Genomic DNA, 72,089 nt, shown 5'->3' with positions numbered 1-72,089 from the left:
CAATAGCACAAAATTTATTTATATTTCAGTAGAGCACATTGTGTGTCTGGTACCATTACACTGACAAATACTTGCGGGAAAAAGATTTGATCATGAAGTAAATTCTATACGGAAAAAAAGATTTTTTTTTTGTTTCAAAAAAGCAATAAATTTAGTTTGGGTTTTAAAAGCTATCTTGTTTTCTACTGGCTTGCTGCTTTTCAAAATACATTTTAATGAAAATATTTTTTAAAGCAGAGGAGACTTGAACTTTATTAATCAATTTGTACCCTGCCAGATACTACAGCAAGAAAACTTCAGCATATGTAAGTAATAATAAAGGTAACATCAGACGCCTCTCAACATTTATTATTTCTAGCTACCAAGGATATAAAATGAGAATGAACTTTGCAATGAGTTCTCACCTGTATTTTGTCACATTAATTTCTCATTTCCATTACCGATGTTGTCAATTTTCTTTCATATTGCATGTCCTTTTCAAAAATATGATTTGCTAGCTTCTCTATTTTAGTCTGGACATTTGTTTGTCATTTCTAAGACAGGAATGCAGGTGTGAAATTCTCTTTAACTATGAAATTATCAAAAATTTATTTAAAATAATGTTTTGTGTCCTGTAGATTAAGAAGCAAAGTGTAATGATTGCTTCTGTTTCCAAATTAAGAAAGTAAAGACTCTTGAAACATGATACTTCAAAAGGATCCTTTTATTAAGCAGAAGTGATAACAACCCAGTTAAAGCAAGATCTGAATACCCTTAGGCAAGACAAGTAGGATTAAAGCAGTAGAAACCCCTCCCTTTAAGTCAGAATGCAGATATTAGCCAATACACAAGTGTGAAGATGTTTTCTTTACTAGTTTCCCTGAGAACCTGAACAAACATGCATTCACATCATTATCCTTTAAAGTGAAACAACCCACATGGCTATCATAAACATTTCTCCATGTAAAGAGGATCTCAGGGCTCTTTGGCGCCAGGATATAGGTTGTAAAATATCTATTGACACAGGGAATGCTAGTAAATCGACTCCAAGTCTCCCCCTTCTCCCAATTGATTGGCAGTATCACTTTTAGGGATCTGACATGCTATCCTCCTTAGAAAATGAAAGGGTCCACCTGTAAAAAAAAAAAAAACAAATATAAACAAAATTTCATGATAGTATATTAACAAGGTTTGTTAGGGTATTGGGAGTGAAATTTTCTCAGTAAGGTTGGAGCCCTAACATGGTGTTTAGTGACCCATTCGTTCTGTGCTGATGGTAAATGTTTCCAAGTGACTAAGTATTGGATTTTCCCTCTGTGAATCCTAGAGTCAAGGATTTCCTTGATTTCAAAGTGTTGTTCATCTTCAATCATGATAGGAACGGGTGGTGTAGATGCAGGTGGTCTGAGGCATGAGATTCCTTCTCACTTGAGTAAACTAATATGGAATACTGGGTGGTCTTGCCTGAGTGCCTTTGGAAGGAGTAGTTCAACTGCTACTTGGATTGATGACTCTAGTGATGGGAAAGGGTCCAATGAACTTTGGCCCTAGTTTCTTTGATGGTTGTAATGATTTCAGGAATTTTGTAGATAAGTATACTCTGTCTCCAACATCAAAAGGTTTGGTTCCATTCTTTTCTTGTCAGTTTGAATTTTAAAAGCCTCTCTAGCTTCCTTTAAGGCTAATCTAACTACTGGCCATGTGTTTTGCAAATTATCCATTTCTCCTTAAGAGAGGGGATGATGGGTTCTTCTGTGGGTAGTTCAGGCATGGGACTAAAATCCTGGCCTGTCGCTACTCTAAAAGGGGTAAAACCAGTGCTTGAATGTACAGCATTATTAAACGCAGCTTCAGCAAAAGGCAAAAGTTCAGTCCAGTTATCCTTTTGAAAATTAGTAAAACATCTTAAATATTGTTCTAGCACTGAGTTCAAAATTTCAGAATTTCCATTAGTAGACGAGGGGTGAGAGGAGCTCAACCCCTGGCCAGTACCAAGTAAGTCCAAAAATGCCCTCCAAAATTTGGAGGTGAATTGAACCCCTCTGTCAGAGATGATCCTTTGTGGAGCTCCATGAAGTCAATAAATGTGTATTAGGAATAATTTGGCTAAACCTTTAGCAGCTGGGATCTTTTGGCAAGGTATAAAATGTGCCTGTTTTGAAAACAGGTCTGTCATGACACAAATAACAGTATTTCCCTCACTGTTTGGCAATTCTACAATGAAATCCATAGCAATCTCTCCCTATGGCGCTGAAGGCTCAGTTACTTTCTGCAATAGACCTAGGGTTTTCCCCTGACGTCTTTTTGCTGCTGCACAAATGGGGCAGCTAGCTACATAGCTTTCTATGTCCTTTTTTAGTGATGGCCAGCAAAATTGTCTTTTAATTGGGTGTAAAGTTTTCACAAACCCAAAATGTCCAGTTAATTTGAAGTCATGGCACCTTAATGGCTGGAACGTACAACTTCCCTCCTACCCAAGCCAAGTCTTCTTTCATCAGGCAGCTGGATTTATGGTTCAAAAACCATTCATCGGTGGCCAAAGCTTATTTAAAAGTTGGGGTGGTGTCATTGTCCGTCAATGTTTCTTGTTTTGCCTGGGATCTAGTGATTACTTTAGCGGCTAGTTGATTGTTTTGTACTATGGGTTTGATTACGTCTGACTTCACACTTTTGTATTGCGGTTTTCTGGATAGCGCATCCGCCAGAAAGTTTTTCCCCCCCCTCCCGGGAGGTATTTTAGAGTAAAATCAAAACATTTAAAGTACTGAGCCCATCGTACTTGTTTTGGGGAAAGTTTCCTTGGGGTCTTTAGGGCCACATCATGTTCGGGGAGTGCGCACTCTCTATCTCCAAGTGATAGCGTGCTCCGGCCCCCAAGGCTCCTCCTGTTCCCTGGGTAGTCCAGATCCTCAGGGCCTGGGTTTTCGGTTGATGTTGTGCAACGCCAGGTCCGTGGTAAATAAAGCCCCCCTCATTTGCAATCTCATATAGGAGGGGGGTGCGGACCTGGCGGATGTTACAGAGACCTGGTTGGGGCAGGAGGGAGGGTCCCCTTTTTGAACTGTGTCCACCAGGTTTCTGCGTGTTCCATTGGCTGAGGGCTCAGGGTAGGGGCGGTGGGGTGGCGATTATTATTAAAGAAGATCTGAGCCCAAGGGAGGCCACTGTTCCTCAGATAGCCGGATGTGAGTCCCTCCTTGTGAAGTGGGGTCGTGGGGTTCAGATGGGCCTGCTGACTGCGTACCTGGCTCCCTGCCACATAGCAGCAGCCCTGCCCGAGCTGCTCGATGTGATAGCCGGGGTGGTGGTGGATACCCTGAGACTTATGGTCATGGGGGATTTTAACCTGCCATCTGTTGGCGAGACGTCGGAAGCGGCTCGGGAGTTCATAGCTTCCATGATGGCTATAGACCTGACCCAGGTAGTTCATGGCCTGGCGCACACGGTGGGGACACACTCTGGACTTTATTTTTGTCTCAGGTCAGTGGCTGAATGATCTAGATATAGGGGATATAGTCATCGAATCCTTGTCATGGTCTGATCATTTGCTCCTCCAACTGGACTTCTGTACAGTTGCCCCCCCACCGCAGGGAGGCGGAACTGATTAGGTGGTTCCGCCCCAGGCGCCTGTTGGATCCTGATGGATTCCAGAGGGAGCTTGGGCCATTTCCTGAGGTTCTGGCTCACGATTCGACCGAGGACCTGGTAGCCCCCTGGGATAGGGCGGCCGCCGGAGCCTTGGATCGTGTCGTGCCTTTGCGGCCTCTGACCCGGTGCCGATCCCGTGTGGCTCCCTGGTTCTCTGAGGAGCTCAGGGAAATAAAGCACTGGAAAAAACACCTAGAGAGCGGTTGGAAGGCCAGCCGATCCGAATCCGACCGGACACTGGTGAGGTTTCATATTAAGACCTACCTAGTGGCAATAAAAGCGTCAAAATCTGAGTACTTTTCCTCTCTTATCGCGTCATCAGATAATCACCCAGCCACCCTGTTTAGGGTGACCCATTCCCTACTCCATCAGGGAGCGAGGGACGATCCCTTACAGGGGAGAGCTGAGGACTTTGTGCAATATTTGTATGACAAAATCGCTTAGATTTGGGAAGGATTGGACTCTGACTGGGTAGCTTCAGGCGGGGTGATGGAGGCAGGCCTTGAGAATGTCATTTGGGAGGAGTTTGACCATGTGGCTCCCGAGGACATGGACAGGATTCTGGGCAGGCTTAGCGCGGCCACATGTTTACTGGACCCGTGTCCGTCCTGGTTGGTGCTGGCCTCCCGGGAGGTTACACGAGGCTGGCTCCAGGGGATTATCAATGTTTCTTTGAGTGAGGGTAACTTCCCTGCCGCCTTGAAGGAGGTGGTGGTGAGGCCCCTCCTTAAGAAGCCTTTCCTGGACCTGGCTGTATTAGCAAATTATCATCCTGTCTCCAACCTTCGCTTTGTGGCGAAGGTTGTTGAGAGTGTGGTGGTGCAACAGTTTCCCCGGTACCTGGAGGAAATGGTTTATCTAGATCCATTCCAGTCGGGTTTCAGGCCTGGGCACAGCATGGAAATGGCATTGGTCGCTTTGGCGGATGATCTCTAGAGGGCTTGGGACAGGGGCTGTTCCTCTGTCCTGGTCCTATTAGATCTCTCGGCGGCTTTTGATACCATCGACCATGGTATGCTGCGCCGACTGGAGGGGTTGGGGATAGGGGGCACCGTGCTGTAGTGGTTCTCCTCCTTCCTCTCTGACTGGTCACAGTTCGTGTTGACAGGGGGACAGAGATCGAACTCGAGGTGCCTTGTGTGTGGGGTGCCGCAAGGGTCGGTTCTCTCCCTTTTGTTCAACATTTATGTGAAGCCACTGGGTGAGATCATCCATGGTTTCGGGGTGAAATGTCACCTGTACGCTGATGATACTCAGCTGTACATCTCCACCCCGGACCACCCCAACAATGCCCTTGATGTGATGTCCTGGTGCCTGGAGGCCATGCTGATCTGGATGGGGAGAAACAGGCTCAGGCTCAACCCGTCCAAGACCGAGTGGCTGTGGCTTCCGGCATCCCAATATAGTCAGTTGGTACCATCGCTGACTTTTGGGGGTGAGTCGTTGGCCCCCACAGAGAGGGCTCGCAACTTGGGTGTCCTCCTGGATACAAGGCTGTCTTTGGAAGAGCATATGACGGCTGTGGCCATGGGGGCTTTTTATCAGCTTCGCCTGATCCACCAGTTGTGTCCCTTTCTGGATTGGGATCCCTTACGCACAGTCACTCATGCCCTCGTCACGTCCCGCTTGGACTACTGTAATGCTCTCTACATGGGGCTCCCCTTGAGGAGCACCCAGAGGCTTCAACTGGTCCAGAATGCAACCGTGCGGGTGGTTATGGGGGCGACTCGGCGCTCCCATGTAACACCTCTCCTACGCGAGCTGCACTGGCTCCCAGTGGTCTTCCGGGTGCGCTTCAAGGTATTGGTTACCATCTTTAGAGCACTCCATGGCTCAGGACCTGGGTATTTACGAGACCACCTGCTGCAGCCGGTAGCCTCCCACCGACCAGTATGCTCCCACAGAGAGGGGCTCATCAGGGTGCCATCGGCCAAACAATGCCAGCTGGCAGCCCCCAGGGGGAGAACCTTCTCTGTGGGGGCACCTACCCTCTGGAATGAGCTGCCCCTGGAGATACGGTGGATCCCGGACCTGCGCACTTTCTGCCATGCCCTAAAGACGTTTCTGTTTCATCAAATTATTTTAATTTTAAATTGTTAAATTATGGGTTTTAATATAGGAGTATTTTAACTGTGGGGCAAATTAATTTAATTGGCTTTTTAATATTGTTTTAAATTTTGTATTTTTTGTATTTTATCTGCTGGCTGTTCACCGCCCCGAGTCCTTCGGGAGAAGGGCGGTATACAAATATAATAAACATAAACATAAACATTCTAGATTTTTATGATCAGTCCAGAATTCAAAAAGTGTCTTACTGCCTTCTATGAAGTGCCTCCAGGTTAACAGTGCCCAACGAACTGCATAAGCCTCTTTCTTCCAAATGGCCCACCTTTGCTCAGTCTCATTCAACTTTTTGGATGTGTAAGCACATGGTTGTAGTTGATCTTGCTCATTTTTCTGAAGCAGGAGTGCTCCTGTTGCCACATCACTGGCATCTGTTTGTATGACAAATGGTTTCTCCGTGTCCGGGTGTTTTAGAATTGGTTCTGCCGAGAACAGCCATTTAAGTTTTTCAAATGCCGCCTGGTATTCCGTAGTCCAGTTCAATGGTTGCTTTGGTTTAGGGTTGCCCTCCCCCTTCATTTTTAAGAGCTTGGTGATGGGGAGGGCAATCTGAGTGAAAGCAAGGATAAACTGGCGGTAAAAGTTGGCAAATCCCAGGAAGCTTTGTAACTGTTTACACATGTGTGGAGGGTCCCAATCAAGTACAGCCTGCTCTTTTTGAGGATCCACTTCTATGCCCTGGTGTGAAATGCGGTACCCCAAATAGTCAATCTTCTCTTGGTGGAATTCACATTTGGAAAGTTTAGCATAAAGTTTGGCAGCGTGGAGTTTGTTTAAAACTGCCCTGACTAGTTTTACATGTTCTGCTTTGGTCTCGGTATAGATTAAAATGTCGTCCAAATAGACCAGAACCCCCTTATACAAATGCTGATGTAGCACTTCATTTATTAACTGCATAAACATTGCAGGGGCTCCTTGTAACCCAAAGGGGAACACCTTGAATTGGTAGCACCCGAGGGGGGTGTTAAATGCCATTTTCCACTTGTCCCCCTCCTGAATTCTGACACGGTAGTAAGCCTCCCTTAAGTCCAGCTTTGAAAAAATTTTCCCTTTAGTGAGGTGTGCTAGCATATCTTTCATAAGGGGGAGGGGATATATGTTCTCCACACTGATCGTATTCAGATTTCGGAAATCGACACAGAGATGCTTTGAGCCATCTTTTTTTCCTCTAAACAACACTGGAGCTGCAATTTTTGGTCAGGCTGGCTCAATGAAACCCCTTGTTAGGTTTTTCTCAATAAATGTTCTCAGCTCTTCCAATTCCCTTGGTGACATGCTGTACATCTTGGGTTTAGGGAGTTTAGCGCCAGGTAAGATATCTATTGCACAGTCGGTGGCACGGTGGGGAGGAAGCTCGTCTGAATCTTTTTCACTAAAAACTTCAGCCTAGTCCTTGTACTCTACTCAGTTGGTATGGTGTGACCAGTCTGTTTCTCGGTTCTCTGCCCCCTCAGTTCCTTTATATGGATTCTCAGCAAAAGTCACATGCATCTGAAATTTATGATGCCTTGCTTCCAATTGATTTTGGGGTTCCCTTGTATCAGCCATTCAAGGCCCAAAACTAATGGCCATTCCATGCCAGGTGCCACTATAAATGTAAGCATTTCCTCGTGGCTTCCGATGCCTATATGTAGGGGCTCAGTGGCAAAAGAAACTGCTATTGACCCATCTAGTTGGCAGAAAGCAATGGGATTTTTCAGATTTCTTACATTAATCCCCAACTTCCCTACTAGGGTTGGGCTGATCAAACAACGGGTGCACCCTGAGTCCACTAGAGTGGAGATATTTATTTCCCTGTCCTGGTTTGGGATAAATAGTCTTAAGGGGATGGTAAGCGGTTTAATTGGTTTGCTTACCAGTGGTCCATCTTCTGGATCACTTCTGAATGAGTATGATTCCTCCTGCTGAAATGCCAGGGTTTTGTCCCCAAAGACGGGGGGAGAATGGAAATTCTACGGTCTCCCTGCTCCTCAGGGCAGTCTCCTTCCCATGCCGGCCAGGTTTTGCAGGATTCCCCCCTGGTGGGTGGTTTCAGGCAGCTGTTTGTGAACAACACTCTGCAGCTCGGTATCCCTATTTTCCACACTTGAAACAGGCTGAGGATCTCGGAGAGAATCTGGTTTGTGGTTTGAGGGGTTCTTGCTTCCATTGGGGTGGGGATTTCTTCCATGCTTGTCCCACTCGGTACTGGTTTCTGGCCATATTGATCTCAGCTTCTTTGGCGGTGATGTATCATTCATGTAGGTGATTTGGTGCACCTCGGGCCATGCAGGAATTGTATAGATCATCACTCAGCCCATCCTTGAAACAGCTCACCAAAATATCTTCCGGCTAGTTCACACGACATGCGAGGTCCCGGAATTCTTCAGTATACTCTGCTACTGGCCATTGCCCCTTCCTCACCACCTTAATGCGGCCGCGTGCTTTGCAGTCTGCTAGTGGGTCCTCAAACCGTCATCGCAGGGCCATCATGAAATGGTTGAAATTCCACAGTTCTGGTGTGTCGATGTTATGCAGGGTCACCATCCATCTGGCAGCAGCACCCTCTAGGGCTAGGGTCACAACTTGAACTCGGGATCCTTGGGTTTGGAAATCATGCCCATACTCTTGCATGTAGGTGACCACGTGTGCTACAAAGAATCCTAATTACTGCAAATTCCCATCAAACTTCACCCCAAGGGAGGGAGTTTCTCTTTTCAGATGCGGGACTTGAGGCTGGTTGGGAATGGGCGCTGGTGTTTATGCTGCCTGGGGGGGAAGGTTTGCTGGGTCTTCTCCCACTGCTGCTGCACCAGCTGCTCAATAGGCAGGCTCCAGAAGGGGGGTGCCTCCCGTGGCATCATCCGTAAGTTTCAGCACTCTTTGATTGTTGTCCTGGCTCCCCTTGGATGTTGAGATTTTCCAAAGTTTCCATCACCAATTGGGTTATATGCCTCTTCAGACAATCCTCCCTCAGTGGTGCTTTGGTTAGTCCCCCCTGGTCACAAGGGCTTCTAGTTCCAATTTCCACCCCGGTTTTCGGTTGCCATGGCTGAGGGTGACTCCTCTTGTTTTTTCATCCCAGCTATCATTCTTCCCGATGCCAATTGACCAGCGGGGCTTTTCAGGATTCTCCAGCATTACCTCATCCTCTCTGATGGGGTGTACGAAACAGGCATCTGACTGGGTGGCGGCTGATGTCTCCCCACAACAATCAGCTTCTCCCAGTTCTCTGCTTCGTTCAGACATGGTTTGCAAGGTCCCCTCAGTAGAGCGAAGATTGCTTCTCTGGGTTGACCATTTTGCAGATCTTGCTTTCTGTAATGATTGCCTCTCCTTCCAACTTAAGAAAGTAAAGACTCTTGAAACGTGATACTTCAAAAGGATCCTTTTACTAAGCAGAAATTATAGCAACCAAGTTAAAGCAAGATCTGAATACTCTTAGGCAAAACAAGTAGGATTAAAGCAGTAGAGACCTCTCCCTTTAAGCCAGAATGCAGATTTTACCCAATACACAAGTGTGAAGATGTTTTCTTTACTAGTTTTCCTGAGAACCCGAACAAACATGCATTCACACCATTATCCTTTAAAGTGAAACAACCCACATGGCTATCATAAACATTCCTCCATGTTAAGAGGATCTCAGGGCTCTTTTGCACCAGGATATAGGTTTTAAAATATCTGTTGACACAGGCAATACTAGTAAATTGAATCCAACTCTCCCCCTTCTCCCAATTGATAGGCAGTATCACTCCCAATTGATTGGCAGGATTTGACAGAAACATTTAATTCAGAACTTAAAAAAAAAAAATCCAAACCTCAACATGGCACAACCATGATCAGCTATAAAACATGTAATGCTTTGTCACTATAATTTATGACTGCTTGTATTTAGTAAAATTTGATGGTAGTTTCATTATTAAAATGTGGATTTATATAGTAATCTTCCACTGTAATTATCCGCAATTAATGACAGAATGTGTTCAGACAATATGGGAGTAAATGTTAAATATGAGAGAGAGAAAAAGATCACCAATAGCACTTCTAAGTACTTTAAAATGATTGCAATATTAACCAAATTATTTTATAGTCAATTCTATTTAACATTTTACTGAGTATAATCATATAGTATTTTCATATGTCTCAAACAACATCTGCCTAACAGCCACAAGACATCAACAACAAAGCAAAGGAAGCCTATTAGTAAACTTTGAAATATTCCATTCTTTACCTGCCTTGAAAAAATTTTTTACCTCCTCCCTTGAACTGGGGAGAACACTAGAAATTTGCTTGTCCTAGGAAGAAGGAACAAGTGCTTTCTGTACCCACAAAGCACTCAAAGCTCAGAATTGGGCAGGATAGAAGCAGTAAATCAACCATTGCCAAGTTTCTGCAGAAAGAAAGAACATAAATTCTGTATCTTGTTGTTGAAGGTAGGTATTTACTCTGTTGAGTAATTAAGGGCTAAAAGTACCCTTAGGAGCCAAACTCTCCAACCTCTGGACTTCCTGTGGAAAATATATTGAATATGCAAATGGCAAGGCCAAAGTGAGGAAAATATATGATGGCTTTAAAGGATATTGAATTTTAAGTGCTTTGCAAATCATAAAATGTTGTTGTAGCAATGCTTATTATGGTTATAAATGTAATATGAAGGATTGGCATTTGATACCATGCTGATATTATTTATGAATAAGTTAAAGGTTTGCACTTCTAAATTTTAAAAATGACAATTAAAATAAATAATAAATAAGCCTATCATATATGGAATTAAAGATTGGCTATATTTTACAATATCAATTTATTTATTTATCTTTGAGTATATTAATTGAAATTGGACAAAACAAAATATTTGACTTCTACTGGAACATATTGTAAATAACATTTATAATTAAAAACAAATGCTATCAATAAAAATCTGAACCTTCCCAAACCTGAGTTTCATAGAAGCATGAGAAAAAGAAGATTATACTGAGTTTAAATCTGTAATGTAGACTAGTGAAATAATAAAGTGCCAGAAAATGTAATCTTCCTTATAAGAAGTCTTAGTTCTAAGGCTCTTCATGTTTTCATTTGATTAAATGTGGCCTTGACATATTTGGCAGGGTGAAAAAATAATGGGACTGTTTTCTATGGTATCTAGGTGAACAAAGTCAGAGTTAAGACAGTTTCTAGTCTAGCAGACATATAAATGTTATGCTATGCAGGACTCTCAGAATTTGTTAGCAATTTATATTCAAATGTATAAAACAAGTTCAACCCAGATTGTTTGCATAATTTCTAACATATAAGTAGCAGAGATGTCTGTGGCTGCGAATTGAATATTGTACTGTGTTCAGAAGTAATTTGAAACATATTTTCTTAGAAGTCTCTCTGCTAGCCATAAATCAAACATAATTCAAGAAAAATATAATACATTCTATGCAGCAAGTATCTATATGTATGTATATATATGTGTATGTATGTATATATATCTATATATCTATATCTATGTATGTATGTATGTATGTATGTAAGTATGTATTATATATATGTGTGTGTGTGTGTGTGTGTATTATTAATATGCTATTAATAATTTAAGAATGGGTTTTCAGTATATAAAAAAAAGCATTGAATAATAGATGAGAGCTAACATATCCTACCAGAATTTTGCTTAACTCAGACATGTCAAACACAAGGCCCACGGACCAGATCGAACCTGCAATATGGTTAGATCTGGCCCTCAGGGCTGCCCTGGAAATGATGAGGGGCTGGATCCTGCCACCTCAGCCCCAGCCTGGTGCTCCCTCTGGCCAGGCGTAGTGGAGGAAGTGAGCGTGTGGTGGCTAGTAGTGCCCAGCAGCAGCTACAGCTTGTTGGCCCTTTAGCCACACATTGACTACCAGTGATGGCCAGGGGCATCCAATAACCCTGCCCCACCTGCAGCACACTCACGGAACTCAGGGTCCTGGAGCCAGGCTACCTCTGCCCCACAGCAGCAGCAGCCCCATCCTGCAGGAGCCCCGCCACCCCTCTGCTCTCCTCCAGCCTGGGAAGGCCATGAGCCCAGAGGTGAAGCTGCCATCATAGTCCACCGGATGTCCAGTTGCACTTGGCCCACCCCACCTGCAGCACACTCACGTACCTCAGGGCCCCACAGCCAGACCACCTCCACCCTGTCCTCCACCCTGCTCTGCCCTGCCCTGCCCTGCCTCGCCTCGCCTCGCCTCGCCTCGCCTCGCCCTGTGATGGCACCACCAGCAGCAGCAGCTCTGCCCAGCAGGAGCCCACTTCCCCTCCACTTTCCTCCAGCCTGGGAAGGTTGCAAGCTGCCATCTCAGCCCACTGTGTTGCAGTCCAGTAAGCCGTGCCTGGCCATGCCCCACATGTAGTGCTCTTTTGCACCTTGGTCACTGCAACCTGTGCACCACAAGCCAGCCTTTTAAGCAGCAGGCAGAGGCACAGGCACAGGGGGAAAGCACACGATCTGGCTCATTGGATGTTCTGGGCAGCCACCCATCTTGTTCTAGCCACAGCAGCCACAGGCAAGTAAAGACAGATAGTGGGACAGATAGTAGCAAGGCAGCCTAGCCGACTCTTGTCACTGCCATATAATGGCCCCTGCCCACTGGGCCTCCGCTGTCCAACCTTATCCTCCAATACTAACTGCATGCATGGGATGAGCCTCCTGCCTGCTGTTACACCTTCGACAGTCCTGACGAGCAGGAAGGGCAGGGAGTTCCCATCCCCAAGAGGCAGCCAGGACTCCTTTCCCTGCTCTGCTCTGCTCTGCTCTGCCCTGCCCTGCTCTGCTCTGCTCTGCTCTACTCTGCTCTGCTCTGCTCTGCCTTGCCCTGCCCGAACCCAGCCCTGGAGCTGCCCTCTGCCAGAGTTGGGATGCCATTTGAGGCTTGTTTCAGCATCTCCCGAATCCCATCAGCCGGTCCAAAGGAGCCGTTTAAGCAAGGGGGTTGTGAAGCAAGAGACCAAATCCACCCAGAAGGTTCTGGACTCTGAGCAGCGCTTAAGTGTCATCCTCCTTGGGTTGCTCAGACCAGAAAATCAACTTTGTCGGAGTTTGTTGCAGCACACACAATCAGACACAAGTAAATGAACTTCAGCAGGATTCAAATTACATATAAGAAACTTCTTTATATACAATACCATACAGCAGAATTCAGCATACAATATCAGGAACACAGAAGCAATATTCATAGAGGCAAGTCATTACAGAGTAGAGAGATACAGAGGCTAATATATTGTACAGAGGTATATTATACAGAGGCTCCATTACAGAGGCCAAACCAACTCTTATATTCAATTCAGCAAGTCTAAGCCACTCCCAGATTCCAAACTGTCTCGTTTGGCCCCATACAAACAAATATTATGTTTCAGTTTCCAAACAGTCCCCATTGACTGACCTCTTATCATGTCTATCCTAGTCTATGAACAAACTCTGACACTCCTCCCTTCATAACTGGAATAGAAATAAAATTGAATATCTTAATATTCTTCCCAGATCTGTATTTGAAGACGCAAATTCACAGTTCCCTTCAAATACCTAAAAATTCCTTTTTATGTCTATCCAATGCAATTGGGTTGGTGCAGCACTAAAGTGACTTAGAACATTTACTGCACAAGCTATGTCTGGTCTGGACCTCATTGTTGGGTAGTAGCTTTCTTTTGTACACCCATTTGTATCCTATGGCTTTGCAACCCTGTGGCAAAGTCATAGATGTGAACACTCTATGTTCACCCATGGATTTCTTTTCCTTGTCCATGGCTTCTTTCCACTTTACTTGTTCAATTTTAGGTAATGCCAATATTTCCTTATAGTTCCTTGGCTCATACCATACATTACATCCTTTTATTTTACTAGCAGAATACCTGTCAGGTGGAATCCCCTTGTTCCATCGCTCTGACCTGAATGACATTGACTGCTCTTCTCTGTTAACCCTCTCTTGCTTCATACCTGAGTCATCTTCTGACTCCTTTATTTATTTATATTTATTTTATTTATTTGATTTGTATACCGCCCTACTCCCGAAGGACTCAGGGCGGTGAACAGCCAACTATAAAATACATAAATACACAAAATTTAAAAACCCGATAAAATCAAATTAAACTTTTTGGCCCAGACAAATTAAAATACCCCAATAATTTAAAAACAGATTAAAATTTACATATTTAAAAAGGGAAGAGATCAGGCCAAGCCCGCTTGATGGAATAAAAAGGTCTTCACAGCACGGCGGAAGGAGCGCAGATCCGGGATCCTCCGTATCTCCGGGGGAGCTCATTCCAGATGGTAGGTGCCCCCACAGAGAAGGCTCTCCCCCTAGGGGCAGCCAGTCGACAATGTTTGGCTGACGGCACCCGGAGGAGTCCCTCTCTATGAGAGCGTACTGGCCGGTGGGAGGCTATTGGTGGTAGTAGGCGGTCCCGTAAATAACCAGGCCCTAAGCCATGGAGCGCTTTAAAGGTGGTAACCAAAACCTTGAAGCGCACCCGGAAGACCACCGGGAGCCAGTGCAGCTCGCGCAGGAGAGGTGTTACATGGGAGCACCATGTCGCTCCCATTACCACCTGCGCGGCCGCACTCTGCGCCAGTTGGAGCCTCCGGGTGCTCCTCAAGGGGAGCCCCATGTAGAGAGCATTACAATAGTCCAGGCGGGAGGTGACGAGGGCATGAGTGACCGTGCGTAACGAGTCCCGATCCAGAAAGGGACGCAACTGGCGAATCAGGCGGACCTGATAAAAAATCCTCCCGGTCACGGCCGTCAAGTGCTCTTCTAAAGACAGCCGTGAATCCAGGAGGACGCCCAAGTTGCGAGCCCTCTCCGTGGGGGCCAATGATTCGCCCACAATAGTCAGTGATGGCATCAACTGGCTATATTGGGACGTCGGAAACCACAGCCACTCGGTCTTGGATGGGTTGAGCCTGAGCCTGTTCCTCCCCATCCAGATCCGTACGGCCTCCAGGCACTGGGACATCACTTCAAGGGCATCGTTGGGGTGATCCGGGGTGGAGATGTATAGCTGGGTGTCATCAGCATACTGATGGTACTCCACCCCGAAACCACGGATGATCTCGCCCAGCGGCTTCACATAAATGTTGAACAGGAGAGGTGAGAGGACCGACCCTTGCGGCACTCCACATATGAGGGGCCTCGGGGTCGACCTCTGTCCCCCTGTCAACACAGACTGCGACCGGTCAGAGAGAAAGGAGGAGAACCACCGCAACACATTGCCTCCCACCCCTAACTCTTCCAACCGGTGCAGCATGATACCATGGTCGATGGTATCAAAAGCCGCTGAGAGATCTAACAGGACCAGGACAGAGGAGCACCCCCTGTCCCGAGCCCTCCAGAGATCATCAACCAACGCGACCAATGCCGTTTCCGTGCTGTACCCGGGCCTGAAGCCCGACTGGAACGGATCCAGATACGTTGTTTCATCCAGGTGCTGGGGAAGCTGTTGCGCAACCACACTCTCAACAACCTTCACCACAAAACGAAGGTTGGAGACCGGACGATAATTTACCAACATTGCCGGGTCCAGGGAAGGCTTCTTGAGGAGAGGCCTCACCACCGCCTCTTTCAAGGCAGCAGGAAAGACACCCTCACCCAGCGAAGCATTTATAATCCCCTGGAACCAACCTCGTGTCACCTCCCGAGAAGCCAGCACTAACCAGGAGGGACACGGGTCCAATAAACAAGTGGTCGCGTTCAGTCTACCCAGAATCCTGTCCACGTCCTCAGGGGTCACAGGATCAAACTCATCCCAGATAACATTCTCAAGACCTGCCCCAGTCCCTCCCCCTGAGACCATCCAGTCGGAGTCCAGATCTTCCCGAATCTGAGCGATTTTGTCATACAGATATTGGACAAAATCCTCGGCTCTACCCTCCAAGGGGTCCTCCCGCGCTTCCTGGTGGAGTAGGGAGCGGGTCACCCTAAACAGGGCGGCCGGGCGATTATCTGATGATGCAATAAGAGCAGCAAAATAGCTACATTTCGCTGCTTTTATCGCCACTAGGTAATTCCTAATATGAGCTCTTACCAGTGTCCGGTCAGATTCAGAAAGACTGGCCCTCCAACAACTTTATTTGTGCTTTTTCAGTTTCTCCTCCCTGAATGCTGAGACCATCACTAAGTAAGTTACTGTCACTAAGTGGATCACTGTCACTAAGTGGATCGTTCCAAAAATTTGCATCAATTCTGTTCCAATTTTTCTCTGCAAAGCTAGCAAACCTGGAAATCACTATTCCTTTCCTCCTATCGCTAAAGTGATAGCCCTTTGAGCCTGGCTCATAGCCTGTAAACCTGAGCTTTCTATCCTTTGGTTGTCCTTTTCTTCTAATTGCTTTTGGAATATGCACCCAAGCATTACTTCCAAAAACTCTTAAATGTGCCAGAGATAGTTTCCTCCCGTATAACATTGCATATGGAGTATCATTAATAGAGGAACTCCATAGCCTATTAATTCACCCCAATATGACCTGCTCAGATCAGAGTCCTCCAGCAGGGAGTCCTTCATCATTTGTAAAACACCATTCCGCCTCTCAACTACACCATTCTCAGCTGCTGTGTATGGATTTGTGCATCTGAGTTTTATTCCTAACTTCCCAACCACTATTGAAAACTTGCTGACATGAATTCTGAACCACTGTCAGTTTGAAGCTGACATAACTGTTGTTTATATCTTCTTTCTACAAAGCTTAACTATTGCTTAAATTTCTGTACCACCTCTATTTTACTCTTCAGTAAATAGCAGAACCCAAACCTGGTGTAGTCATCTATAATGACCAACACATACTTTGCTCCTCCCAAACTGGCTTGCATTGGCTCAACCAAATCTGCACGTACCAACTCTAGAGCTCTTGTTGTCTGCCTTGTGCTATTCTTGCTTACTGGGAATGCTTTGGACTTCGATGATTTGCATACTGCACAGTTCAAGTATGCCTTACACTCTTTTAAGCTTATACCTTGTCCAAACTGTTGCATCTTTTGCAAAACTCTGATGCTGGCATGGCCAAGCTTTCTATGCAAGAGATGAATGCATGAATCATGTTGTGCCACATTTCCAAATATTTCCAAATAGTCCCCATTGGCTGACCTTTTACCATGTCTATCCCAGTCTATAAACATACTCCAACAAACTTCCCAGAAGGCTAAAATATACTTTTATTCAGATTGGCTGAAATAATAATCCCCCCCACCAAATCTAATAGTGCTGAACCTCCTTCTTATCCTCCTGTGAATCAGGGAGGCAGCTGCCTGAGCCACTTCCAAATTTTATCATATAATTCTGGATTTGAAAGATCCTTCAGCCCCTTTTGCCTAAGAAGAGAATTCTTCACTGTCGGTCAAGCCGGCCATGCCCATCCAGCCATGCCCATCTGGCCCTTTGAGGGCAACCATAATGCTGATGCGGTTCTCAGTGAAATTGAGTTTGAGAGACCTGGAACTTGAATAATAATAATAATAATAATAATAATAATAATAATAATAATAATAATAATAATAATAATAATAATTATTATTATTATTATTATTATTATTTTATTTCTATACCGCCCTTCTCCCGAAGGACTCAGGGCAGTGTACAGCCTATTTAAAAACACAGACAAAACAATGATATAAAATTTAAAATAATTAAATAAATGGCTCAAATTTAAAACCCCAATAAATTTAAATGCCCCAATTTAAAACTATTGTATTGATAGTCCGGCCTGGCGGAACAACAGGGTCTTCAATGCGCAGCGAAACACCCGGAGGTCAGATATCTTACGAATTTCCGGGGGCAGTTCATTCCACAGGGCTGGGGCTCCCACAGAGAAGGCCCTCCCCCTGGGCGTCACCAGCCGACATAACTTGGCTGATGGCACCCTGAGGAGACCCTCTCTGTGGGAACGAACTGGTCGGTGGGAGGCTATTGGTGGCAGAAGACGGTCTCGGAGGTACCCGGGTCCTATGCCATGGAGCACTTTAAAGGTGGTAACCAACACCTTGAATCGCACCCGGAAGACCACCGGGAGCCAGTGCAGCTCACGCAGGAGGGGTGTCACATGGGCATAACGGGTTGCGCCCATAACCACCCGCGCGGCCGCATTCTGGACCAGTTGGAGCCTCCGAGTGCTCTTCAAGGGGAGCCCCATGTAGAGAGCATTACAATAGTCCAACCGGGAAGTAACAAGGGCATGAGTGACCGTGCGCAGGGCGTCCCGATCCAGAAAGGGCTGCAACTGGCGAATCAGGCGAACCTGATAAAAGGCCCCCCTGGCCACGGCCGTCATATGCTCTTCTAAAGACAGCCGCGCGTCCAGGAGGACACCCAGATTGCGAGCCCTCTCCGTGGGGGGCAAAGATTCACCCCCAATAGTCAGCGATGGCACCTGCTGACTATATCGGGGCGCCGGAAGCCACAGCCACTCGGTCTTGGAGGGGTTGAGTCTGAGCCTGTTCCTCCCCATCCAGGCCCGCACGGCCTCCAGGCAGCGGGACATCACATCAAGGGCATCGTTGGGGTGGTCTGGGGTGGAGATGTACAGCTGGGTATCGTCAGCATACAGATGACACTTCACCCCAAAACCACGGATGATCTCACCCAGCGGCTTCACATAAATGTTGAACAGGAGGGGCGAGAGGACTGACCCTTGCGGCACTCCCCATGCGAGACACCTCGAGGTCGACCTCTGCCCCCCTGCCAACACGAACTGCGAGCGGTCGGAGAGGAAGGAGGAGAACCACCGCAAAACGGTGCCCCCTATTCCTAACCCCCTCAACCGCTGCAGCATGATACCATGGTCGATGGTATCAAAAGCCGCTGAGAGATCTAATAGGACTAGGACAGAGGAACAACCCCTGTCCCAAGCCCTCCAGAGATCATCCACCAACACGACCAATGCCGTTTCTGTGCTGTACCCCTGCCTGAAGCCCGACTGGTACGGGTCTAGATAGATAGCTTCATCCAGGTGCCGGGGAGGTTGTCGTGCCACCACGCTCTCAACAACCTTCGCCACAAAACGAAGGTTGGAGACTGGACGATAGTTGGCTAATTCAGCCGGGTCCAGGGAAGGCTTCTTGAGGAGGGGCCTCACTACCGCCTCTTTCAAGGCAGCAGGAAAGGCACCCTCACCCAAAGAAGCACCTATAATCCCCTGGAGCCAGCCTCGTGTAACCTCCCGGGAGGCCAGTACCAACCAGGAGGGACACGGGTCCAATAAACACGTGGCGGCACTAATCTTACCCAGAACCCTGTCCACATCCTCGGGAGTCACAGGATCAAACTCCTCCCAGATAACATTCTCAAGACCTGCCCCGGTCTCCTCCCGTGGACTCATCCAATCAGAGTCCAAGCCATCCCGAATCCGAGCGACTTTATCGTGCAGGAATTGCACAAAATCCTCAGCACGACCCTGCAAGGGATCTTCCCGCACTCCCCCCCGAAGAAGGGAGTGGGTCACCCTAAACAGGGTGGCTGGGCGGTTCTCTGCAGATGCGATAAGAGCAGAAAAATGGTTAGATTTTGCCGCTTTTATCGCCACTAGGTAGGTCTTGATATAAGACCTCACCTGTGTCCGGTCGGAATCGGATTGACTAGTCCTCCAAATGCTCTCTAGGCGTCTTTTCTGATGCTTCATCTCTCTCAGCTCCTCAGAGAACCAAGGAGCTAATTGAGAATGTGCTTGAATGTGCTTCACTTCAGCTACAGTGAAAGGATGTGTATTGGGGGGGGCATGATGGCCCAGCAGAAGGTGAGCTTATCAGCTGGAAACTGATAGCTTGGGTTTGAGACCCAAGCACCATTCAACAGGGTGAGCTCCTACTCCTGCCCAAACCTAGCAGTTTGAAAGCATGCAAATTTATTTATTTATTTATTTATTTATTTATTTATTTATTTATTTATTTATTTATTTATTTATTTATTTATTTGTCATATTTCTATGCTGCCCACTCTCCGAGGACTCTGGGTGGCTTACACCAAAGACAGTATACTAAATAGCATATTGCCCCCAACAATCTGAGTCCTCATTTTACCCACCTCTGAAAGATGGAAGGCTGAGCCAATCTTAAACCAGTGCGATTTGATCCGCTAATCTGCTGAACTAGCAGTCAGCTGAAGTAGCTGCAGTACTGCACTCTAACCACTGCGCCACCTCGGCTCATGTGAATAGATTAATATGTACCACTTTGGTGGGAAGGTAACAGTGTTCTGTGCACCTTTGGTGTATAGCCATGCCCACAGAAAACATCTTCGGGCAACTCTGGCTTCCTTGGCCCAAAACAGGAATGAGCACCGCACCCTAGAGTCAGACATGACTCAACAGAAAAACCTTTATCTTTTGAAAGGAAGTGACCCTCATAGGGAACAGTTGTCCTTCCTGAGATTTTAACACAATTTTTTTCAAGCATTACTCAGATAAATACAGTTCTGTAGCCATATAATTTTCTAAGAGTAGCAGCTTTGCTAGTAATATGACAGGAAAAAAGATGTGTTCTTATCAGTGGTGGGATTCATTTTTTTTACTACTGGTTCTGTGGGCGTGGCTTGGTGGTCATGTGAGTGGGTGGTCATGTGAGTGGGTAGGCATGGATTGCTGGTCATGTGACTGGGTGGACATGGCTTGGTGGTCATGTGACTGGGTGGATGTGGCCAAGTAGACATCACCACTTTGCCATCATGAGCTACAAAAAAAAGATATACCAAAAAGGAGTTTATTATTTCATGCATTTAATACTTAAATAAGTACACAAAACAATAAAAGAGGTACACAAATACTACATAAGTACAATAAAAGTGTTATTCATCTTTAAGGTATTTCCAAATCATTTCATTGGCATGTTCCTCCTCACTTGCACTTTTCTTCACTTTTACTTGAGCATCAATGGTTGTGTGATGTGCTCTCAACCAATTTTTGACTGTAGGAATAGGGTCCCATTCTTTTAGAGGTAGGCCAATTATACTAATGGTCATTAGATTGGTTATGTTGGAAACAGGTGAGTTCTCTTCTCTAAACATATGATGTTCATTTTTGAAAAAAACCCTTTCCTTACTGAACTTGTTCTGCAATTGTTCTGACAATATCTTTAGCTTTTTTAATACTGTCAGGAATTGCATATTTCCAGGAATCTTTTAAAACATTTTCTACAAAATCTCTATAATCGTTGATATTAATTTCGTAATTAAAAATGTCATTAAATACAAGCAATTGTTCTTCATCTGCTGTCCATGGAACTACTACTTCTTCAATATTCCAGTAATCTGGCTCCAAATAATTGAGAAATTGTAATTTATTTGTGTCTTGCAATTGGCTACCTGTTTTTAAATGTTCACAATCCATTAGTCTTTTAGGAAATCGGGAAAGTTTGCATCAGTCTTCATGCAAAAAGAAACTATACTCCAACCTACCAGAAACATAACTGTAAAAAACAGACTGGAAATAAAAATTAAAATAAGCAAAAAAAAAAAAAAAATAGTAAGAGAACACCTGTCTGATCTTGATGAATACAAATCACCAGGACCTGATGGATTACATCCCAGAGTTCTAAAGGAGCTGGCAGATGTCATCTCAGAACCATTGCACCACATTTTTCAAAAATCCTGGAAAACCGGGGAACTACCAGATGACTGGAAAAGAGCTGATGTGGTTCCCATCTTCAAAAAAGGAAAAAAAAAAACAGACCCAGGAAACTACAGACCAATCAGCCTAACATCAATACCCGAGAAGATACTGGAAAAGATAATTAAAAAACAGATCTGCCAACACCTAGAAATGAGTAAAGTAACAACTAGCAGTCAGCACACGTTTGTTAAAAACAAATCATGCCAACATAGTGACTAAATTAGTAGACCAGCAAAATACTGTGGACATAATATACTTAGACTTCAGCAAGGCATTTGACAAAGGAGACCACAACCTACTTCTTCGTAAGCTAGAAAAAAGTGGGATAGATAGCTTCACCACCAGATGGATTGGCAACTGGCTGACAAACCATACTCAATGAGTAGTCCTTAATGGGTCCAAGACTACATGGAGAGAAGTAAGCAGTGGGGTGCCACAAGGTTCCATCTTAGGCCCAGTACTCTTCAATATCTTCATAAATGACTTAGATGAGGGAATAGAAGGGGAATTCACCAAATTTGCAGATGATACTAAGCTGGCAGGAATAGCTAACACCCTAGAAGATAGGGTCAAGATCCAGATGGATCTTGACAGACTTGAACACTGGGCCTTATCTAACAAAATGAAATTCAATGCAGAGAAAAGTAAAGTCTTCCACTTAGGTAAGAAAAACCAAAAGCACACATATAAACTGGGGGACACCAGGCTTAATAGCAGTGACTGTGAGAGGGATCTTGGAGACTTAGTGGACAATCAGCTAAATACCAGCCAGCAGTGTGCAGCAGCAGCTAAAAAAGCCAATGCAATCCTATGTTGCATTAACAGAGGGATACAATCAAGATCAAGTGAGGTACTAATACCACTCTATAAAGCCCTAGTAAGACCACACCTAGAGTACTGCATCCAGTTTTGGTCACCACACTATAAAAAAAGATATTGAGACTCTAGAAAAAGTGCAGAGAAGAGCAACCAAGATGATTAGGGGAATGGAGACTAAAACATATGAAGAATGGTTACATGAACTGGGCATGGTTAGTCTAGTGAAAAGAAGGACCAGAGAAGACATGATAGCAGTGTTCCAATATTTGAGGGGTGCAACAGAGAGGAGGGGATCAAGCTATTTTCCAAAGCACCTGAAGGCCAGACAAGGACTAATGGATGGAAACTGACCAAGGAGAGATTCAACCTAGAAATGAGGAGGAACTTTCTGACAGTGAGAACAATCAACCAATGGAACAGCTTGCCTTTGGAAGTTGTGGGAGCTTCATCACTTGAGACTTTCAAGAAAAGATTGGACTGCCATTTGTCATAAATGGTATAGGGGCTCCTGCATGAGTGGGGGGTTGGACTAGATGACCTATAAGGTCCCTTCCAACTCTGTTAATCTGTTAAAAAGTCCAACAAATGATTTTGTACAAATTTTATATTTTTGAAGGTTTCTGAAGTAATTAATCCATCAACTTTTTTTTGTATGGACCCTTTCCCTTTCTAATCATTTCAAATGCTTTAACTGATCTCATCACAAATTTTTCAGCCTTTATGATGTCTCTTGCCTGCAGTACATTTGAAAGAAGAGAAATTTCATTTAGAATATCGATCATCAATGCCAAATCAGTTATAATATATACAGGTGAAACTCGAAAAATTAGAATATCGTGCAAAAGTTCATTTATTTCAGTAATGCAACTTAAAAGGTGAAACTAATATATGAGATAGACTCATTACATGCAAAGCGAGATAGTTCAAGCCTTGATTTGTCATAATTTTGATGATTATGGTGTACAGCTCATGAAAACCCCAAATTCACAATCTCAGAAAATTAGAATATTACATGAAATCAATAAAACAAGGATTGTACATAGAACAATATCGGACTTCTGAAAAGTATAAGCATGCATATGTACTCAGTACTTGGTTTGGGCCCCTTTTGCATCAATTACTGCCTCAATGCAGCGTGGCATGGATGCTATCAGCCTGTGGCACTGCTGAGGTGTTATGGAAGACCAGGATGCTTCAACAGCGGCCTTCAGCTCTTCTGCATTGTTCGGTCTCATGTCTCTCATCTTTCTCTTGGCAATGCCCCATAGATTCTCTATGGGGTTCAGGTCAGGCGGGTTTGCTGGCCAATCAAGCACAGTAATCCCATGGTCATTGAACCAGGTTTTGGTACTTTTGGCAGTGTGGGCAGGTGCCAAGTCCTGCTGGAAAATGAAGTCAGCATCCCCATAAAGCTCGTCTGCGGAAGGAAGCATGAAGTGCTCCAAAATCTCCTGGTAGACGGCTGCGTTGACCCTGGACTTAATGAAGCACAGTGGACCAACACCAGCAGATGACATGGCTCCCCAAATCAACACAGACTGTGGAAACTTCACATTGGACTTCAAGCATCTTGCAGTGTGTGCCTCTCCATTCTTCCTCCAGACTCTGGGTCCTTGGTTTCCAAATGAGATGCAAAAGTTGCTCTCATCAGAAAAGAGGACTTTGGACCACTGAGCAACAGACCAGTTCTTTTTTTCTTTAGCCCAGGTAAGACGCTTCTGACGTTGTTTGTTGTTCAGGAGCGGCTTGACGAAGAATACGACATTTGAAGCCCATGTCCAGGATCCGTCTGTGTGTGGTGGCTCTTGATGCACTGACTCCAGCCTCAGTCCACTCCTTGTGACAGTCCCCAACACTTTTGAATGGCCTTTTCCTGACAATCCTCTCCAGGCTGCGGTCATCCCTGCTGCTTGTGCACCTTTTTCTTCCACACTTTTCCCTTCCACATAACTTTCTATTAATGTGCTTTGATACAGCACTTTGGGAACATCCAACTTCTTTTGCAATTACCTTTTGAGGTTTTCCCTCCTTATAGAGGGTGTCAATGATGGTTTTCTGCACAACTGTCAGGTCAGCAGTCTTTCCCATGATTGTGATTCCTACTGAACCAGACTGAGAGACCATTTAAAGGCTCAGGAACAATTTGCAGGTGTTATGGCTTAATTAGCTGATTAGAGTGGGACACTTTGAGCCTAGAATATGGAACCTTTTGACAATATTCTAATTTTCTGAGATTGTGAATTTGGGGTTTTCATGAGCTGTAAGCCATAATCATCAAAATTATGACAAATCAAGGCTTGAACTATCTCGCTTTGCATGTAATGAGTCTATCTCATATATTAGTTTCACCTTTTAAGTTGCATTACTGAAATAAATGAACTTTTGCACGATATTCTAATTTTTCGAGTTTCACCTGTATATTTTCAAGATGGGTACCATACCTGAATATTTTTCATTGGAATGAAAATACTGATGTAGCACTGGATAAGCATGCCACACAGCTAGGGTTGACCTTAAACTACAGGCAGCCCATCTTGGTCCCAAAACTCTATCAATCTTTATGATTTCAATTCCAAGTTGTTTGGATATTTTGGTAAGTTTCATTTGGCTCTTACTGGATTTATGAAAAATAGTATATATCTTGTCAATAAATATTTTTAAATGATTTAGTTGCTTAATTTTCTTTATGGAGTCATCTAAAACAAGTTGGAGGCAATGGTTTAAGCAGTGCCATATTATGCTGTTTGGAAACGCTTTTGCTATTCTAGTGCTCACTTCAGATTTTCTCCCAAGTATAATGCTGGTACCATCAGAGCAAAATGCTATTAAATTTTTTTCTAGGTAGTTCTTAGTAAATCCAGCATTATTCAAACTTTCCATAACTGAAGAACATATTGTCTCTGCATCTTGTTTTTCCAATTCAACAAGCTCAACAAAAATTGTTGGTGAGTTGACTGAATCCTCAACTTTTAAGAAAACTATCACAACTGGTTTCCATGGTAGCATTGAGGCTTTGTCAATAATCAAACATATTTTCAGATTATTTTCAATAATTTTAGTAAACAATTTGGTTTTAATTTCTTTTGCAATGAAATAAACTATTTTCACTGCAGTTGACCATGAATGCAATCCTATTCCCATATCTAGTCCATTTTTAATTTGCAATTCTATTGCATCTTCTTTGTCTGAAAATCAGGGATGGTATTCACTTATCTTCGCTACTAGTTCACAAATGTGAGTGTGCACATGTGCAGAGCATAAAAAATGGGACATGTTAACGTCTGGGCAGGTGGGAGGAGTCTCCTGCAGCCGCTGCTACCAGTTCGCCCGAACCAGATAGAATCAGCTGAATACCACCACTGCTGAAAATGGTTTACAACCTTTTGTCAGGCTGTAAACTGTATTGCATATTCTACAAGTGGTATCTAAATATTTTTCAGACATCTTTATCTATTCCTTTTGTTATAGCATCCTGCTCTCCTTGTTTTAAGTTCTCTCTGCAAATGGTATGAGCTGTTGATGAAAAATGTTCTTTCATTTTTTTTCTTAGAGACACTTGTTGTACTTCTTTATTTTTCCCTGCTGCCTCAATCTGGAAATGGTTCCATTCTTTGGACACATGAACACCTTTCTCTTTTGCGAAGTCATGTTTTGCACAGTACTTGCAACCTAACTTTTTGTTGGAAATTATCAGTCCCTTATATTTCTCTTTAAAGTTGTTATACTGTTGCAAAGTCCAGCAGTCAGAAAGATTACTTTCAATTTTTGAATCACCAATAATTGACTTGCTGCTTTCTCCAAGTTCAAGTGGTGGTGCTTGTTGTGGTGCTTGTGATGGTTTTTGAGCTTGGATGGCCAATTCTGTTGAATCTGGTTCCAATCTTGTTTTCTTGCTGAAAAAAGCGGTCAAACTCTGTTGCCTTTTCATCCTGTTAAAGGCTACTACTGCAAAAGAAATAAAACAATATTGTGCTTTGGACTCAATTGTGGTTGTAAGTTGAGGACTGCAGGTAACGGAAGGGATTTCTGTTTTCACCCAACAATCTACTGTCTTTTCATCCATTGCTGTGAACAATTTGTAATGTTCAAATACAAATTGTCTGAGCAGGAGGTTGAACTAAAACACCTCCACAGTCCCTTCCAACTCTAGTCTATTACTGGGCTCATTCCTCCCTTTCCTTATTTTACCAGATTAGCGGGTCTGTTTTGTGGATCATGTAGTCCAACTCCAACCCCACCTAAGCAGGAGACCCTATACCATTTCTGACAGAGGGCAGTCTAGTTTCTTCTTGAAAGCCTCTAGTGATGAAGCTCCTACAACTTCTGAAGGCAACTTCTGTCCCATTTGCTCTCACTATCAGAGCAGGGTGGGAGGAGGGGGGTTACACAGTCCCTGGCCAGAGCAACTTACCAAAAATTAAGTGAGCAGTGAAGGCTGGCAAATGAGGAAAGCTGGCAAGGAGCAGAGATCAGTAATATTTAATCACTCTTAGTGTCTGACACTATAGATAGTTAGTGTTTAAAATGTTATGGAAGGGGAACACGTTTCACCAGACAAGACTGAAACTGAGCTGAAAGTGGATTTAAGAATGACATGCAAAAGAAGATGTAAAGAATGGCTGATATTTTCATAAGTACAATTAATTAATAATTGAAAAATAAACACTTGAAATGGAACTACAATGTGGGTGTTTGTTTCTTTGTGCCAGTATTGCCACAAAAATCTTTCCTAGCTATCACTACCTTACATTAGCCCAGGTCTTACCTGGACCAACAGTCCCTAATGGAATGCCCTCTCTATAGCAGAGAGAGAGAGAGAAGCCAGAGGAAGCCATGTTTAGTCACCTAAGCTTTTTAGACTTTTCATCTTAAAAATGTACTGAAGCTTTTTTCAGCATTCCAGCCAGGTGGGATTTTATTTCAGCAGCTGCTTGTTTTTCTAGGATTCACATCATTTTATCTTTATGAATGCATGCTTTAGCATTTGCTTTGCAACTAGAACAACCTCACTAGTGTGGTAAATTTTTAAAACAGCAGGGGATTGGGGTCCAACAAAATGGGGACAAACAAAAAAGATATAGTACAAAATCATCTAAGAAGTTAGATCAAGAAGAATGAATTTCATTGGTACATTCACAGAGCAATACTGAATTCTTTTTCTGAAATTTATTCCTCAGTTCAAAAAATGGGAATATATGAATTAGGTTCAGTATTGGGCTCAGCTTGTACTCAAGTCAATTAGCTATTTAAGAGTTAGTTATGTCATGGTTATGTAAGGTCCGGCTATACGCTTAAGCTCTCAGTGAACCAAAAGGAAAGACTTAAACGGAGGCTTGAATAAGAATCAACATTTAATCTTTGATCAAAGACAAAAGGCTGGGTAAAACCATTCCAAACACATACAAAGAGATATGTATATGGGAGGGTTCACATCTTCAGAGAAGATGTAACCACGTTTTATACCTTTAAAGCATCAGTTAGATCCCCAATTCTGGCCCCTTAATTTATGTTTGTGTATTCTTTGTTGCCCTGCAAAGGAATCTAAACTTCCAATTAGTCTTATCTTTGTTTACTTAATTAGCCACTTAGCGCCTGGCTCCTGAAGACCAGATCTTACCCAGATCAGACATAAATTAGGATTGAGATGTAAATTACCCCTTTGTTGATGGCTGGAGTTCCAACAGATACGTACCATGTTTTTAGGTGGCACAGAAAGAGATTGATATGAGCAGGTCAAATGGCAGGGACATACGTTTGACAAATACCAGATACATTTCAGAGGCCTAATGACAATATGTTTGTAACAGGAGATACAAATAGAAAGGAATAATATATGTGATACAAAAGCACAATATATATGTTACAGGAACCTAATGATTACAGAATAACAAGCTTTTACTAAATCTAGTATATCAATATTTTATATTCTATATTATTGTTTCCCTACATTTCACTCTTTTTATTTAAACGATGGAATGCTTTCCATCATTCTGTAAAAGAGGTACATATTTAGTAGGGATGGTTTTAAGGATCATGTGAGGTTCAGTTGGGGAAGAGTTTGGCTGCGGGTATAAAAGTCCCGAGGATCAAAAACATTGAGACAAGTTGTGGAACCAAAATAAAGATCAGAGCCATTGTCACCTTTTCCAAGGAATGTGCGGGGAAACCAGCAGCAACAGAGCAGAAAAACAGCAAAGACAACAAAAACAGCAAATCAAATATATTCAATGGGTGTCCAGTCTATCCAGTTCATCAGTGAACAGGTCAGCAGGCGATGCTGGGGAGCGGTGAAGTTTCAGCTTGAGTCCTTCCAGCTGTTGGACTTGCCACTGCTCAGGGGGCTCGGGGACATGCTTGACTCGTGATGCGTGGACCCACGCTTTGACGCCGTCCACTTTCACAGCCGTGGGGGTGCTCAGAAGAACCTGACGGGGTGTAGACCACTTGGGCTGAGTGCAGGTGGGAGAGAATTCTTTGATCCTTACCCACTGGCCCAGTTCAGCCAATGGTGGCACGTCAGCAGCTGGAGGTAAAGCGGACTGGACCTGTTTAGAGATAGAGGACAAAACCTGCGCCAGATTATGCAAATATGAGGTGATATTTCTTTCCCCTTCACTAGAATCTGGCAAGGCAGAAGCAACAAAGGGTCTCCCATACATCATTTCAAAGGGTGACAATCCTAATTTCCCTGAAGGCAGGGCTCTAATTCTTGCTAAGGCTAGTGGTAGTACCTTAGGCCAGGGGAGTTGGGTTTCTTGGCATAATTTGGACAAGTGTGTTTTCAGGGTTCTGTTCAAACGTTCCACTTTTGATGAAGCCTGTGGTCTGTAAACAGAGTGGAGGTGCCAAGGGATGCCTAAAAACTTACTGACATCCTGAGTAACCTGTGAGGTGAAATGCCTGCCATTGTCAGACTCAAGACCCTTAGGGACCCCAAATCTTGGGATAATGTGATCAACTAAGGCATTCACCACCTCTCTGGCTTTTTGGGTGGAAGTAGGGATGGCTTCTGGCCATCCAGTGAATAAATCCACAAATACAAGAAGGTTAGATTTTGCTCCCCTTTTTGGGAGTTCAGTAAAGTCTACTTGCCAAGCCTCCCCTGGGTATTGGGCAGTTCGAAGGCGACCGAGAGGAAGCGGACTGTCCCCTCGGGGGTTGTTCCTTTGGCAGATGTCACATTGAGAAACAACAGTCTTGCAAAGGCCACGCAAGTTTGGATTGCAATAGCGGGATGTGAGCCACTTCTGGAGTGGGCGAGGACCGCTGTGAGACATGCGATGAGCTCGTTGAACAAGTTTCCACACCATTTGTTGAGGGAGCTGGATTCTGTTCTGAACGACCCACCACCCATCGCATCACTTGCCATCAGGGTGTAGCTGGTCCCTAGTATCATATAGGGCAGGAAGGTGTTGCGTGGGGTCACAGGGAAGCAAAGCTGAGAGATTCTTGGGATTGACAGCAGGGCCTGATTCAGCAGCTTGACGGGCCCAATAGTCAGCAGCCCGGTTCCCACGAGAGATTTCACTGTGGTCTGTCTGGTGTCCTCGACAATGAATGATAGCTAGCTGGGATGGCTGTCTGACAGCTGTGACAAGTTTTTCTAGCAAGGGCTTCATCTTTAGACTTTTCCCATCTGCACCAGTAAAGCCACGAGCCTTCCATAGAGCGGCATGAGTGTGTGCAGCCAAAAATGCATAACGACTGTCAGTATAGATATTAGTGCGCAGTCCAGCTGACAGATGGCATGCCTCGATCAGGGCTAAAAGCTCGGCTGCTTGAGCGGACCAGTGAGAGGGGAGTTGTCGTAGGAGGAGGGGGCCATCTCTGCAAACTACAGCCAGTCCTGTGTATCTTTTCCCATTTTTTACAAAAGAAGAGCCATCAGTCCAGAGTTGGGACTCAGGATTGTCAAAAGGTTCAGTCCTAAGATCTGCACGAATGCCTACCACGGATTCCAAGACGGCTAAACAGTCATGCTGTGGACCATCCTCGGGGGGGGGGGGGGCAAGGCAAAAGGGTAGCTGGATTCAGCCTTTCACATCTATGAAGCTGAACAGAGTCTGATTCTAAAATCTGGCTTGCATACTTAGAAATCTGGCATGAGGTGGCCCATGCTGGGAGTTTCTGTTCGAGGAGAGCTTGAACTGAATGAGGCGTATAAACGTTAAGGGGAGCCCAGTTTTCAGAAAAAGTTCAATCTGTGCTTTAATGCCAAGCTGGGCTTCCCGTTTGATAGGGTATTGGCGAATAGAGATAGGTTGGGCACCTGGGAGGAGCTGAGCCATGTGGGGTGTAGCAAATTTTGCAAACCCAGGGATTTCTTGATACCAAACTTGGGGATTTATTTTATTTGAATCAGGTCCTCTAAGGATTGTTTCTTTCTCTAGGAAGCAAAGATAAGCTCTTTCTGGGGGAATTTCAAGGGAAACTCCCTGCTGGGAGCATTGTATAACTGCCCCCAATTTTCCTAGCAGAACCCTCCCCAAAAGATTGATAGGACATTGTGGCAATATTAGAAAGGAATGCTGGAGTGATGGTCCCTTGGTTGGTTCAACCTCCATTGGGTGACTGATCGGGGCATTCTCTTCTATCCCGGTTGCTCCAACAATGGGGGTGGTTTTAGAAGAGAGGCAAGGGATTGATTTATCGTTCAGGATGCTAAAGGTAGCTCCTGTATCAATCAAAAAGGAATAAGATTTGTTCCCCACTTTGAGCTCCATCAGAGGGTCTGGGGAAGCAATTGGCCCTCCAGAGCTCCTTCAGTAGGTTTCTGGATAAAACTCAGGAGCCTGAGCTGACATGAGGGGGGCTTGCGGGGGATCAGGTCTGTATCCTCCCCTTCCCCTCATTTGTCTGCATCCCCTATTGGGCCGTTGTGGTTCGTTGGGGTATTCTCTCCACCAATGGCCAGTTTGATGACACCGGGCACATTGATTTTTCAGGAGGGGTCTCCCTCTGCCTTTACTTTGGGGGCTCAAAGCCGCTGCTAAAAGAGCAGTTTGCTTTCTCATTTTCCTATCTTCTTTCTTTTCTTCCTCTTCCTCCCTTTGGGAATAGACAGTGAAAGCTGTCTGAATGAGGGCCTCTAAGTCCTTAGCAGTAGGGGTCTCTAGTTTTTGCAATTTCCTTCTTATATTGGGAGCACTTTGTCCCACAAAGGTCATTTTCAGCAAAACATCATTAGCTGGGCTATCAGGGTCGAGGTCAGTAAACCTCCAAAATCCATCTTTCAAACGGTTCAAAAAATCAGTGGGGGATTCCTTTGGATTTTGAAGGATCTGATGAACTCAGTGAAAGTTCACCGTTTTTGGAACACCGAGCCTCAGTCCTTGAAGGATAGCATCCCTGGCTCTCTGGAGGATGAGAGCACCCTGATCTGTGTTGGGATCAACCTCATAGCTGGGACTAAAAAGAATCAGGGGTTCAGGCCATAAAGCTGGGGCATCATGATTAGTTTGAATGCCATGTTCTCTAGCAGCTTTGTAGTGTGCTGTGGTGGCTTTAAGAACTTGTTGTTTTTCCTCAGTAGACAGGAGTGCCGATAAGAGAGTAAAAATATCAGGCACATTAGGTCTATGAGTGGCCATCACACGTTGAACAAGTTCAACATAACTTTGGAGGGATTCCCTGTAAGAGGGAAGTCCTGCTTTCCAATTGAAAAGATCATTGGTAGTAAAAGGTGTGTGAACAAACACCAATTCATCTTTCATGGGAACTTGTCGAAGGGGGGCTAGGACTGAGGGACTCGGTTGATCAGCAGGTGCGTAAGTCTGTCCCGTCCTAGTGTGAGGAGGACTTAAAGCCATCAGATCTGGATACAGAGCTTGGGCTGCTTGGGATGTTGAACTTTGTGGATTAGCCTGGGATGGCTGTGATGTTGTTGGGAGCACCTGAGCTTGTGGATTAATCTGAGGGGCAGTTGGACGCACCTGATCCTGCACAGCAGATTGTGCTGTTGCCTGAGGTGCCTGAGCCATTAAAGGCACAGCATTTACATCAGGGGAAGGGGGAGCAACATAATATGGTGGGGGAAACTCCTCTTCTTCTTCAGTCACTTTGGATAGCTTTTTCTTTTTTGCAAAAGTGACAATGGGGCAAATTTTAGAAGAGGGTGTTGGAGTGAGCCCACATGCTTTCTGGATGTCTGGGCGACAAAGGAGATTGGAGAAGAAGCTAATGTAAAGCTCCTCTTCAGTTCGTCCTATGGCAGCCAGGAATTCAGCAAATTTGTTGACAAAATCTAAATCAAGGCTGCCTTCTGGAGGCCAGGTTCCTACATTAGGACCAATTAAGTAGGTTGGCCAGATGGATGTGCAGAGGGCTTTCAGCTTATTCTTTTTTAGAACAATCTTTTTTTCTGCAATAGGCTTTACTGTGTCCCAATGGGCTAACACGCAGTCCAGAGGGGAACACAGCTTTGTTTTTCTTACAAAGTTACTCTTTCCGAATGGACTACCAGCATGGTTGCCCATTTTCCAGGGGATTCCTTTCTGTCAGCTCAAAGCCTGACTAGACTTTCTCTGTCTCCTGAGGAGATTTCCCACACCTTTCCGTCGGTGCGAAGCCTAACCAAACCCTCTCTTTTTCCCTAAGAGATTTCCCAGACCTCCCCTGCAGGTCCGAAGTTTGGTCAGAGCCCTCTCCTGCACTACAGATTCTTATTCCAACAGTCACACTCCTTTCAAAGCGATCGTCTTTGGCTGATCTCCTCTCGGATAATCAGAAACGCAGATTGGATCTCTGCACGTCGCTTCGAGGGCAAACCTCTGAGGAATTTCCCTCGTCTCATTCACACACTCACAAAGCAACACTCCCCTCCCCACCCAAAAGAAAAAATCTCTACTCTACTCACCTAGCAGAGGACAGTCTTCCCCAATACCCAGATCAACTTCCGGTTTCTCTGCCTTCGGCGACGGCAGTGCCTTTCGGAGCTCCGCCAGCCCCGCCGCCCGTAGAGCCGCTTCGCTACTCAGAAGCGGCTTGAAAGCTTCAAAATCCTAAGGATTGAAGAAGTAGAGATCGCAGGGTACAGGTTGAGCCCCCGTTGTCCCCCAGGGAATTGTTTCTGGGGAGAGAACGGGTGTGGCTCCCTCCCAACCTGCGGAAACTCCGGGCGACGTGGGACGATTTTGCTTCCGCAAAACAAGCCGGCTGCAGGAAACGTAATTTGAAAAGAATCAGCTTTAACAAACAGCGAACCTATCTGAACCCTGAAATTTGGAAACGCAAGTATTAGCGCTTTGTTGATTTTTCAAACTGAGACAAATTTGAGTGAGTGAAAGTGCTTTGAAAAAAAACATGGCGCTTAGCCTTAAAGTTAACGAGCCAATGAGTGTGGATTGGTGAAGTTATTTTGTGTTACAAGTTTCCAAGTTGTTGCAAAGTTGCCTTGTTTGCTATAAGAGAAGCAAGTGGAAAATTTCTCCCTTTCTAATATTGGACTTTGTTCTACTTTAGCTTTTAATTGATTAAATCTGGGGGACTTTTTTAGAAGTCTTTGTGCAGGAGGGAAAGGAAAAGGAACTTCCCTTTTTAGAAAATCCAGATTACGTGGCAGGATGGCTTCAAAGAAGCAGGAAGGGAAGGCAGCAGGGGGGGATCCCCCACACATAAACAAGAAACGCAGCTTCCCTCTGCACAGCAGTTACAGACCCAGAAAAAAGAATTTGATGTGGGAGATTTAAAACAATTTATTTCTAAAACTCTGGATGATAAATTTTTAAAATCTCAACAGGAGATAGATGACAAACTTCAAAAATCACATCAGGAATTTATGCAGGAAATTAATGAAGTTAAAGATATGGTGAAACAGAATCAAAATAAGGTGACCAAAAAAATATCAGAAGTGGCGTCTGGCCTGGCAGAATTTATTGGGAAAGTTGATTTTAAAGTTGAAGAATTTAAATCAGAAGTTAATGTCAAGATGAAAGACAATGATTATAAAATTGATGAAGTTGACAATAAAATGCAGAGAATTGAAGATGAGATTGTTATGATACAATTCCGGGCGATGGAATTCGCCATACGGCTTCGGGGAATTCGAGAGGGGGAGAGACAGGATTTGAGACAAGTTTGTTCTGAAGCCTTGGCCAAGATTCTACAAGTTAATCCTGATGTGGTATTTCACAAAATAGATAAAATCTACAGAGTGAACTCTTGGGTGGCCAGACAAAGACAACTGCCTAGAGATGTGGTCATATACTTTACAGAGAGAGAAATTAGAAATGATATCCTGCAAAAATCTTTTCATACTTCTGTACAAGTGGGGGGTTCACGACTTGAAATTTTTAAAGAATTACCTCCTAAAATGTTGAAAGCCAGAAAAGAATTTGGTTTTCTTGTTAAGGAATTGAAAAATCTACAGATACCCTTCCGGTGGGACGCACCAGCTGGGATAATTTTCAGATATAAGGGAGAAGGATATCGGTTGAATACCGTGGAGAAGGCACAACACTTTTACACTACTATTCTTAAGGAAAGAACACCATCTCCACGTACATCTACAGTTTTGGAGATTAAAGAGAGTGAAGAGAGGCAATTGCAAGAACAGTCCAAGCAGGAATCAGAAGTAGTGCAAGGTGCAGAAGGAGGTTTTCTGAGTGAGCCCTTGTTTGATTCTTCTCCAATTTTGGACTTGATTCAGTTGACTGAAGTTAAAGATCAACGTATAACCAGAGCTCAATCTAAGCTACTTAAACAAAAGCAACAACAACAACAGGAAAGACAAGATAAGAAGGCAGTTAAGAGTACTGTACAAGAGAGTGGAGCTATGGGAGGAGCGAGATCGAAGCTTTCGGATGATCTTCAAGTATTTTGCTCTGTGCTCCAGAAAGAGGCTGATGACCTTTAAGTGTTTATCTTGGAATGTCAATGGGTTGAATTCAGCACAGAAAAGGAAGAAAATATTTACATATTTGAAACAATTTAATAATGATATAATATGTTTACAAGAAACGCATATCACAACTCAAGATCAAAAATATTTGATAAACTCAAAACTAGGAGCACATTTTATATCTTCAACTTCACAGAAAAAGAATGGTGTGGTTATTTATGTAAATAAAAAGTTAACAGCTAAAGTTATAGAAGTAGATCAAGATGGTAGGTTTGTAGCAATTGAACTGTTTACAGTAAAAGGCCAAATTCTTTTGATTGGAATTTATGCTCCCAATCAACAACAGGACTATTTTTACAAGATGTTATATACTAAAATATTGCAATGGGACTATAGATCTATTTTAATTATGGGAGACTGGAACGGAGTAATTGATTCTAAACTAGATAAAAAGAGTTTGGCAAAGTCTAGAATTAGACTACCACAGACTTTTTTTGATATGAAAGAAGATATGGAACTAAAAGATGTTTGGAGAATACATAACCCAAAAGAATTGGATTACACTTTCTTTTCTGATAGACATAGATCTTTTTCTAGGATTGATTTTATCCTGTTGTCAAATGATCTATTTGTTAAGACAAAAAGAACAAAGATTTTTCCAAGAACTTTGACTGACCATAGCCCTGTATGGATAGAAATTGAGATGGATAAGGTTGAGAGACGTTCTTGGAGATTAAATGAGAACTTGTTTAGATATGAAAAAAATACAATAGAACTTAAAAAGCATTTGAAAGAATTTTTTGAAATAAATTTGAATAAAGGTACCCCAATTGAAATTGTTTGGGACGCAAGTAAAGCTTATATGAGAGGGGTACTTATCTACATGAACTCTAAACATAGACTGTTCCGACAAAAGAAAAGATCTGAATTGGAAACGGAAATAAAGAATAAAGAACAGTTATTTATTAAAAATCCAACAGATGAAAGAATACGAAATGCTATAAAACTTTTGAAAGACCAATTTCAAATGCTTATGGCGGAACAAGTTGCAACAAATTTACAATATGCGAAGCATAATACATTTTGCAACGCTAACAAACCGGGCAGATGGTTGGCTTACACATTGAGGAAAAAACAAAGTATACGGACTATTGATAGTATTGATATTGGAGGGAAAGAAATTTTTCAACAAAAATTAATTAAAGAAGCTTTTGTGGACTATTATACCAAACTATATGCCAAAGAGGAGGTGCAGAATGGACTTATAGAAAAATATTTAAATGATAAGAGAGTTACAAAAATTACTGATCAACAAAAGGAAAGAATGAATTATCCTATAACAGAGGAGGAGATAATAGCAGCAATTAAACAGTTAAAAACAGCCAAAGCTCCTGGCACGGATGGTTTGACCGCAGTGTATTACAAAACTTTACAAGCTGAAATGGTGGGACAACTTAGAGATTTATTTTGCAATATTCAACAAGGGGGTAAAATACCCCCATCATGGACAACTGCTTATATATCTTTGATACCAAAAGAACAAGTTGGTCCTAAAAAACCAGAGAATTATAGACCAATATCTCTTTTGAATACAGACTATAAAATCTATGCGAAAGTATTAGCCAACAGGTTGATGCCAGTAATCCAAAAGGTGATTCATGAGGATCAAGCGGGATTTATTGAGGGCAGGTATATGAAGGACAATGTAAGGCAAGTAATAGATTTATTGGAATATCTTGATAAGAATAAACAGATTCCTGCAGTGCTGGTTTTTTTGGATGCAGAGAAGGCCTTTGATAGAGTGGATTGGAATTTTCTACTAAAGACTTTAAAAAAGATGGACTTCGGGGACCAATTTATACAGGCGATTTCAGCAATTTATCAAGAGCAAAAGGCACAGATTATTATTAATGGAAGTCTGACGACAGAGTTTAAAATTGAAAAAGGAACAAGACAGGGATGTCCGTTGTCCCCACTTTTATTTATTTTAACATTGGAAGTCTTGCTAAACACAATACGGGACTCTAAAATTTTGAAAGGCATAATGATAAGGCAAGAGGATTATAGAATAAAGGCATTTGCAGATGATCTGGTTGTTACCCTATCACAACCAATGGAATCAACAATCCTGATGAAGGACATTATACAAGACTATGGTAGAGTTTCAGGTTTTAGACTGAATTCAAAAAAGACTAAAATGATAGTTAAAAATATGACACAAGATCGTAAACATGAGCTTGAAAGGAGGGCAGGTTTTGAAATTGTACCTAAGGTAAAATATCTTGGAGTTCAGGTTGCAGAATCAAACATGAAATTGTTTCAAAATAATTATGAGGTGTTGTGGCGAGAGGTTCAGAAAGACATGGAGACTTGGAAAAAGCTGCAACTGTCTTTACTTGGAAGAATAGCAGCAGTTAAGATGAACATTTTGCCAAGATTTCTGTTTTTGTTTCAAATGATTCCGGTGCTTAAAAGTGATAAACAACTGAAAGTTTGGCAGTCTGGTGTGAATAAGTTTGTCTGGAACGAGAAGAAGCCGAGAGTGAAATTGAAAATTATGCAAGATGTTCCAGAAAGAGGAGGTCTTAAACTCCCAAACCTGCAGTTATATTATGATGCAGCAGCTTTAACTTTAACAAGTGATTGGTTTGGAAGTAAAAAGACTGGAATATTGAATGCAGAAAGTTTTGATCTTGAATTTGGATGGCATGCTTATTTATTTTATGACGACAAAGTAGATAAAGTATTTAAAAGTCATATACTTAGAGACTCTTTGATGAGAGTTTGGAAGAAGCACCGATTCAAATGGGATTATAAAATACCGCTATGGCTGGATCTTGGTCATACTTTGTGGAATACAAATATAATGTCACTCGGGGGGTTTTTATATAAAGAGGTTCTTTTCACAGATGCGGGCAGATGGCAGCTGAAGACATTACAGACACTGTTGGATGAAGGGTTTAATTTAACTTGGTTACAATATAATCAACTACAATTGAGATGGAAAGAGGACCAAAAAACTGGTATTATGTTGCATGAGGAAGAATTGGTTAGACATATAAGAGAGAAAGGTCCAATGCATATTAAAAGGCTTTATAATGTATTGTTAGAAAGAGATTCAGAAACGGAATTAGTTAAAGATTGTATGATTAAGTGGGCACAGAATTTTGAAGAACCAGTGATGCTGGAAACTTGGGAAAAAATTTGGGTTCAGAATGTTAAATTTACACAGTCGCAAAACCTGAGAGAAAATTTTTATAAAATGTTTTATAGATGGCATTTAGATCCTAAAAAGTTGTCATGTATGTACCCTAATGTTCAGCCAAAATGTTGGAGATGTGAATGTTTAGATGCTACGTATTATCATGTTTGGTGGACCTGCAGGAAAGTTAAGGCTTTTTGGATAAAAATTTGGTGGGTCATGCAGAATGTTTTGAGGAAAAAAATTCAATTTTCTCCACAGTTGTTTTTATTGGGTATAGTTAAGGGTTTTACACGGGGTGAGATAAAACTGATATTGTATATGATAACAGCAGCAAGATTGTTGATAGGTAAATATTGGAAGAATGAAGCTTTACCCACTATCGAGGAATGGACTTTGAAGATGGCTAGTTTTGCAGAGATGGCGAAGATTTCAGCATATTTAAAAGACTGTTCACAAGAGACTTATGAATGGGAATGGAAAAGGTGGATAGAATATGTTCAGAACAAATACCAAACTAGAAAGTATCAAATAGCCTTTATTTGAAAATAATGTATTAGAAATATTTTAATGTAAAGAGACAAAGAGGAAAAATTATACAGGGGGAGGGATGGGTTCAAGCTTATATATTAGTGTTACTAGTTATGAGTACATAATAGGGAAGTCTGGGGGGGGAGGGTTAGGGAGGGTTAGGGAGGGTTTGGGGAGGGAGGTGGGGGGTGAAAAAAGGGGTGAAAATGTAATTGTAAAACTTTTGCAATAAAAAAAAAAAAAGCCTCAATTAGGGCGTTCAGGTCCGGCTGGAAACAGAATCTGCCGACGGCCGACCAGGTCGAAGTCACCGGTTTAAACTTGCCGGGAGCACTCTTGACGTCATCTCTGGTCCTCGCCGGTTTCTTCCGTCCGCCATTGGTGAAGGCCGCCAAACCACAAGGGGGTTGGCTGTATTGGGGGCCAAATGTGGCAACCTTGAAGGAAAACTTTGCCTTCAAGCCCCACGTTGGGCGCCAGAAATGTAAGGTCCGGCTATACGCTTAAGCTCTCAGTGAACCAAAAGGAAAGACTTAAACGGAGGCTTGAATAAGAATCAACATTTAATCTTTGATCAAAGACAAAAGGCTGGGTAAAACCATTCCAAACACATACAAAGAGATATGTATATGGGAGGGTTCACATCTTCAGAGAAGATGTAACCACGTTTTATACCTTTAAAGCATCAGTTAGATCCCCAATTCTGGCCCCTTAATTTATGTTTGTGTATTCTTTGTTGCCCTGCAAAGGAATCTAAACTTCCAATTAGTCTTATCTTTGTTTACTTAATTGGCCACTTAGCGCCTGGCTCCTGAAGACCAGATCTTACCCAGATCAGACATAAATTAGGATTGAGATGTAAATTACCCCTTTGTTGATGGCTGGAGTTCCAACAGATACGTACCATGTTTTTAGGTGGCACAGAAAGAGATTGATATGAGCAGGTCAAATGGCAGGGACATACGTTTGACAAATACCAGATACATTTCAGAGGCCTAATGACAATATGTTTGTAACAGGAGATACAAATAGAAAGGAATAATATATGTGATACAAAAGCACAATATATATGTTACAGGAACCTAATGATTACAGAATAACAAGCTTTTACTAAATCTAGTATATCAGTATTTTATATTCTATATTATTGTTTCCCTACAGTTAGAAACAATGGTAAAGCAACATATTGCTTAACGCATTGTAAGCCGCCCTGAGTCTCCGGAGAAGGGCGGCATATAAATCAAATTAAAATATATATATATATAGATTTAAAACCAGAAATACTTTGTTGGGTATTTTAAAGGGAGTACATATTTAATTTTAGACATGTTAACAACTGCTAAAATTATGTTTGCACAACAGTGGAAAATGTAATAAAAATATTAGAATGTTCAGAAATGAATAGATTAACACTTAAAATTAAGGAGAAGGCTTCAAATACTTTTTAACATGGGATTTGTTTTATCAATGGCTAACTAAAAGAAACAGAAGTTAGAAATCTAAAAGTATAAAAGAAAACACCAATTATATAAGGAAAGTTCACTAACATGGATAAGCAAATATTATTAGTATGTGATCATTATTAATGTGTAGGAAGTTATAGGGAGCATACACCCCCGCCCTCCAAAAAAACTAGGACAGTGCCAGGAAAACACCAAAAGAATAAAAACAGTTTCCCCCAAAAAGACTGCAGATAAAACCAGTTTTTTCCCTTTGAAAGAAAAACCCCAGAAGCAAAAATGAGCTAATGGGAATGTTATGAATAACAAATAGATTAGAAGTCTTGGAAAATGCCAGAAGTTTAAATAACAAAGGGTAGATCCTGAAAATACTCAAGGAATCAGACTAAGAATGACTTTCAGAACTTCCCACGTCCTCCTCTCAGACAAGATTACTCCTCAGGACAGGAAAGACAAAGCCAAAGGAATAAAATTTATCAAGGCATATAAAAAAACAGTCATAGTCCCTACAGAAACACAGAAAAATCTCATCAAGCTGCACAAATTTCAAAATATAAAAGCAATAGACTCATAACATAAAATTTGCTTGCAAGCAAACTCACAAAATTAACTGTCTACAACTCTGAATTTTTACGCTAAATTAAAAAAAAAAAAAGAGCAACTTACCCAAAATTAGGTGAAGGCAGTTAGGCAGATTCAGGAGTTGTTTGCAGGCCAATGAGTTGGATGCAGCCATGTGGGATGCAGCTGCGGCGGCGAAGCAAGGTAGGCAAGCTGGAAGTGCTCGGGAATTGGGAGTCCTGCAGGTAAGCTGGAGGCTGGGGATGGTGGGGGAGCAGTTGGCTAGGCCGCACCACCGTATGGGATGGAGCTGCAGCGGAAAGCCAGCTAGGTAAGCTCTGGGGATGGGGGGGGGGGCAGCTAGCTAGGCCGCAGCTAGCGGCCTTGCCTGGCTGGCTTTGCCCCCACAGCTGCATTGGCGCTGGAGGCTGGGGATGGTTGTGGGGGGGGCTAGCATGACTTGCAGGCTTACCCAGGCAGGCAGTTCAGGGCCGCTCAGTTGGGGCACAGGCACTGGGTGGGAAGGCAGGCAAGCCACAGAGCAGACTGTGTGGTCAATGCAAGCGAGGAGCCACACAGTGTGTTATGCTGGGGTGATGAGGAGTGACTGGACAGGGCAGGGTGGGGTGGCGCACGTGGGAGGGTGGGGTGAGCAGGCAGGCAGGGAGAGCGGCAAGTGGGTGGGCGGGGCATGCAGTGACTGGGCGGGCAGCTGGGGGCCAGCCAGAGGTGGTATTTGCCAGTTCTCCAAACTAGCTAAAATTTCCACTACTGGTTCACCTGAACTAGTCCGAACCAGCTGAATACTACCTCTGGTTCTTATCTATTGGTAGAAAATATAAATGTGTGTGTGTGTGTGTGTGTTTGTGTGTGTGTGTGTGTGTGTGTGTGTGTATATATATATATATATATACATATACATATATATATTTCTAAAGGTATATATGTATATGTCCCAAGTGCTAGACAATTGATATGCAGATGTAGATGATAGGTATTGTAGGCAGGCAGGCAGACAGACACAGATAATTTGTGGTATTGCTAAAGACAACCCAAATGGGAGAATGGAAGTGTCTTGCCTCAACATATAACTTTTATATACTGTTGTTGCTCTCTAGCCCCATCTAGTGGCCAGAGATGCAAATACCAAGTATATTGTTTGAAGCTGACCCCACCTCATTACCCATCAGCCCACACTCTGGAAACAAGTGCATGCTGGGAAGCCAGACTCCATTTTCCTTTAGCATTTGGAGAAGGCTGAAGCTCATAGAAGAATCCATCTTAATCTGTGGCACATGGTCATCCAAGGAAAAACCCATATCCCACACACAGAGCATTGCTGGTGAGATTTAAATTGCTTGTATTTAATAATTGTTATGTTCAGCAGTAACTTAATACTGTCTAACTTGTATTTAGTTCTCATTGTATGTATCCCTAGTTTCCTCAGTTTCACCATATCCTGTTCTTTCAATAAAGCATTCAGTCACAAATGGTCCAGGCCCAGACCAGGGACAAGTCAAGCAAACAAACACAGGTAACTAAGCAACTCAATAATCGAGGTTTTACTCCCCATCCATAGGCCAAAGCCTTGGTACACATTGAGTATAACACACAGTTCCGTGCAAAGTCAGCACTGGGAGCTCTTGTCTCCCAGTGCATTTTATAACCCAGGGCCACACCCACTGACCAGCCTGCCATGGCTGCTGTCCACCCAGCATCCTGCCATCTGCGGCCAACATCCAGTTGCAGTGGCGTGGCTGGGCTGATGGCATGGAGCTGAGTCCTGGAATGCAGAGCTGGAGCTGCATGGGCATGTGAGCGGCTGCAAGGGCAAACAGCTGGCGAGCAGCTGTGGTGTCCTGTCACCACCGCTGTGTTCTTTGTGCAGCCATGCACCCCGTTACCTGCCGGTGCCACCCAGGAGAACTCCCCGCTGATGAGTGGCTGGCTAGTGCTGTTTTGATGCAATCCACTGCCGCTGTGGCTGCCACAGCCTTTGCAACCTTTCCCACCAGCTCCGAAGGTAACAGTTTCGTGCTCCCCAACCCCCCCCCCCCAGGCATGGTGAGCCACAGATCTGGACTCGACAGGTGGCTCCCCTCTACCAGGACCACACCTGGAAGATAGGAGACAGATGGGTTAGGCACAGCACCCTGACATGCATCCCCCCCCGTTTGTTGGGATAAGATCTGTGAAACTGGGTAAGCAGCCATGGGGCCTGCAGATCCAGCTCTGCTACCCATGAGGCATAGTGACTGGGTACCCCTCCCATGTACTAGGTCCTGCAGTTTACCCCTATGGAGGCATGAGTCTAGGACACAATTTATTTCGTATCTGTCATCCCCTACAGGCCCCAGTGGCTGGAGAAGGGCCTGGATGTCTCCCTCCTCTACAGGTTTCAGGAGGCTATTATGGAACATGGGGTACACCTTCCCCAGCAAGGGTGGAAGTTTCAGTTCCACGGTGACAGGATTGATAACCCGCATGATTGGAAAAGACCCTAGGTACTTTAGCCTTAGTTTCTTGCATGGTACTCTTAATCTGAGATATTTAGTGGAGAGGTACACCTGTTCCCCCATCCAAAATGGCTTATGGGACGCCCATTTTTTGTCGGCCTGAGCCTTATGGATTTTGGCTGCCTTCTGCAGTGCCGTCTTTACAGTGCCAGTATCCTATTCACCCATTCGTCCGGGCTACTATGGAATGGAGGATCTTGAGGCCACTCAGGAATTGGTACAAAGTCCATCCTGTGAACCACCCAAAATGGGGTGAAACCGGTACTGCTGTGCACCTCATTGTTGTAGGCCACCTCTGCAAACAGGAGGAGGTCCGCTCAATTCTTCTTTTGATAGGTGATGTAGCACCCCAGATACTGCTCCACCATGGCATTTGGCCATTCGACCACTCCATTCGTGCTGGGGTGGAATGCTATGCTGAGGCCTTGGGAGGGCCCAATCATATGTATAAAGTCTTGCCAGAACCGAATTGTACTCTCCTGTCCGATATGATGTACCATAGAACCCAGTGGAGATGGTACACATGTCCAATAAACAGCTTTGCCAGCCTTCATGCTGAGGGTAATCCAGAACACGGCACAAAAGGGCCTGTTTGGAGAATAGGTCAATGATCGTCCATATCACAGTGTGTCCATTACTTTCGGGTAGGTTGACAATGAAATCCATGTCAATCTCCTTCCATGGCCAGGAGGGGGTCAGCTACAGCCTGTAAGAGGCCAAGCAGTTTCCCTGTCTGCTGTTTTGTAGCTGCACAGACTGGACAGCTTTTGATGTAGCTCTCTATTTCAGACTTCATTCGTGGCCACCAGAACCGCCCCCTGGTAAGGTGTAGAGTTTTTAGGAACCCAAAATGGCCGGCTTATTTAGTGTCATGGTATTGTTGCAGCATCCCGGGCCTCATGGTGAGTGGCAGGTATAGCTTGCTGCCTTTCCATATAATGTTGTCCCTTTGTTTGACTAGTTGTTGGTTCCCCAGAAGCCATAGGTTGGTTAATAGTGCGGTCCATAATTCATGCATCAAGTCATCCACCGGGGCCCTGACTCTCACCTGGGCTGCTGGTTGGGAGGGAGGTATGATGGCATGGATTACTTCCTCTCAATTGCTATTATATTGCAGCGTTCATGACAGGACATCTGCAAGGAAGTTCTTACCTGCTGGGATATACTTCAGTTGAAAACGGAACCATTGGAAGTACTGTGCCCACTGGACCTGCTTTGGAGATAACCGCTGTGGTTTCTGGAGTGCCTCAAGGCTTTTGTGGTTTGTCCAGATCTCGAATGGATCTCTGGCCCCAAAAGATGCTGCCATGTCATCAACACCCAGTGCACAGCAAAGGCCTCTTTCTCCCAAATAGCCCAGCTACACTCTGTCTCTGTGAGCTTCTGCGATGTATATGCACACTGCTGCAGCTGGCCTCACTTGTTACTCTGCAAAAAGATGGCTCCCACAGCCACATCACTGGCATCAGCCTGAATGACAAACAGTTGCTCGGGGTTGGGGTGCTAGCTCCCTAAAAGAGAGCTTTTAGCATTTCAAAGGCTTGCTAGCAATCCATCATCCACTGGAATGGTTGGCCGGGATGAGGCTTTGTCAGCATGTGCTTAGTGCAGAGTAAATCAGTCAACAGCAATGCCACTTTGGTAAATGATGAAATGAATTGCTGATAAAAATTAGCAAAGCCAAGGAAGCTTTGCAAGTGTCTACATGTTTTTGCCGCCTGCCATTCCAACATGGCTTGAACTTTACAGGGATCCATCTCTACCCCAGTGTTGGATATGTAGTAGCCCAGATAATCCAGATGGGTCTGGTGAAACTCACACTTGGAGAGTTTCATGTACAATTGTGCCACCAACAATTTCTTCAGCACCTGCCTCACCAATCTTATGTGTTCCTCCATTGTAGTAGTGTAAATGAGTATGTCATTGAGATATACAAAGACCCCTTGGTGGAGGTGTTCATGTAATACATTGTTAATGAGCTGCATGAATACAGCCTTGGCCCCTTGTAACTCGGACGGCATTACCTGGAACTGGTAGCTCCCCAACGGGCAGTTGAACGCGGTCTTCCACTCATCCCTGGGTTTTATGTGCACTCAATAGTCCTCTCACAGATCTAATTTAGTAAAAAAATGTCCTGTCGCCAAATGGGTGAGCATGTCCTTCATGAGAGGCAAGAGGTACATATGTTCCACACATACACTGTTAATTCTGCAGAAATCGACACATAAACCCAGGGTCCTATCTTTCTATTCTCTGAACTGCACTGGAGCGGCTACTCTCAACTGAGCTGGTTGGATAAATCCCCTAGCTAGGTTCTTGTCAATGTACCATCGGAGTTCCCTCATCTCTTTTGGCATCATTGAGTACATTTTCAGCTTTGGCAGTTTGGCTCTTGGTATCAGTTCAATTCCACAGTCTGTAGGCCGGTGTGGGGGTAGGGTTTTGCACTCCTTGCTAAATGACTTCTTCCTGGTCGTGTACGCCTGAGGGAAGGGACCACAAGCCTCCTCTGGGGCCTCCCCAGACCTCCCCCCATCCTGCTCTCAATCCCTTTCTGAACCTGCTCATGGGTGGGGGAGACTAGGGCTAAAACCTATCCTCAGATTTGTGTCTCCTCTTTTCCACCATATCATGGGGCCCCACGTATCCAGCCAGCACAAGCCCAATATAACAGACTCTGTCATCTTTGCAGCTACAATGAATCTCAGTACCTCCCTATGCTCCCCCATCTTCAACTGCACCAGCTTTGTGAGGTGGATAGCAAGAGGCCCCCCCCCAGCAAGGAATTGTCCACCTGTTCAAACCTACCTGGCCTGGCCATCTCCCTCACCCAGATCCCCAATGCAGCAACCACCGCTTGGCTGATGAGGCATCAGGTATACCCTGTGTCTATCAGCACCCTGTACTCACCACGCTGTGTTGACTAGGGCCCCACTATAGTGATGGGAATGATGAAAGGACGGATGGGGTTGCTTACCATTGGGTCCTCCAAGCCATCATCCTCACTGTTGTAAGGCACTGCTGGGAACTTCCCCACCACTGTCACTTTTCCCTCTTCTGAGGTCATCACCAAGGACTCCATGGCTTTGCTCCCTGGGATCTTTCAGGGGTCTGTAGGGGAGGCCTGTGGTCTTGCTGGAGCCACCAGCCGGTAATGGTGGTAACAGCTGTAACAGAGCTGTGCATTCAGCGGCAGTGTCCCAATTGGTTATACTGGAAACATCACAGTGAAAGCCAAACAGGCCTCACCGAGGTCCCCAGGATACTGGGGATTAGATGTGTTCCACTGATTGATCTGACCAGGGCTTTCTGGAGCCCAGGGCCTATGTCCCCCTTGGGACGGAACTCCCATAACCCCACATCCAACTCGACGACTGCTTGAAATCATTGTTGCAGCTGACATGGAAGACCCTGGTAAACACAGGCCTGCCAGACATCACAGCCCAAGCCCACCATGAGTTGATGGACCAACAACCTTTCCAGCCAGGAGCTCAACTTGCCAGCAACCCAGTGGAATTCCCACACATACTCCACTGCTGGCTGGCCCCTTTGCTTCAGTGCTAGGAGATCTCCTTCCACCTGCTGTGCATGGGACCCATCCTTGAACTGGATCTGAAGTGCTTCCACACCAAGACCCACATTTGCCAAATCCCTGGTGTGCTCACTGTGTGAGTCCTCCACCCACTCAGCAGCCTCACCTTCCAGCAATGCAGTGATGGCTGCCACCAATGCCCACTGCAAAGGGTACAACTGAGCATACTGGTCCAAATGGCTGATGGCTTGGCTCAGGAACAAGGCCACTTGGTCGGGATTCCCATTGAACATTGCCTGTAATGGAGGTGGACCCCACACCACCTGCTGGGGCCAATACGCTGGGGCCCACACATGACCCTGTGGGCCCTGATTCACCTGGCATGAGGCAACAGCTGCCGATGCACTCTGATCTGGCTGCTGAGACCCTGGGCACCACCTCTGGCCCTGGGCCCCACTGTCCCCGGCTGCGGCCATCCCCTCTGTGTGCCATTCCAGTCATCCTACCAATTCGGCCAGTGATGAACTCTGCTCTCATAGGGCCCCTTGCATGGTGTCATGAGAACGGCTGGAGGCCGGGTCCAGGTGGAAGTTCAGGCTATCCAAATGAAATTGGGACTGCAGATGTGGAGCTGACTGGGTCCCCATTCTGTGTGGCTGCCATGTCCTCGCAGCCTCTGTTCCCATTTCCCATGTCTGGCTGGATGGAGCATCCCGGAAGCTGGCCTCCCCAAACCGCTCATACAGGATATCTATGTCCAGGTTCCAACAGTTTCCCTAATTAAATCATGAGCCTTGAGCCAAACTTCAAAAGAAATCCAGTTATTTATTGGGAGTTTCATGTTGCCACATTCCCAAGTGAAGCCAGCTCTGACCCTATGTAATTTATGCCCCAATCATGACCCTGTTTCCCCCCTCCCCCCAGGGTGTGTCATCAATCACATTCACCAATGGAGCAATTTCATGGGTTATAGAGCCCACTCCCCACCTGCTGCTGTGGGTAACCCTTAGATACAGCTGTTCTGTCCCCGTCTCACACACACACACAAACAGTCAGCCAGGAGTTAAATAAAACTTGCAGACAATAAATTCCTTTGATAACAGGATTGGCAGCAACCCAGTAGATGCTTGCCAAGAACTTTACTCACAGAGGGAGGTGTTCCTCCTCCATCAGATAAACCAAAACAAATACACAAAGCCACAGAATTGTCAAGTCCAGTCCATATTAAATCCAAGGCAGGCAGATAATGTAGTTTCAGAGATACAATGCGACTCGCTAGTTGTTTAGTTTTGTCCGTCACAGAGCCTGAATGGCCACCACACCCCCTTTTATCCCCTGTGGGGTGTGGTCCAGTGACTCAGCTTAATCTCTGGCACACCTCCTTTTCTGCTGCATGCGCTTGTCTCTCTGATGCTGGCGTGGATCCAGCCAAGACTTATCTCCGTCACTGTCTGACTGTGACTGTTCGGAGATACCTGGCTCCTGGCCAATCTCTTCTCCTTCGGGAGACACCTGAGGCATTGCCAGAGAGGAGGGTCCTGGAGAGGGAGGCCTGGCCAACTCCTCTCCTTCATCTTCGGAGTCTTCTCCCTCTGATAAGATGGGCTCAGGGGTCGAAGTCACAACAACAGCCTTGAGAGAGAGATGTCTGTAATGTGCATCTATCCTTGGCTGCCATGCTGTTTTGTCAGTTTCCCATTCCCCCTTACTTATGGCAACTCGAGAGCAGGCCAGGGATGCTTTGTGAGTTGACATTTGGCTCCCCTCACTTCCTGAAGGTGACCTGTGAAAAGCAAAAACAATTTGAGTAGGTATAGATTTCAGGGTTGTGACGCTGCCCCCCGGCTTGTTTGGGTTGTCTGCATGGAATTTTGCTATGAGGCAGTCAGCCTGGATGTTCCTACTCTCTACCCAAGATGCCTCTGATAAGGGGTAGCCCTTCCACTTGATTAAGTATTGGAGTTGTCTCCTGTGTCACCTCGAGTTGAGAATTCGCTGCACCTCATAATGAGTTTGGCCCTGTATGACCACGGGGTCTGGGGGGTAGTGGCCTCAGGGTCGATCTGACCACGGGTTTTAAGAGGCTACTATGGAATACCAGTTGTATCTTCCCTAGCAGTTGGGGCAATTTTAATTGCACCATGACTGGGTTGATGATCTTAACTATGGGAAATGGTCCCATAAACTTTGGCCTCAGTTTCTTTCTGGGGAGTTTTAACCTCAAGTATTTTGTGAAGAAGCAGACCTTCTTCTCCAACTGGAATGGCTGTTGTGGGGCTTGGTGTTTGTCTGCCTGTTTCTTTCTTTCTTTCTTTTTAAAATAGTTTTTATTAAGCATTTTTCACCTTTAAGAACGGGGGGGGGGGACTTCCGGTCGGCACCGCAGACTCCGTGGACAGTCTTTTAAGACCGCCAGCCCTGCATCTTCGTAAAAGCTGCTTTGACAGCGCAAACCAGCTGTCTGGCGGCTGAAAAACTTCCCCTTTGGGAAAAGAAGGAGAGGAGAGCCGGTGGGCAAGAGTAGAGCTCCCTGAAAGCCCTCTGGAATATTTCCAGAGGCTTGGAGGGTGAGAGCTCCCCAACCAGCCCGCCAAGAAGCTCCGAAGCCAGGACGACTCTGCGAAAGCAGGGCGAGAAGCCGCGATCCGATCCTGCTTTTAAAAGTGAGTTTGACTGATTACAAGCGCAGGCAGAGCGGAAAACAGGAGAACAAGCTTTAAAAGTACAGAGCTTAACTCCGAAGTTACTTTGTTTCAAACTGAAACTCATTGAGCTGGAGGCTGAAGATGGCGTCTTTGTTATGGTTTTGAAAGTGAAAGCCAGAAACGAAAGTGCTTGAGAACTTTGCGCTGGGAGAGTGGATTAGCTGCTTATTAACTGCTGGGAAGTGAGAGCTTGTGGAGAAAAAAAAAATATCCTGCCTGATAAATTATAGACTAAATTACAAACATTTTAAAGTTGTTTAAAAGAAAAAAAATGGCTTCTAGACAAGTGAAACCAGGAGTTGTTAAAGGAGGGGGAGGTTCTCTAGTGGTGTCAGTGGTGACACAGAAAGCACAACTTCCGGCTGATTCACAGAGTCAGAGTCAGAGCCAGGATGCAGCACTTAATGATTTTAAAGAATTTATGAAAGAAGCCATGAATAATCAAGCAACAGCAATGAAAGAAGCTATGAATAACTTAACATTACTTGTGGAAGGGAAATTAAAGAAAGTTGAGGAGGATATAAATTCAATTAAGGAAGTGGTTGCAGAGAAACACGATAAAATAAGAGATGATATTGTTTATGCTGTATCAGGATTGTCAAACCTTGTTATCCAGCTTCATGGGAAAGTTGAAGAAATTAATCAAGCCAATTTAAATTTGGAAAGCAAAATGGGAGATGTTATGACCAGAACAGAGAAAGTAGATGATGAATTGGTAATGTTACAATACAGGTCCATGGAATTTGCTCTGAGATTGAGAGGCCTGAAAGAAAATAGTAAAGAAAACCTAAAAGATATTTGTGCTGATGCTATTGCAGAGATAATTAAAGAAAGACCAGAAGATGTGGCAAGCCAAATTGACAAAATTTATAGGGTTAATTCCTGACTGGCAAAACAAAGACAGCTGCCAAGAGATGTGGTGATCTATTTTACAACTAGGAGGATCAGAAATGATATCTTACGGCTTCCGGTTGGCGCCGCCATCGTCGCCAGACGGTCTTTCATGACCGCCAGCCCCGCCGCCCGTAAAGAGCCGCCTCGAGGAAACATGAGAAGAGCCGGCGAGATTAGGTAGAGCCCCCTGTGAAGTCCCCAGATTGTTTTTTTTTTTTTTTTGCTTCTGGGGAGGAAACAGGATGAGGCTCCCTATCCAGATCGCCGAGGCTCCGGACGCCAGGGGAACTCTGCTTGCAGCAGAGCCAGACGATGCGACCAACGTAACCAGCGAAAGTCAAAGGATTTATTAAAATAAACAGGGTGAAATCCGGATCTGGAACTCAAAACTGCAAGTATATATAATAGCCCTGTGATTGAATTTAGGAATGAAGAAATAGTGAAAGTTTAAAATGGCATCCGGCTTTAGCTGCTTGAAAAGAAAAAAAAAAGCTGAAAGCAAAAGTGGACTTGCCTGATTGTCTCAGTGTGCTACAAAGTATCTAAAATAATAGCGCTGGTTAGAAGAGAAGGGAAAAGTTTTTTTTTCCTTCCTCAAACTGTCTCCCTTAGAGACTTGATTAACTCTGAGAGGATTTTGTGCTGGTAAAAAGGGAGAGAAGACTTCCTTTTTAAAAAAAAGAGTTTGTCTGCATGGCAGAATGGCTTCAAAGCCAGTTAATAAAGCTGTATGGGGCGGTTCCCCTATTTATAAGTCACAAGAGCAGTTTTTAAGTTTGCAGACTCAGAGCCAGAGACAGGAGATTGATTTTAAAGACTTGAAGGAATTTATTATTGCGGCTCTGATGAGACAAGATGTGCTTATGGATCAGAAGTTTGAGAAATTTCAACAGGAAACTAAGGAGGTGATCCAAGAAAAGTATGATAAGATGAAATGAGATATTTTGACAGTTCTGACTGGCTTTTCAGAAGTAATTGTCCAGATGGATAAAAAAATGGAAGAAATCAGTTTAGAAGTAGAGTCTAAAATGAAGGAAGCTGATTATAAGATCTATAATGTGGATAATAAAATGCAAAGGATTGAAAATGAAGTGACAATGATGCAATTCAAATTTATGGAATTTGCTGTAAGACTGAGGGGGATAAAGGAAAACAACAGAGATTTGAGAAGGATTTGTGCTGATGCTTTGGCTGTGATGTTAAGGGTTAGCCCTGAAGAGGTCTTGTCCAAAATTGACAAGATTTACAGAGTGAATTCTTGGGTGGCAAGGCAAAGGCAACTGCCCAGAGATGTAGTGATATACTTTACAGATAAAAGAATAAGAAATGACATCTTGCAAAAGTCCTTTGTTTCTACCCTACAAGTGGATGGAAGGCAGTTTGGGATTTATAAAGAGTTGCCGCCTAAGATGCTAAAAGACAGAAAAGATTTTGGATTTTTGGTGACTGAACTAAAGAAACAACAGATTCCATATAGATGGGATGTTCCAGTTGGTATAAGATTGACGTATCAAGGAGAAAGATATCGATTAAATACTGTTGAAAAAGCGGAAGAATTTTATCGCAATGTTTTTAAAAATTGTCCAACATCTCCATGTATATTTTCAGCGTCAGGAATACAGGAGGGAGATAAAGAAAAGCAAATTGAACAAGAGATTGAAGTCCAGTGGAAGCAGATGGAGGTGGAGCCAATGGAAATACAAGGAACCACAGGGGGCTTTTTGGATGACCCGTTCTCGGATCAACCTTTAAAGGTTTTAGGTGGACCACCTAAAAATACAAGAGAAGTGGCTTTGGATCTTGATTTGATGTCCTGCAAAGTTAAAGATCAGCATATAACTCAAACATACAAGCAAATTCCAGAAAAACAACAACAGCAGAGTTCAAGCCAGCACAAGGCAAGAAAAAAAGAAGGTTCCACAAAACTAGAAAATTTTAGACCAATATCTTTTTTGAATATGGATTATAAAATTTTTGTAAAATTATTAGCCAACAGATTAATGCCAGTTATCTAAGAACTGATTTATGTTTAAGCAGGACTTATAGAAGGCAGATATATGAAAGATAATATGAGGCAAACTATAGATTTATTGGATTATCTTGAGAAGAATAAACAGATCCCTGCAGTGCTGGTATTTAAGGATGTGGAGAAGGCCTGTAATTGAGTGAATTGGAACTTTCTATTATAGATTTTAAGAAAGATGGACTATGTGTACGTTGAAGGGAATAATCATGAGACAAGAGGACTACGGAACAAGGGCATTTGCAGTTGATCTGGTTGTACCCTAACATGGTCGATGGAATTAATAATCTAGATGAAAGACTTTGCAGAAGATATCATATGGAATATAAATATAAAGTCACTCGGAGGGTTTTTTTATGATGGGGGCAGATGGCAACTAAAGATTAAATACATTGTTGGAAGAAGGATTTGATGTGATTGTTCAGATTTTATAAATAATTATATATGGCGGACCTGCGGGAAAGTGGGTGAAACAAAATTGATATGGTATATGGTGATAGGCTAGGTTATATTGGAAAAGGGATGTTATGTTAATTATTGAAGAACGGACTCTGAAGGTGGCCAGTTTCGTAGAAATGGTGAAGTTATCAGCATATATAAAAGACCGGACACAAGAGATCTATGTAAGGGAGTGGAGGACATGGATAGATTATGTGTAGAATAAATACTAAACTAGGAAGTACCAGATAATTTTTAGTTGAATGTTGTGTAGAAATGTATAGTTTACAGGGGATAGTATACTAGAATGTCAGGAATTGTATACCACACAGGGGGTAGAGTAGATGGGCGGTAAAGTATTATATAATATGATTTGGATTTCATCCTGGGGAAGCCATGGGGGGGAGGGTAAGGGAGGGCTAGGGAGGGAAAGGGGGGGAAGGGGGAAAATTTGTATTTGTAAAACTTTTTCAATAAAAAAAAGAAATGATATCTTACAAGCTTCCTACAAGAATAAAGTTCAGATGGCTGGGCAAGAATGAATGAATGTTAAGTATTAGAAGTATTATGTTATCCATAGTGGAGTTAAGGTTTCGGGGGGGAGTTAGTAGTCTGAGGATAAGTAGGTCAATCTAGCTTATGATTGTTAAATGAAACACCTTGTATTTTGCTCTGGGAAGTCTGGGGGGGAGGGAGGGATGAGGGGAGGGAAAGGGTGGGGGGAATATGGGGGGGAAGAAAATTTTTGTTTTTTGTAAAACTTTTCAATAAAAAAAAGAACGGGGGGAGGACAAAAAACACAGTAAAAAACAAGACAAACATAACAATATGTATTATTTTACAGCCTTCTGCATCAACGTGTATATTCTGCTTTTATATTCAACTCTATATTCAACTCTACTTTATCTTTCTATCCTTTATAACAACTTCGATAATTATTATAACCACACTTGTTACATATATTTACATTATACTTTTTTACATAGTAATTTAACATTAACAATAATTAATAGTTTTTGGTTTTTATTTAATCAATATTAGATTAAATCTCCTATTTCTTATTTTGGTTTCTGTTTTCTAGCCACTTGTACATTTTATTCCACACTTTATAGTACTCTTTCTTTTATTTCCATAGTCATTTTATCCATTTCTGCACATTCAAGAATTTTTCTAATCACTATTTCCTCTGATGGTATGTTAATCTGTTTCCACTTTTGTGAAAGGGTAATCCTAGCCGCTGTTAATATGTGCAGTATTATATATTGCAATTTTTTTCTCCATTTTTGGGTCTATTATTCCTAATAAGAACATCTTGGGTTTAAGTTCTATCTTTTGTAGTGTAATTTCTTCCAGCAATCTCTTAATTTTACACCAGAATATTTTTTACATTGGGACACATCTACCACATGTGGTAGTATCTTACTAATTTATGGCCACATCTCCAACATATTTAGGTTATAAATTTAGAAACATTTTGGTCAATCTCTCTGGGGCCAAATGCCATCTATAAAACATTTTGTAAAGATTTTCTTTGTATGCTACTGTCATTGTAAATTTGTAATTCCTTTCCCACAATTTATCCCATTTTTCTAATTCTATATTATGTCCGAAATTTCTGGCCCGACTAATCATTGTTTCTTTTACTGTTTCCTCTTCCATTCTATCTCTTAAAATAAAATTGTAAATTTTTGTAATCATTTCCCTGTAGCACCAGCGAAGAGCCTTCAACTCTACAGCTGGGAAGACAGCCATTGAGAACTGTCACAAAGCCGGAGCAGTCACGAGTGAAGAGAAAGAAAGAGGAAATGAGGCATTCCATCTGGGTGAGATAATTGCTATCTTGGAGTAAGACTTCTATCTTTCAAGAGATAACCTGAGCTGTAGAAAATTAATTAGAACAGAAAGGACCGGCAAGAGCGAAACGGGAGGAAGCAGATATCTGGCTACCTCCCCATTTTTGGATCAGTGGCAGTACAAGATGCTGGCCAAATATAAAAATTAATTTTTTCAAAGAATATGAACTGATTATGAAAATAAGGGAAAGCAGATTGGGCAGTGTGTAATAAGATTGAAATACGGATAATTTTTGGACTTTAAATTAGAAATTAGAAATGAGAAAGGTCAAAGTCGGAATGAATAGACTTTAGATCAGTGAAAATAAGTTGTGAAGGTATACAGTACCTACATGGGGCTGCCCTTGGGGTGCACCCGGAGGCTCCAACTGGCCCAGAATGCGGCCACGCAGGTTGTTACGGGAGCTTCCTGTTACTCCTGTGTTACATCTCTCCTGCACAAGCTGCACTGGTTACCAGTGGTCCTCCAGATCCACTTCAAGATGCTGGTACTTATCTATAAAGCCCTTCATGGCATGGGCCCAGGGTACTTGCAAGAGCACCTTCTGCCGGCCTCCCACCATCCAGTGCACTTGCATAGGGCTGCCCTCCTCCGGGTGCCATCAGCCAGGCAATGTCAGCTGATGGCGCCCAGGATGAGGGTGTTCTCTGTGGGTGCACCGACCCTCTGAAATGGGTTACCCACCGGGCACCGGATGACTCCCGACCTCCGCTTCTTCCGCAGTGACCTGAAGACATGGCTCTTCCAACAAATCGTCTGATCTGCTGGGAGTTTTTACTTCTCTGAGGGTTTTAATTGGATTATTTTAATTAATTTAAATTAACTTATTAACTTATTGTTCTGTGGTTTTTATCTTTGTGAGCCACCCCGAGTCCTTCGGGAGAAGGGCGGCATATAAATATGATTAAATAAATAAATAAATAAATAAATCTAGTGGTGAAAAAAATCCCCCCCTTTTTTTTGGGGGGGAAGTGTGGAATGAACAAAGAATGACCTTGAGTAACATTTGAGATAAACTGTTTTATGACTCAGTGGGAGTAAAAGAGGAGAAAGGGAAAAAGAAAAAAGATTAACAACTGAATAATCGTTCAAAGATTACTTTGTTAGAATTGTTTTTTCTGCTGATATATTATTTATTTATTTTTTTAAAACAAACTTTATTAAATTATCAAACAATTATAAAAACAATTAAAACCATAATAAAATATTCATATACATAGATCATATCTTATAATTGACATTTCATTTCTATTCTTTTACATATCTATATATATTCTTCTCCTCTACACATTATATATTTCATAACCTAGTCCCACATTCATCCTCATGACGGTGAAGTCATTGTTGGTATTTATATGAAATAAGCATGGAAATACACTCCCAATTAATTTAATACTCATCAAGATTATCTTTATACTTTACTAAGTATATCCTTATCCACTTTCTTTTCGCTTAATCCAATCATACCACTTGTCCCATTCCTTAAAATACTTTGAGCTTTCCTTATCCTTTAATTTCGGTGTTAGTTGATTTGATTCCGCACATGCATATATTTTTTGTATTATCTGTTGGTCGGTTGGCAAATGATCTGTCTTCCAAACTTGTGCAATTGCTATTCTGGCCGCCGTAATTATATGATATATCAAATATGTCATTTCTTTTCTAATATTTTGTTTATATATTCCTAATTTAAAAAATCTCTGGGTCTAATTCTATTTCTTCTCCTGTAATTTGTGATATCCAAATTCTAATTTTCCCCCAGTATGCCTTGATTTTGGGACATAGCCACCATACGTGATAGAAAGTTCCTCGGGCCTGTTTACATTTCCAACATTTCGGGTCCAAATTACGGTACATTTGTGCTAGTCTCGAGGGGGCAAGGTACCACCTATACCACATCTTATATTGATTTTCCTTGTAAGTTACTGATTTTGTTATTTTAATGTTGTTTTTCCAAATCCTTTCCCACTCTTCTAGTTGAATATTTTTACCTATGTTTCTGGTCCAGGCAATCATTTGTCCTTTAATTATATTCTCATTTAAGTCAATTTCTAGTAAATATTTGTATATTTTGGATATTAATTTCCCTTCTTTCACTTCCAGAAATTTATCTAGCCTATTAGGGTTCACATCGATTCCTGCTTTGTCCCTGTCTTTCCTATACCTATTTTGTACTTGAAGGTAGGGCCACCAATCCAATTCCATTCCCACATCTCTGAGGTCCTGGCATGCTCTTAATAATCCATTTGAGTCTAGTAGGTCCCTATACTGTATAATTCTATGAGGAGATATAGTATTGGGGTGCATAGCCGCCTCCACTGTGGAAAGCCACCTGGGAACCTTCGTATAGCATTTTTTCTTTATTTCCAACCAAATGCCAATTAATGCTCTCCTAATTATATGATTGTTAAAGTGTTGGTATGTTTTGTTCCCGGTATTCCACAGGAAGGCGTGCCACCCCATCATTAAATCATGCCCTTCCAGTTTTAATAACCATTGATTGTCTAAATTAACCTACTCTTTTATCCATATCAGGCATGCTGCCTTATAGTATTTCTCCCACGCCAGGAAACCAAAACCTCCTCTAAGTTTATCATCCTGTAGTGTGTTCAAACTTATCCTGGGTCTTTTGCCCTCCCATAAAAATTTAGACGTAATTTTATTTAAATTAATAAAAAAAAAATTCTCCAATTTCACTGGGATAGTTTGGAATAGGTAGAGGAGCCTCGGCAAGATGTTCATCTTCAGAGCCGCTATCCTTCTTAAAAATGAAATGTTTAAATTTCCCCATCTTTCTAAATCATTTTCAATTTGATGTATCTTTCCATCGTAATTGTTTTTCTTTATGTCAATATTCTTATTTGTCAGGTTTATTCCTAGATATTTTATTTTCTTAACTACTTTTAGCCCAGATTGTTCCTCTAATTCCTCTATCTGTTTTGTTGCTAGGTTTTTGGTTAATATTTTGGTCTTATCCTTATTAATTTTCAAACCTGCAACTTTTCCAAATTTTTCAATTTCCTTCATTAGATTGGGTTCTGTTGATAGTGGGTCTTCTAAGAAGAACACAAGGTCGTCCGCGAAAGCTTGGACCTTGTATTCTTCTCCTTTTATTTTAAGCCCCCTCACGTCTCCATTTGCTCTAATTCTTCGGAGCAGGTTTTCTAGGGTTAATATAAATAATAGCGGCGAGAGAGGGCACCCTTGCCTTACTCCCCTACCTATTCCAAAAAAAATTGTTACTTCTCCATTAATTAGTATTCTTGCCTTTTGTTTAGTATAAATTGACAAAATTAATTCTCCACATTTCTCACCAAATTTCATATTTTTAATTTGTTGGGTCATGAAATTCCAATTTACTCAGTCAAATGCTTCTGTGCATCCAGAAAAATCAGGGCTACCTGTTTTTCCGGATGTTTTTCATAATATTCAATTACATTCATAACTGTCCTTAAATTATTTTTAATTTGCCAGCCTGGTAGAAATCCGTTCTGATCTATGTGTATTTTCCGGTTTAATATTATTTTAATTCTATTAGCCAATAAGTTCATAAAAATTTTATAATCTGAATTTAATAACGAAATTGGTCTATAATTTTTAATCTGGGTGGTGTCTGTCTCTTCTTTTGGAATCAATGAAATATAAGCTTCTCTCCAAGTATCTGGTATTTTTGCTTCTTTTAAAGCCTCATTGTATACTTCCAAGAGGATTGGGTTCAAAATTTCACCTAAACTTTTATATAATTCTACTGGGATCCCATCCATTCCTGGTGTCTTATTATTTTTCTGTCCTTTAATTACCTCCTGCAATTCTTCTTTGGTAATCTCTCTGTTTAACATGTCTCTATCCTCTTCTGTAATTACTGGGAGCCCTTCTTTTTCCAAATATTGTTTTATTTTCCCATTTGCTACTTCCTCTTGGCTATATAATTCCTGGAAGTATTGAATTGCTATCTCTTTTTTCCTTTCAGTACCTTTTTGTAGATTGCCCTGTTTATCTTGTAGTTGGTGTATAGTCCTTTTCTCTTTTTCTTTCCTTAATTTGTAGGCCATCCATCTCCCTGGCTTATTCGCCTGCTCGAAATAGTTTTGTTTTATATATTTCAAAGAATTAATAGTCTTTTCCTGCTCAAGCAGATTCAATTTGTGTTTGGCTGTTATCCAGTTAGTTTTTATTTTATCGTCTCCTGGATGGGTACCTAATTTTTCTTCCCAATTTTTAATTTCTTCTTGTATGTTATTATACTCCCTTTCCTTTTCTTTTTTCCTTTTACTATTATAAGCAATAGTTATACCCCTAATATAGACCTTTGTGGTGTCCCATAAATTCTGTAGGGATGTCTGATCTTTATTGTTGTCTTTGAAAAACCATTTAAGTTCCTTTTCTAATTTTCCAATATATTCCTTCTCTTTAATTGTCTGTACGTTCATCATCCATCTGCCTTTTTTTGGTACTTGCCCTTTCCATTTTATTGATATTGGATTATGGTCCGCCCACTCATTTATTCCAATATCTACTGCTTCAACTTCCTGGACTAAGATCTTAGAGATCCATATCATATCGATCCTTGACCAGGACTTGTGTGGACTAGAATAATAGGTAAATTTCTGCTCCTTTGGATTCTGAAACCTCCAGATATCTATCAAGTTTAGTTCTTCTGTTAGGTTGAAAAATGTGTTAGGTAGTAGATTTCTCTTCTTTTTGTTATTTTGATTACTTTTATAGTCTTTTTTCAAATCCGCTATTGCATTCAAATCCCCCAGTAAACAAATAGACTCGGTATTTTGTTCAATTATTTTCCCATGTACTTTTTGAAAAAAATCTTTTTGACCATTACTTGGCACATATAATACTACCAACAATACTTTTCTATTCTTAATATTTATTTCTATTAACAAAATTCTTCCATCCAAATCAGCATATATCAATTTACTTTCTACCTTCTCCTTGACATACACTCCTCCTCCTCTTTTTTTTTTCTCAGCCTAATTTTTTACATTGCAAGTACTTTTCGTCCTGCTTTCTTATATGTGTTTCTTGTATGCATAGTATATCTAATTTTTGTCTGATTAATTTCTTGAATATCTGATGTCTTTTAACTGTTGAATTGAATCCATTAATATTTAATGAAATAATTTTTACATTCGAATCCATAGCCTAATCTGAATGTATTTCCTATTACTTCTTGTCTTTCTTCTTCGCTTCATTCATTGCTCTCGTTGTTACTCCTTCTTCTTCCAATTTTTCACTTTCTTCCTGCGTCTTTTTTCTACTATTTCTCCCCTCAAAAGATCGATCTTGCTGTTCCGTGGCTTTTCTGGGTCTATTTCTCCCTTCTATTTCTTCTCTTCTGCCATTGGTTCTTTCTGCCTCGATCACTTGGTCATGTAAGGTTTGTGCTTTTTCTATGGTATCCACCTTTATCTTTTTCCCTTGCCACGTTACCAGCATCCCTTCTGGTATAATCCATCTGAACAGGATTTGTTTTTTATTTAATATCGATGTAAGAAATCCATACTCTGTATGAGAATATTTATCACAAACAGAGGGCAAGTATACTAATAAATGGGGACAAGACTCGAACATTTCAGATTCAAAAGGGAGTAAGGCAGGGATGCCCCCTATCTCCTCTACTTTTCATCTTGGCGTTAGAAGTGTTACTTAGGAAGATTAGATCCAATAAAGAAATCAAAGGACTAAAGATTAGGAAAGAAAGTTTCAAAACGCAAGCCTTTGCAGATGATGTGGCTCTAATAATAGAAGACCCATTAGAAATTGGCCCAAAATTACTACAGGAAATACAGAAATATGGAGAAGTTGCTGGCTTTAAACTTAATAAAACAAAAACCAAAATAATAGTGAAAAACGTAACAGAAGCATATAAGAAAGAGTTGGAAGAATCTTTAGGTCTCCAGGTAGTGAAGAAAACAAAATACTTAGGAATATGGATAACACCGAGGTATTCATCATTAAAAGAGGATAATTATATCCCACTATTACAAAAAATATACCAGGATCTAGATAGATGGAAAAAGTTAAAATTGTCTTTCACGGGCAAAATAGCAGCAATTAAGATGAATATCCTCCCCAAAATTATATTTTTATTCCAAAGCATACCGGTGAGTCTAGACAAAAAATTCTTTTTAGATTTTAATAAAAGTGTTAGGAATTTTCTATGGGAAGGAAAGAAGGTGAGGATCCCATATAACATATTGCAAGGGAAAAGAAATATGGGCGGTTTTGGACTCCCTGATTGGGAAGCTTACCAAAAGGCAGCTAAATTAGTTTGGATTAAGGAGTGGGTCACATTGCAAAATAGGAGAATTCTGACCTTAGAGGGTCACGATTTACAAGAAGGATGGCACGCCCATTTGTGGGACCCAAGAAATAAGAAAAAATCATATTTTCACAAACATAAAGTAAGGGAGATCCTTATACAAACGTGGGAGGTAATCAGGCAGCGGTTCTACGCCAAAGTACCAAATTGACTTTCTATTATGGAGGCCCTGACCTCCCCAAATAGAAGAGACATTACAAAATTTGGCACATATAAGGATTTATTAGATGAAAATGGGAACCTCAAATCCCTGGACACACTGAGAGACCAAGGCTTTAACCTAGACTGGTGGAATTATTTACAGATAAATTCAAGGCACCAGAAGGATAGGGATCAATATGGCATAGAAGCAAAGCATAGAAATTTAGACAAAATTTTGTTGGAGGTGGAAAAGAAAATGTTAGCAAAAATATATAACCTTTTATTAGACGAGGACAGGGCAGAAGATATAGCTAGAAACCAGTTAAACATCTGGGAAAAAAACATTGGATATAGTTTAAATTTTAACAATTGGGAAGAGACCTGGAATAGAAATTATAAAATGACTAAAGCAGCAACATATAGGGAAAATCATTATAACATGCTCCATAGGTGGCACCTAGCACCAGCCAGACTAGCGAAAATGTTTCCTAATGCTTCAGCAACTTGTTGGAAGTGTGGTAAGGAGGTTGGCACCTTCTATCATATGTGGTGGACCTGTTCAATGACAAAAAGGTTTTGGTCTAGAATTCGAATTTGGTTACGGGAAATAATTGAAGAGGAATTAGACTTATCCCCTGAAATATTTCTTTTGGGAATAATTAGGAATGGGCTTACTAAAGATAAAATCCAACTTATAATTCATATTACAACAATGGCTAGATTAGTTTATGCGAAATTTTGGAAAGATAAAACCATACCACCAGAGGAAATTTTAATAAATAAAATTTTAGAGTGCGCAGAAATGTTAAAACTAACAAACGAGCTAAATAACGACGAGAAATCAAAACACCATGTAGTATGGGGAAAGTGGTATGAATGGTTAAATAATAGGATAAAATCATGATGTCAGGGTATCTTATTTCTTGCAATTTAAGTGTGAAGTATACCTGATGTATATCTTGTAAATATGTACAAACACTGCACTTCTGATTTTAGTAGAGATTTGATGTTTTTAATCATAAAACTAATAAAGTATATTTTTTTTAAAAAAAGAAATCCATACTCTCTCCTCCATTCTCTAATATGTCTCGGGATCTGTTTCAATGTAATTATTTCTTTTTGTTTGTAATATATCAATTCATCTTTTATTATTTTGTAAACTGTGTCTCTCACTTTCTTTCTTGCAAATCTTACTTGGACCTCTCGGGGGAGTTTATGTTGTCTGGCATAGTTGGTGTGCACGCGATATGCCTCTTCAAGTTCCTTCATTATTTCATCCTTATCCCATTGTAATACGTTTGCAAGTATTTCTGCCATTACTTCACATAGATCTTCATCTCTCTCTTCTTTAATATTTTGGAACCTCAAGTAAAACTCTGCTTTTTCCATTTCAAGCCGTGCCACCGTGCTTTCCAATTCTTTATTGAGACAGTTCATTTTTCCATCTAATAATTCTATTTTCTCCTCTACCTGTTCTGTTTTCCCTTCTATCACTGTTATCTGTTGTTCATTCTTTAGGATCAGTTCTTGGAATAAGTCTACTTTTCCATCCAACTTTTGAATGTTGTCCTTGACGGCATTTTTAACATCGTCTAAGTCCTTTCTGGTTTGTTCATAATTCTTTGCCATGCATTCCTGCATTTTTAACATTGTTTCCTGTATGGATACTAGGGTTGTCTGCACGGTCTGCATTGTCATAGTAGGAGTTTGTTTTTCAGTTTGAAACCTAGTATCTAAAGTTTTTTGTGCTATTGGGGAAGCCGTCGTTCCACTTGGTATTGAAATATTTTTTTCCCAGTTTTCCCTGTCGTTGTTATAGTTGATGTCATATCGTTCAAAAGTTTATGTTGTTTTTCTAATATTCTTTCCCAAATCAGCATCCAATATTATTGTGTGTTGTTAGTATATATAAATATCAATTTCCACTCCAATCTCATATAGTTTGAACTAATTTGTTATCAGTTATAGTCCTTATTTTACTCTAAAATTTATAGTTTAAAAATATAAATATAAATATAGAAATATAAACTCTAAAATACTAGGTCACCGTCTGATCTAATCTAATCAAATAGTCCTGATAATTAATAAATCCAAAACTACTAAAATTTTAAAGAACTCACTTAATCATTTAACCAATAAATGAAGGGAAAAATAAGAGGGAAGGAGAACAGGAGAGCAACACAGTCTAATCAGTAATCAATTCATTCATAAAAATTAATACTTTTAATCTTCTATAATTATTCTATTAAGGCTATATATAAATTTATAAAGTTTTTAAAATATAAAAATTATGAGGTTATTTAATTATAAAATATTGTACTTATGAAATTATTCCAGTTATTTCTATTATCTATATTTCAAACAATAGGTTATAGTTGTCACCAGATCCAATCACTGAGTTCAAATATCACCAGTCTTAATTTACTCAAGTTCACTCCTTATATCCTTAGTAATTTTCAAAGTCTTAAAAGGAGCTCTTCTTTTGTTTTTATATTTTCCAATAGTCCAAAATGGCTGCCTCAGTCACAGTGTCAATCTATTTCTTCTTATCTGTCACTCTTCACTTTGTTTTGCCCCAATAATCTTCTCCTTCAGCGCAGTTCTCCGTTCTTGCTTTATCAATCCAGCCCTCAGTCCTATGTTCTTTTCTCTTCCAACAAAAAAAGGGAGAGCTTTAATTTTACTGTCACAAATCTTAAGAATCTGGTTTCGCTGAGTCACTCTAGCAAGTGTTATTCTTTGCCGCTTCCTCCCTCGTTACGCCACTTCTTCTTTCTGCTGCGCTTCTGGACTTTAAATCCCATCCTCTTTTGTCGGTCCCTCAGTGCTAGAAACAATTTATAACACTCGATCTCTGCTCTCGCCACCAAATTTCACCGCTCTCACTTCCTCGTCTTCCTGCTCTTATACACTCGGGACGTCAGGTCTCTGGATTCGCCGAATCAGCCTCCTTCTTCTATGTCCAAAATAAGGGCTCTCCTTGGTCCGATGAGAGATCACACCTCTCTACACCGCGCCTCTGAAGTCGCCCTCTTTCTCCCGGTCCTCACCCGGACCGATCGCCCCCTTTACAGGCACCGAAACACAGAAAATTGTGGAGCTCTCCTTTCTTGTACTGCTACGACCTACGCCTCCGCCGGAACTCCCTGATATATTATTTTTGCTGACTATATGGAGTACAAATTTTTGGATCTTTTCTCTTCCTCTTCCTCTTCCTCTTCCTCTTCCTCTTCCTCTTCCTCTTCCTCTTCTTCTTCTTCTTCTTTTTGCTGTTTAAAACCTGAAAAGCTAAAATTGGGATATTGTATTTTTCTTTCTTACTCCCCCCCCTTTTTTTGGATTTTGGATTTCTTGACATTTAATATTTTGTATTTGGGATAATTACTCTTTTTTCTTCTACTTATTGTTTTTAGTATCTGAATTTAGTATTTGATGCAATTATCAAAATTGCATTTTGATAATCATATTTTTATTTTTTATTTGCCTATATTTTTTCTTTACTCTCTTTATTATAGTTGGGTTTTTTATATTTTTTGGCTGACCCTTGGACTTCTTGCTTTTGTTTCTTGATTATTAATTTTTTTTGGCAGTTGTTTTTTCTTTTTTCTTCCACTGCCTGGATATATTTTTTTCATTTCAGTTTCCCTTTAGGGTGAACATTAGTGTTTGGTTTTGTTTATATCATTTTTTAAATGTATGGATTAGGGTATCAAGAACCTGAAGATCTGTGGTGACCAGGATGATAAATGTGGATTATAAATATTGATTTATGAAATTTGGATTATAAATTGGGCAATTTGAAAGTAGAGAGTAAAATGAAGAAGCAACCACAATATTTATCATCACCATCAATAACAGCAGCACCAAGCTCCACAGCAGAAAAAGCAGTAGAAACAACAATACAACAAGACAAAACCAACATGGAACTAAAAAGCATGATACAGGCAATGCATGATAATCTTAAGGAAATGAAAGAAATGATGGGAAGAAACGAACAAAGATTGATAGCAGTGGAGGAGAAAGCAGAAGCAACAGAGAAAAAGGTGGAGTATATGGATTATAGGCTCACAACTATAGATAAAAGCCAGTAAAAGACAATTATACAACTTGAAGTTGACAAGGCTGATTTTTACTTAAGATTCCAAAATATAGAGGAAGAAAAAGGAGAGAATCTACCAGAAGAAATTGCTGAAATATTAGCGGAAGCCATGAAAGAAAGTCCAGAAAAGATAATTAATGAGATAGATGAAATTTACAGAGTATATACAAGATATGCGATGAGGAATAATCTACCTAGAAAAATACATGTTAGATTTACCAAAAAAACACTTAGAACAGAGATCTTGCAACTCATGAGGAACACAACGATACAATATAAAGGTAGAGATATAATGGCATTGAAACAAGTTCCAAGAAGAGTGAGAGATCTAAGAAATGAATACCAATTTTTGAAGAAACATTTGAGTAAAAAAGGAGTGAGTTTTAGATGGTTGATACTAGAAGGAATCTTGGTGAATTTACAAGAACAAAGGCACAGATTGGATACAGTAGAAAAGGCAGAGCTATTTTATCGGCAATGTATAGAACAAGAAGAAGAAGTGAAATTGAGAGAAGAAGAAGAAGGGGCAAGCTGTCAGGAAGAGAAAAGAGAACAACTAAAGGAGATAACCAAGGAACAAGAGGAAAGAGCATTGAGAGAGGGGGCAAAAGCAAAAGAGATAAAAGAACAAAGAGAAACAAGAGTGACTAGATCTACTAAACAAATAAACAAGTAAAAATGGAAGAAGTAAAATAAAAATTATCCATTTCCAATTGTTCTTTATATATACCATATTGTTCCTGGTCTTTTTGAAATCTAGTTTTAATTTGTAGATATGGCCACCATTCCAAATTTAGTCCTAGCATTTTCAAATCTTGAACTGATTTTAATTCTCCTTTTTCATCAAGTAATTATGCATAACTCACCATTTTGCTCAAATCTGTAGTATTTGGGTGTATCATTGCTTCCATCATTGATAACCAAATTGGGACTTTCCTGTAATGATTCTTTTTGATTTTTTTCCAGACTTTTAACAGAGCATCTCTTAATATGTGTCTTTGGAAATATAAATGGAATGTATTCTTTCTCTCCCAAAGAAAGCTGTGCCAGCCAAGTTGGAGGTCATGGCCCTCTATCGTTAATATTCATTTGTTTTTTAGTTGAGTCCACTCTTTGAGCCATGTCAAAACTGCTGCCTGATAACAGAACTCCCAATCTGGGAGACCAAAACCACCCTTATTTCTGCTATCCTGTAATAGTTTAAATTTGATACGTGGTTTTTTTCCCTGACCAAATGAATTTCAATGTCATTTTATTTAATTGTTCAAAAAAAAATATCTAGTTTTATTGGTACTGTTTGAAAAAGATAAAGTAATTTGGATAATATATTCATTTTAATTGTTGAAATTCTGCCAATTAATGATATTTGTAGTTTAGTCCAATTTTCCAAATCTTTTTGTATTTGTTGTAAGAATGTATTATAATTGTCTTTTTTATCGTGATGCACTTTGCCGATAGCCATATTCTTAAGTATTTAATTTTTTTAATTCTTCAGATTCCCAATTTCTCCTCTAGTTCTTCATTCTGTCTATTAGTTAGATTTTTGGTCAATATTTTGGTTTTCTCTTTATTTATTTTGAGCCCTGTCACTTTGCCAAATTGGTTTATATCTTGTAATAATAATCGTCTAGATTCTAAAGGTTCCGCTATAATAAATGCCAAATCGTCTGCGAATGCCTGGACTTTATATTCCTGTGATTTAATTTTTAATCCCTTTATTTCTAAATTATCTCTAATTTGTGACATTAATGTCTCCACTGAGAGAATGAATAACAGAGAAGACTCCTTTAGCTATATTGAAACTTTCTGTTTGTACACCATTTAATATTATTTTTGCTCTCTGATTGGAATACATTACTCTGATCATTTCAGTAAAATTTTCTCCAAAGTTCATTGCTATTAGTTGATTTATCAAAAAGTCCCAATTTAGGTTATCAAAAGCTTTTTGTGCATCCAGGAATATCACAACTGCCTGTTTTTCTGGGTGTACCTCATAGTATTCTAATACATTCATAATGGTTCTTATGTTATTTTTTTTTATTGAAAAAGTTTTTCAAATACAAATTTTCCCCCCTTTTTTCTCCCCCCTCCTCCCTAACCCCCCCTCACCACCCGTCCCCCTGTGACTTCTTCAAAATAAAATCCAAATTCATAACAAATTATATAATATTTTACCATCCCCTTACTCCATCCCTCAAATACTGACCCTTTCTTTCTAATAATATTATTACAACCCCCTTTTACCATACATTTCAAAATAACATTCTACTGTAACATTGTATAATAACTTCTGGTTTAGCATAATAACATTATTATAACTCCCAATTTAGCAATAATCTGCCCTTTTTCTCCTCCCCCATACATATATCTATATATTAATATAACATTTCAAATCAACCTTCCCCTTTAAGACTATATAATAAATCCTATTTTAACATTTAATCTTTAATGTATATTAATATAACATTTCAAAGCAGCCTTCCCCTAAAAAGCTATATAATAAATCCTAATTTAACATTTATTCAATTCTATCCATTTCCTCCACTCCCATAAATGTATCTCTTAAACATCCCTTTTCTTAAACTAAACAATCAATAAACTAACCTGTCTCCACCCACTTTCCTACAAAATTACCATACACAACAATTCTTAATATCTTTATTCTTCTGCCCACCCTACTAAAAAAAAAATATTCCCTTATATAAATAAAATCAATGACTTTAAACTTATAATCCATATAATATAATATCTTCTTTGATGTCTCTCCACTGGATTGTTAACTCCATCGCCCATATTAGGGTAACATAGCATCCTGATTGCAACAGAATGTTCAAAATCCTCAGTTATCATCTGCCCCCATCAATAATAAATATCTTCATGTATATAAAAAAGAAAAACAACCACCCGAGTGACATTATAATTGTATTCCATATAATATCTGTAATAGTGGATTTCTTCAGGATTATTAATTCCCACCATCATAATGGGGTAACAACCAGATCTTCTGCATGCCCCCGCATATCTCTCTTGCCATATAGCTCAGGATAAGCATGATATATTTATCAAAAAAAAAGTCCAAAATGGATAATTCCAATCCAACAATTTAAGGCCCTTTTCACATCCCAAAATTACAGCATTGCAGAGGTCTGTCACTCTCCTCAGGATAATATTGACCAATACTTCGCCTCAACTATCTTTTCATGTATTCAGTCATCTTTTAAATAACTGGCTTCACTGTTGCCTAATTTAGAAATTTTTGTTTTTGCGAGATCTATTTCTTTTTTTCTTGACTTGTTGTGGGTTTGATCTCCATCCTAATCTCCTTTCTACGAGTTGTATATTGACTGATCAGTTTTCAGTCTGATTTATAGCTTGGTCTTGTTGGTTTTGCTTTTGTGACTCATATTTCTTTTCTATAAGTTGTGTATCAACTAATTGATTTCCATGCTTGTCTGTGACTTGATAAATCATCACATTAGAATCCAATGCCACATCTCTTTTATTTATGGATAATCCAGCTGAGGTATCTAAAGAATCCAAAGGCGATTCATCTACAGAGGCCTCTGTAGCTCGATATTTTTCCTTTATTTCCAACTCCTTCTGCTTATCTTGTGTTGTGCATAAAAATGTTGAACTCATTTTCAAAAATTTTTGGTAAAATTCTTCCGCTTTTTCAACAGTATTTAATTGATATCTTACTCCTTGATATCTCAATATTATACCAACTGGAGTATCCCACCTAAATAGAATATTTCGATTTTTAAGCTCAGTCACCAGAAAACCAAATTTCTTTCTTTCCAATAACATCTTAGGTGGTAACTCTTTGTATATCCAAATCTTTCTTCCAAGCAAATGCAGAGTAGAATTAAAAGATTTTTGCACAATATTATTTCTTATTTCTTTGTCTGTAAAATAAATCACCACATCTCTTGGCAATTGCCTTTGCTTTGCAATCCAGGAGTTTATTCTATAAACTCTGTCAATCCTACAAAATACTTCCTCAGGATGAACCTTTAAGATCCCAGCCAGAATTTCAGAAGATATTTTCCTTAAGTCATCTCTGTTGTTTTCCTGTAATCCTCTCAGTCTAATCGCATATTCTGTGAGATTATATTGCATCATTAAAACTTCTTTTTCAATCCTTTGTTTTATATTTTCTGCATTACAAGTCTTATGATCAGCTTCCATTTTAAGTTTTTCTTCTAAGCTATTATCTTGAGTGTTTATCAAATCATTTTCAGTTCTTTGTATTTTATTGTCCAAATTATCCTCAATTTCCTCCATTTTAGACTCTAATAAGTCAATATTTGTACCCAACTTCATAACAATTTCTGAAAAACCATTAGTCATTTTTGCAATCTTTCGTTGCAAAATATCAAACTTTAATTGCACCATTTCTTTAATTTCCTGCTTAAATTTTTCAAAGTTCTGATTCACAATCTCATCCCTTCTTACAATCTCCTCCAAGAGAAATTCAATTATATTAAAATCAGTTTTCTGAGTCTGTAGGTTTAGAACTTGTTCATGTAGTTTATAGATGGGAGAATCCCCCCCCCCACTGCTTGTTTGTCTGGCTTTGTAAGTCTGAACGCCATATTTCCACACAGACAAACTCTCTTAAAAAAGAAAAGAGAAGCAAAGAAAGAAAGAAAAAGCTTCTTTCCAAACAAGATCAATATCAAATCTCCAGAAAAGAGAAAACACAAAAGTGGAGCTTTTTCTTCAATTGTAGCCAGGAGTATTTATTCCGCTACTTTGTGGCTTAATAAGAAATGGAAGGACTTTCCCTTTTCAGCTTCCCTGCTCAAACTTCGGCAGTCGCCATTTTAAAAGTTCTTTTTTACTTTGTTCAATATCCTTTGCAAAATAAGTATAAATACTTGCGATTTAGGGTCGCAGGTCCAGGTCCAGATCTCATCCTCTTTACTTAGTCTGTTAGTTTTCTTGAAAAGCTTGTTTTCGTCGCTTTGCTCTGCAAAAAAGCAGAGGTCTCCCAACGCCCGGAGCGAACGGCGAGTGATATAGGGAGCCTCATCCGCTCGCCCCCAAGAGTAAAAAAAAAACTCTGGGAGCTTCGCAGAAAGCTCTACCTACACTCACCTGCTCTATCTCACATTTCCTCCTGGAAATGGAGTTTTTTGAGCCGCCTTTCCATTGTAAAGGCGGCTCTTTACAGGCGATGGGGCTGGCGGTCCCAAGGGACCGTCTGGCAGTGACGAGAAGCAAGCCGGAAGTGGTTCTTATGTTATTTTTTATGTGTCTATTGGGCAGAAATCCGTTTTGGCCCAGATATATGATTTCGTTTAGTATATTTTTGATTCAGTCTGCTATTATAGCCATAAATATCTTATAATCAGCATATAACAGCGAGATTGGCCTGTAGTTTTGGATCTTCTGCTTTTCAGTATTGCTTTTAGGAATGAGTGTTATTATTGCCTCTGTCCAAGATTTTGGTATTTTAGCATGTTCTAATACTTCATTATATGTTTCTAATAATAAGTTTTCTAATGGTTTTTGAAATTCCTTTTTTTTTCCAAAAGTTTTTTTATTTTCAAACAAAACTAACATAAAAACATCATCCTTTTAAACAATTACAGACAGTGTTTCGGTCAGTTAAAATCCTTTTGTGCTTCCAAGATCTTCAAGATATCAATATGTGACACATGTTTTCTTTCCCCTAAAAACAACAAATTTTTACACATTTTATCTCAATTTCATTTCATATATTAAATTTCATCTCCGTGTTTTATTATCTATCCATTGATAAAATAAATCCCATATCAAATAATATTGTTTATCTTATTATTTCAAATGTTCTCTTATTTCAAATGTCAATTTACTCATTTCAGCACAATCCAACATTTTCTTAATAATTTCTTCATCAGTAGGTATTTTCTCTCCTTTCCAGTTTTTAGCAAATACAATTCTAGCTGCTGTTAAAACATTCACAATTAAATATTGCAATTCTTTATTAAATGTTTCTGGTAAGATCCCTAATAAAAATGTCTCTGGTTTAAAGTCAATATGTCTCTTTGTCATTTTTTCCAACCACATGTGTATCTTAGTCCAATATCTCCTTGCTTCTACGCATGTCCACCACATATGGTAATATGATCCTGGGGTCTGATGACTCTTCCAACACTTCTCCGATTTATTCTTGAACATTCTGGCTATCCATGTCGGGGATAAGTGCCACCTGTAAAACATCTTATACAAATTCTCCTTATATGCTGTAGACATTGTCATTTTATAATTATGCGACCACAATTTTTGCCATTTCTCTAAATGAATACCATAACCAAATTTTTTCCCCCACACTATCATTGATTCTTTAACTTGTTCTTCCAATTTTACCTCTAACAAATATCCGTATAACTTTTTAATTACATGGTCATCAGAACCCATTAAAATCTTATCTAAATTAGTCAAAACATTATAAAAACCTTTTTGTTTGAGATCTTCTCGATATCTAGAAAATATTTGCATATATGAAAATCAGTCCATCTTACAACCCTGATCTTCTAATTCCTGCTTTAATTTAAGTTCACCTTTTTCATCCGATAATTCACTATATCTAATAATTTGTTCCCTTTTAACTATTACTGGGTATGAAAAAGCTTCAATTGTAGATACCCAGACTGGAATCTTCAGATAATGATCTTTGTTGACCTTCTCCCAATTCAACCATAAAGCTTCATGTATCTGATGTCTTCTAAAGTACCCCTGTATTTTAGTACCTTTATACCATAAAAAGGCATGTCATCCCATCAACAAATCGTGTCCCTCCAAGTTCAATAATCTAGTA

The 72,089-nt window shown here is 41.4% G+C and overlaps 2 pseudogenes; both read right to left on the bottom strand.

The window, feature by feature from the left end:
* Positions 1–20,511: 20,511 nt before the first annotated feature.
* LOC139316746 (E3 SUMO-protein ligase KIAA1586-like) lies at positions 20,512–24,241 on the bottom strand (annotated as a pseudogene).
* Positions 24,242–24,562: 321 nt separating this feature from the next.
* LOC139316745 (E3 SUMO-protein ligase KIAA1586 pseudogene) lies at positions 24,563–26,216 on the bottom strand (annotated as a pseudogene).
* Between the last annotated feature and the right edge of the window lie 45,873 nt (positions 26,217–72,089).

This window comes from Pituophis catenifer, unplaced genomic scaffold, assembly GCF_029215685.1.
Source record: "Pituophis catenifer annectens isolate HBS135680 unplaced genomic scaffold, rPitCat1.0.hap2 SCAF_4, whole genome shotgun sequence".
Classification (NCBI taxonomy): domain Eukaryota; kingdom Metazoa; phylum Chordata; class Lepidosauria; order Squamata; family Colubridae; genus Pituophis; species Pituophis catenifer.
The sequence above is the reverse complement of the archived record's forward strand: the minus strand, read 5'-3'. Positions and strand labels throughout refer to the sequence as shown.